We start from the raw sequence: 72,089 nt of genomic DNA, 5'->3' as shown, positions 1-72,089 counted from the left end.
AAGAGCGAAAAAAATAAATTCCAGAGTGTGCTTTTCCCTTGTTTACGTGCCGCGCCGTGATTTTGTTAGTGTTCTAGGCTCGCGTCTCTAGCACAGTCTAGCCTAGGACCAGCACAGTACCGTCGTTGAGCGTTTATTCAACTTTGCATCTCTGAATTGATTATTGCTGACCTTTTTTTGCTACCATATTATAAGCCTTCCCAGCTCCACATACATCTACGCCGTGCGTTTGACTCTCCCTGGTAATCGCTCTATCCAAGCTTTGAGAGTTTTTGACTACAACGGTTGCCGATCACCGCCTGCTGCTGGGTAAGAACTGGTAAGAATTTGAGATTTGCTTGACGGATTTGTGACACCCACCACCACCACTTGTTCATAGTCTGTAGGATCATATTCTTGTGTGTTTCTATTACTGCTAACCATGCCAGGATCACAAGCCGAGGAGATTGACTGGGAGAATTTATCGAACAAGGAGCTTCATGATAAGTTTCAGCAAATGATGACTGAACAGGTGCAAGATGTGCTGAACAATTTTGAAGAGGCCATGGAGAAGATCACTGGCTTTGAGAAGACGTTCGAAACAAAGCTCGATAACAAGTTTAATGAATTGCTCGCGCATCTTCCACCACCACCACCCGCTGCAGCTAACGCACCTCTCCAACAACAACAACAACGACTACCTCCACGTCGCGAAGCAGACCTCCGCCGAGCAAGCCGTGTTCCTCTTGCGTTTGGCCAAACTGTTGGTGCTGCTGTTGATACTTCTGTGGCTCCTGCTGCTGATGCGGAGGAGGATGATTATGTGGGAGATTATGAGGATGAGGTTGATCAAAATCAACACTACGTGCAGCCACCTGTACCACCACCAGCAGGTCGACCTCAGGTATATATTCGTAATGGTAGGCCTGCACCACCACCTCAGGTACGAGATGATGTCCATATTCCTAAACTGAAATTGAATATTCCACCATTTGAGGGTAGATATGTTCCTGATATATATCTTACTTGGGAGTTAGAAACTGAACAACGATTTACATGTTTACAATATCCTGAGAAGAGACGAGTTGCTGCTGCCGTTTGTGCTTTCACTAGTTTTGCATGTGTATGGTGGTCTGAACATTGTAGATTATATCCTATTCCAACTACTTGGGCTGCTTTGAAAACTGCTATGCGTACGCGTTGGGTTCCACCATATTATCAACGTGAATTGCTTCAAAAATTGCAGCGTTTAAGACAAGGAAAAAATTCTGTAGAAGAATATTATCAGGAATTACAAACTGGCATGATTAGATGTGGTATTGTTGAGGAGAATGAAGCTATGCTTGCACGTTTTCTGGGTGGATTAAATAGAGAGATTCAGACCATTCTAGACTATAAGGAGTATACTAATATCACTCGTTTATTCCATCTTGCTTGTAAAGCTGAACGTGAAGTGCAGGATCGACAAGCATTGGGGCGAACTAACTTTTCTGCAGGCCGACCTTCATCATGGACACCACGTGCATCTTCTACTTCAACTGCACCAGCACCTCCATCAGGTGCCACCTCCCGCCGTGATACAAGAAAACAGGCACAACCACCATTATCTGCCAAGAGCGCACCTGCGGGGCCTACACAGCGTTCTTCTTCTTCCATAGCATCAACAGGGCACACAAGTGATATTATTTGTCGTCGTTGTATGGGAGGAGGTCATTATGCGAGAGAATGCAAATCTCCGCGTGTGATGATTGCTACCGCGGATGGTGGATATGAGTCCGCTAGTGACTATGATGAGGAGACTTTGGCTCTTATTACACGTGAAGAACATGGTGGAGATGATTCTGATAATGAGACGCAATACATGGCTCCTGAAGACGCTGACAGGTATGAATGTTTAGTTGCTCAACGTGTTTTGAGTGTGCAGATCACACAAGCTGAGCAAAATCAGAGGCACAATTTGTTCCATACCAAGGGAGTTGTGAAGGAACGTTCTGTGCGCGTCATCATAGACGGAGGGAGCTGCAACAACTTGGCTAGCATGGAGATGGTGGAGAAGCTTTCTCTCACCACAAGACCACATCCACATCCTTACTACATCCAATGGTTCAACAACAGCGGCAAGGTTAAGGTAACACGTACTGTTCGTGTGCATTTTAGTATCTCTACATATGCTGATTATGTTGATTGTGATGTGGTACCTATGCAAGCATGTTCCTTATTACTTGGTAGACCATGGCAATTTGATAAAAATTCTGTACACCATGGTAGAAACAATCACTATACTCTTGTTCATAAGGATAAACATATTACTTTGCTTCCTATGACTCCTGATTCCATTTTGAAAGATGATATTAATAGAGCTAATAAAGCTCAACAGGAGAAGAATAAGAGTGAAAATCAGATTGTGGCAAAAGAATTTGAGCAACAAATGAAGCCTAATAATAAACCATCTAGTGTTGCTTCTGAAATTAAATTGAAAAGTGCATGTTTATTTGCCACCAAATCTGATATTGATGAGCTAGATTTCAGCAAATCTGTTTGCTATGCTTTTGTGTGCAAAGAGGCATTATTTTCATTCGAGGACGTGCCTTCCTCTTTGCCTCCTGCTGTCACTAACATTTTGCAGGAGTTCGCTGACGTTTTTCCACAAGACGTGCCACCGGGATTACCGCCTATTCGAGGGATTGAGCATCAGATCGACTTAATTCCCGGTGCTTCACTGCCAAACCGTGCACCATACCGTACCAATCCAGAGGAGACGAAGGAGATTATGCGTCAAGTACAAGAGCTTCCCGACAAAGGTTATATACGCGAATCCCTTAGTCCTTGTGCTGTTCCTATTATTCTAGTGCCGAAAAAGGATGGTACATCACGTATGTGTGTTGATTGTAGAGGCATTAATAATATTACTATTCGTTATCGTCATCCTATTCCTAGGCTAGATGATATGCTTGATGAATTGAGTGGCTCTACAATATTCTCCAAAGTTGATTTGCGTAGTGGCTACCATCAAATTCGTATGAAATTGGGAGATGAATGGAAAACAGCATTTAAAACTAAGTTTGGATTATATGAGTGGTTAGTCATGCCTTTTGGGTTAACTAATGCACCTAGTACTTTCATGAGATTAATGAACGAAGTTTTACGTGCTTTCATTGGACGATTTGTGGTAGTTTACTTTGATGACATATTGATTTATAGCAGATCTTTGGAAGAACATTTGGAACATTTACGTGCTGTTTTTATTGCTCTACGTTGATGAGGACATCAATACAATTGTTACACCCACAGCCCCTGCTGCTATACATACTGGACCAATTACTAGAGCTCGTGCACGCCAACTAAATTACCAGGTACTTTCGTTTCTTGGTAATGATTCTAATGTTCATGAGAATATGATGCTGCCTAAATTGGATACATTTGTTTTGCTTACAAATGAAGGGCCTAGCTTGGAGAAGGATGAACATTGGAGCAAGAACAAGCATGGAGATGATGGCATGCGCAAGGGAAACAAGAACGGAGTTACAAGTGATGATTTCAGGACTTTGAAGCCACCATAATGGGTGCATGAAGCCTTGGACGAAATATACAAGATGCCACTTCATAAATTTCGTCCCGAGGCTATTTTAGGTGCTGCGTCACCTTATTATTGGGCCAGGCCCATGTAATTTCGAAATACATAAGTATAGGCTGTTTTTAGAGTCCGTATGTGTGGGGAAACAAGAGATAGGGTTGATTTCGGACCCCTCCACCAAGGGCCACGAAATTCCCCCCTCTTCCTCCATATATACAGCCCTTAGGGCATCGTTTAGACTTTGGGTTTTGTTTAGATTAAAAGTTCGCCATAGCTGCAACTTCGCGTACTTCGTTTGTGTTCAACGACCAGACAAAGGCGTCACAGAACCCCACCTTGATCAATAAAGCTTTCATCTTATATTCGCAATATCTAGATTGCAATCTCAGTTTCTTGCTTGTTCTTCGTTTGCTCGCAGGAAACAGACCCTCGTGGTCAGGTTGATCATGCTCCGGCGTGGTCAATAACCTCTCGGAGTTGGTTTAGCGATTGCTAAGGCGCGACGTCCTCGCACGTTCGTAGTCGGATCGTCAAAGTCGACTTCCACCAAAGCGATATCCATCATCTCATCGAAAGACGGGACACCTTTGCCTCTATCATTCTTCCTTCTTTACAATTCTGCATTACATCTTTAAAATCAGCATCATGCACATATTGATCTTTGATGGTCTCTAAACCAAATATTTTGAAGTCAAGTTGTGAAAGCATAGTATAGCGACGAGACAATGCATCAGCAATAACATTTTCTTTTTCCTTCTTGTGTTTAATGACATAAGGGAAAGTCTCAATGAATTCAACCCATTTAGCATGTCTACGATTCAGTTTAGCTTGACTTTTAATATGTTTCAAAGATTCATGATCAGAATGTATAACAAATTCTTTGGGCCATAAATAATGTTGCCATGTTTCTAAAGTCCGAACAAGAGCATATAATTCTTTATCATAAGTAGAATAATTCAGACTAGGCCCACTCAATTTTTCAGAAAAGTATGCAACAGGTTTGCCATCTTGTAATAACACACCTCCTAATCCAATTCCACTAGCATCACATTCAAGCTCAAAAGTCTTATTAAAATCAGGAAGTTGGAGTAAAGGAGCATGTGTCAACTTATCTTTCACTACCGTGAAGGCTTCTTCCTGTGCGGTACCCCAAACAAAAGGCACATCCTTCTTTGTAAGCTCGTTGAGAGGTGCAGCAATGGTGCTGAAATCTCTCACAAAACGCCTATAGAATCCAGCGAGGCCAAGAAAACTCCTCACTTGTGTGACCGTTTTGGGCTGCGGCCAACTCTCAATAGCTTCAATCTTGGCTTTGTCAACTTCAATTCCCTGTGGAGTAACAACATAGCCAAGAAAAGATACTCGGTCGGTGCAAAAGGTGCACTTCCCAAGGTCACCAAACAAACGTGCATCACGTAGAGCAATAAAAACAGCACGTAAATGTTCCAAATGTTCTTCCAAAGATCTGCTATAAATCAGTATGTCATCAAAGTAAACTACCACAAATCGTCCAATGAAAGCACGTAAAACTTCGTTCATTAATCTCATGAAAGTACTAGGTGCATTAGTTAACCCAAAAGGCATGACTAACCACTCATATAATCCAAACTTAGTTTTAAATGCTGTTTTCCATTCATCTCCCAATTTCATACGAATTTGGTGGTAGCCACTACGCAAATCAACTTTGGAGAATATTGTAGAACCACTCAATTCATCAAGCATATCATCTAGCCTAGGAATAGGATGACGATAACGAATAGTAATATTATTAATGCCTCTACAATCAACACACATACGTGACGTACCATCCTTTTTCGGCACTAGAATAATAGGAACAGCACAAGGACTAAGGGATTCGCGTATATAACCTTTGTCGAGAAGCTCTTGTACTTGGCGCATAATCTCCTTCGTCTCCTCTGGATTGGTACGGTATGGTGCACGGTTTGGCAGTGAAGCACCGGGAATTAAGTCGATCTGATGCTCAATCCCTCGAATAGGCGGTAATCCCGGTGGCACGTCTTGTGGAAAAACGTCAGCGAACTCCTGCAAAATGTTAGTGACAGCAGGAGGCAAAGAGGAAGGCACGTCCTCGAATGAAAATAATGCCTCTTTGCACACAAAAGCATAGCAAACAGATTTGCTGAAATCTAGCTCATCAATATCAGATTTGGTGGCAAATAAACATGCACTTTTCAATTTAATTTCAGAAGCAACACTAGATGGTTTATTATTAGGCTTCATTTGTTGCTCAAATTCTTTTGCCACAATCTGATTTTCACTCTTACTCTTCTCCTGTTGTGCTTTATTAGCTCTATTAATATCATCTTTCAAAATGGAATCAGGAGTCATAGGAAGCAAAGTAATATTTTTATCCTTATGAACAAGAGTATAGTGATTGTTTCTACCATGGTGTACAGAATTTTTATCAAATTGCCATGGTCTACCAAGTAATAAGGAACATGCTTGCATAGGTACCACATCACAATCAACATAATCAGCATATGTAGAGATACTAAAATGCACACGAATAGTACGTGTTACCTTAACCTTGCCGCTGTTGTTGAACCATTGGATGTAGTAAGGATGTGGATGTGGTCTTGTGGTGAGAGAAAGCTTCTCCACCATCTCCATGCTAGGCAAGTTGTTGCAGCTCCCTCCGTCTATTATGACGCGCACAGAACGTGATGAGGACATCAATACAATTGTTACACCCATAGCCCCTGCTGCTATACATACTGGACCAATTACTAGAGCTCGTGCACGCCAACTAAATTACCAGGTACTTTCGTTTCTTGGTAATGATTCTAATGTTCATGAGAATATGATGCTGCCTAAATTGGATACATTTGTTTTGCTTACAAATGAAGGGCCTAGCTTGGAGAAGGATGAACATTGGAGCAAGAACAAGCATGGAGATGATGGCATGCGCAAGGGGAACAAGAACGGAGTTACAAGTGATGATTTCAGGACTTTGAAGCCACCATAATGGGTGCATGAAGCCTTGGACGAAATATACAAGATGCCACTTCATAAATTTCGTCCCGAGGCTATTTTAGGTGCTGCGTCACCTTATTATTGGGCCAGGCCCATATAATTTCGAAATACATAAGTATAGGCTATTTTTAGAGTCCGTATGTGTGGGGAAACAAGAGATAGGGTTGATTTTGGACCCCTCCACCAAGGGCCACGAAATTCCCCCCTCTTCCTCCATATATACAGCCCTTAGGGCATCGTTTAGACTTTGGGTTTTGTTTAGATTAAAAGTTCGCCATAGCTGCAACTTCACGTACTTCGTTTGTGTTCAACGACCAGACAAAGGCGTCACAGAACCCCACCTTGATCAATAAAGCTTTCATCTTATATTCGCAATATCCAGATTGCAATCTTAGTTTCTTGCTTGTTCTTCGTTTGCTCGCAGGAAACAGACCCTCGTGGTCAGGTTGATCGTGCTCCGGCGTGGTCAATAACCTCTCGGAGTTGGTTTAGCGATTGCTAAGGCGCGACGTCCTCGCACGTTCGTAGTCGGATCGTCAAAGTCGACTTCCACCAAAGCGATATCCATCATCTCATCGAAAGATCGGGACCCTCGCCTCTATCAAACCGTGTGTGTAGCCATGATGGTCTCTTTCCGGCGGAGTCTGGGAAGTGAACACAGTCTCGTGTTATGGTTGAACGTAAGTAGCTTTCATGATCACTTCTTGATCACTTCTAGCTTCTCGACCGTTGCGTTGCTTCTCGTCTCGCTCTTATTTGCGTATGTTAGCCACCATATATGCTTAGTGCTTGCTGCAGCTCCACCTCATTACTTTTCCCTACCCATTAGCTTAAATAGTCTTGATCTCGCGGGTGTGAGATTGCTGAGTCCTCATGACTCACAGATACTTTCAAACAGTTGCAGGTGCCGATGATTCTAGTGCAGGTGACGCAACCGAGCTCAAGTGGGAGCTTGATGAAGATCTTGGTCGTTGTTTTGTGTCTTTTCCGTTTGATCAGTAGTGGAGCCCAGTTGGGACGATCGGGGATCTAGCATTTGGGGTTGTCTTCTTTTATTTTGGTTCCATAGTCGGACCTTGTTTGTATTTTGGATGATGTATGGTTTTTTATGTATTGTGTGAAGTGGCTATTGTAAGCCAACTCTCTATCCCTTTCTTATTTAGTACATGGGATGTGTAAAGATTACCCCTCTTACGACAGACCTACCGTGCGGCTATGACTCTAAGTCATGCCCCGACACGTGGGAGATATAGCCGCATCGCGGGTGTTACAAGTTGGTAATCAGAGCCATCCCCGACTTAGGAGCCCCCTGCTTGATCGAATCGCTGACGTTGTAGAGTCTACAACAAAATGTTTTGAGTCTTAGGATTATATATATATATCGGAGATTAGGATTATTTTTACTCCTCAGTCCCTTCATCGCTCTGGTGAGGCCTCCTAACGTAGAGTTTTGACTCTTCTCTCCTCAAATTTCACAAATTTTTTTAGGATCACGCGGGTATCTTGGAATCGTTCCGATGGTTTTGTGACGAGAACATTGTTCTTGGTGCCTCCTGACATTTAGGGGTTGTGGCAGTGTCCCAGGGAGTTGAGCTCCGAGGTGTTGTCGTCACAATTTTATCGTTGCAGTTCTGGAATACCTGAGTTTCGCCGACATCGAAAATCTCTTTTATGCAGTTGTTGGTGAGATAACCTCGGCGCCACCTAGTACTGGGGCGGGAGTTCGGGAGTATTGCCATAACTCTTATAACGGATGCTTTTTGAAGGTTGAGGTAAAAGATTTCCAAAGGTTTCTTGGTTATGTGTTGAAGGATGGATACAGCTGGATGTAGGATTTGTTAGTTTGGGTGAGATATTATGCTTCCCCTATATCCCCAACACCTGATTGCATAACCAGAAAGTTTCAGGAGTTTATAAGTGGGAATTCAAGTAGCTCCTAGAATATCTTTCCAACAGACACATGATATGATATGGGATCTTACCTGACTCTTCTAATTTTCCCGGAGTTATTCTCAAATTCATTTCAAAGTCTGATGTAAGAATGAATTATCATCAGTCATATGTATTTCTCCAAGATCGGTCAAATTCTTTTCATCGTTGGCTCAATCTCTTCGCTTTTGATTCTCCCGGAGTGTCTAAACTATTCCTGGTGGTGTTTCTCGTCGTCATTCTCGGATTTTGAAGACCGAAGAAGAGTTTATCTTCAATCATATCTGTTCTTATGAAGATTCATGGTTCTAGATTGTTGCCACCCTCTCATAATTATTTTTGATTGTGATAATTCTTTTCAACCATCCGGAGCATTTCTGGAGCCTTTTTCAGTTTGATTCTTCGGAGCCCATCATCTAAGAATTATTCATTCCGCCTTTTAGCTCTCGTTCTCCAAATCTTACCGGCGCATCGTTCAAGTGTTCTCTAATCAGCTCATGATCTCTTCGTCTCAGGTATCTAAATTCCCTCAAGTATCTTCATTCGTTTTCCAATTCTTCTGGGTAATTGGTGCCTTTGTTATTTTTTATTTTCAATTCTTACGGTGGTTCGTTCAAGATTTCTCTTCCTTCATTATCATATCAATTCATTTGTTGTTTCAATCCTACCGGTGGTTTTGATAGAGGCTAAGGTGTCCCGCATTTCGATGAGATGGTGACTATCGTTTTGGAGGAAGTCAACTTTGACGATCCGACTACGAACGTGCGAGGACATCGCGCCTTAGCAATCGCTAAACCAACTCTGAGAGGTTATTGACCACGCCGGAGCACGATCAAACTAACCACGAAGGTCTATTTCCTGCAGGCAAACGAAGAACAAGCAAGAAACTGAGATTGCAATCTGGATATTGTGAATATAAGATGAAAGCTTTATTGACGTCTAAAGTCGTTGGACACAAACAAAGTACGTGAAGTTGCAGCTATGGCGAACTTTTAATCTAAACAAAACCCAAAGTCTAAACGACGCCCTAAGGGCTGTATATATGGAGGAAGAGGGGGGAATTTCATGGCCCTTGGAGGAGGGGTCCGAAATCAACCCTAACTCTTGTTTCCCCACACATACGGACTCTAAAAATAGCCTATACTTAAGTATTTCGAAAATACATGGGCCTGGCCCAATAATAAGGTGACGCAACACCTAGAATAGCCTCTGGACGAAATTTATGAAGTGACATCTTGTATATTTCGTCCAAGGCTTCATGCACTCCTTATGGTGGCTTCAAAGTCCTGAAATCATCACTTGTAACTCCGTTCTGGATCCCCTTGCGCATGCCATCACTCCACGCTTGAACTTGTTCCAAGGTTCATCTTTCTTGTCCAAGCTAGGCCCTTCATTTGTAAGCAAGACAAATGTATCCAATTTAGGCAGCATCATATTCTCATGAACATTAGAATCGTTACCAAGAAACGAAAGTACCTGATAATTCAATTGGCGTGCGCGAGCTCTAGTAATTGGTCCAGTATGTATAGCAGCAGGGGCTGTGGGTGTAACAATGGTATTGATGTCCTCATCATCCTCCCCTTCTTGAAATGAAGTCATCCTCGAAGAAAGTTCATCGTCCTCACCCAAATAAGGCTTCAAATCTGGAATGTTAAAAGTGGGACCAACCCCAAAATCTGCAGGCGGCTCAAGTTTATATGCATTATCATTTATTTTCTCTAACACCTTCTTGAAATGCATTATCATTTATTTGTTTAGATTAAATGGTATTGATGTCCTCATCATCCTCCCCTTCTTGAAATGAAGTCGTCCTCGACGAAAGTTCATCGTCCTCACCCAAATAAGGCTTCAAATCTGCAATGTTAAAAGTGGGACTAACCCCAAAATCTGCAGGCAGCTCAAGTTTAGCTCTAGTGAATGCACAAATAGCAGCAGGAACACGTCTCTCCTCGGGATATTGTAAACATGTAAATTGTTGTTCAGTTTCTAACTCCCAAGTAAGATATATATCAGGAACATATCTACCCTCAAATGGTGGAATATTCAATTTTAGTTTAGGGAGATGGTCATGATCTCGTACCCGAGGGTGAGCCCTACCATTGCCATTATTTGCATGTGGACGACCTGCTGGTTGTTGTGCTGGTGGTGGCACGTAGTTCTGATTTTGATAAACCTCATCCTCGTAATCCCGCACAAAATCATCCTCCTCCGCACCAGCAGCTGGAGCCACAGAAGTATCAACAGCAGGACTAATAGTTTGGCCAGGTGCAAGAGGGAGACGGCTCGCTCGGCGGAGGGCTGTTTCGCGATGTGGAGGTAGTCATTGTTGTTGTTGTTGTTGTTGTTGTTGTTGTTGTTGTTGTTGTTGTTGTTGTTGTTGTTGTTGTTGTTGTTGTTGTTGTTGTTGTTGTTGTTGTTGTTGTTGTTGTTGTAGAGGTGCGTTAGGTGCAGCCGGTGGTGGTGGCGAAAGACGCGCGAGCAATTCATTAAACCTGTTATCGAGCTTTGTTTCGAACGTCTTCTCCATGCCATCTATCTTCTCCATGGCCTCTTCAAATCTGTTTAGCACATCTTGCACCTGTCCACTCATCATTTGCTGAAATTTATCATGCAACTCCTTATTCGTCATGTTCTCCCAGTCAGTCTCGTCGGCTTGTGATCCTGCCATGGTTAGCAACAATAGAAACACACAAGAATATGATCCTACAGACTACTAACAAGAGGTGGTGGTGGTGTCACAAATCCGTCAAGCAAATCTCAAATTCTTACCAGTTCTTACCCAGCAGCAGGCGGTGATCGGCAACCGTCATAGTCAAAACTCTCAAAGCTTGGATAGAGGGATTACCAGGGAGAGTCAAACTCACGACGTAGATGTATGTGGAGCTGGGAAGGCTTATAATATGGTAGCAAAAAGGGTCAGCAATAATCAATTCAGAGATGCAAAGTTGAATAAACGCTCAACGACGGTACTGTGCTGGTCCTAGGCTAGACCGTGCTAGAGATGCGAGCCTAGAACACTAACAAAATCACGGCGCTGCACGTAAACAATGGGGGAGCACACTCTGATTTTTTTTCTTTTTTTTCACTTTTTTGCACTTTTTTTCCTCTTTTTTGCTCCGCAACAATTTTTTTAGAAAAAGGCTACAAATGGTCTAAAAACTGCCTAGCCAGAATTTTCCGGACTTAGTTTTTTTTTGAGTTTGGAACTATTTTTCTTCTGCGGGTAGCACGTAATCTCGGGAGTCCTACTTTATCATGACTCGGAGTATGGCGTGATCTGGAACTTGGAAACAAAGCAACAAATACGGGACTCGGACTAGGACTAGTGGCGGAGATGAATCTGGTGGAACTCGGACTATGGTGGTATATCTGGACCCGGATTGGTGGTGGTATATGGCGATGGTATATCTGGACTCAGATTGGTGGTGGTATATGGCGATGGTATATGTGGACTCGGATTGGTGGTTGTATATGGCAGCGGTGATGTATATGGTGGGGTGGTGGTATATGGTAATCATGATGACGATGGTGCGGCGGTGGCGTGACAACCTGTGAACAGAACTCGAAACTCTAAGGGACTAGACGCTAAGACTAGCAACTCGACACAACGATGCAACTGCAAATTCAACAAAGCAAAACTCTAAAAATACTATGCAAAGGCTCAGATTGGTTCGGATATGATGACCTAACCCTAATTTTTTTTGGCTTTTTCGTGGACTATAGGTATGAAGAACAGACTCGACCTAAACTATGAAAAACTGTAGAATCTCACCGAGCAACCTGGAAATCTGATACCACTTGATAGAGGCAAAGGTGTCCCGTCTTTCGATGAGATAGTGGCTATCGTTTTAGAGGAAGTCGACTTTGACGATCCGACTACGAACGTGCGAGGACGTCGCGCCTTAGCAATCGCTAAACCAACTCCGAGGGGTTATTGACCACGCCGGAGCACGATCAACCTGACCACGAGGGCATGTTTCCTGCGAGCAAACGAAGAACAAGCAAGAAACTGAGATTGCAATATGGATATTGCGAATATAAGATGAAAGCTTTATTGATCAAGGTGGGGTTCTGTGACGTCTTGGTCTGGTCGTTGGACTCAAACGAAGTACGCGAAGTTGCAGCTATGGCGAACTTTTAATCTAAACAAAACCCAAAGTATAAACGACGCCCTAAGGGCTGTATATATGGAGGAAGAGGGGGGAATTTCGTGGCCCTTGGAGGAGGGGTCCGAAACCAACCCTAACTCTTGTTTCCCCACACATACGGACTCTAAAAACAGCCTATACTTAAGTATTTCGAAAATACATGGGCCTAGCCCAATAATATGGTGATGCAGCACCTAAAATAGCCTCTAGACGAAATTTATGAAGTGGCATCTTTTATATTTCGTCCAAGACTTCATGCACTCCTTATGGTGGCTTCAAAGTCCTGAAATCATCACTTGTAACTCCATTCTTGATCCCCTTGCGCATGCCATCATCTCCACACTTGAACTTGTTCCAAGGTTCATCTTTCTTGTCCAATCTAGGCCCTTCATTTGTAAGCAAGACAAATGTATCCAATTTAGGCAGCATCATATTCTCATGAACATTAGAATCATTACCAAGAAACGAAAGTACCTGATAATTCAATTGGCATGCGCGAGCTCTAGTAATTGGTCCACTATGTATAGCAGCAGGGGCTGTGGGTGTAACAATGGTATTGATGTCCTCATCACGTGAACTATCCTTCCCACCGCTCTCTTCGCGTAACGACTACGCGCATCTCTTTCACTTGGCTCTCACACAGCTATGTGCAATATACCGCTTGTCGCTTCATGCTCATTTTACCGTGTTCACTTTGCATGCTATGCTTGTTTCTATGCCTTTGCCATGCAATTGTGACCCTTGCTTGTATTTACCCATGATTCACCATTTTACTACTCATATGTGTATTTGCATGCTTGGTGGAGATCCTTGTTACTATTGCCATGTTTATCATGTGCCTCATGCTATTGATCCTATTTTGCTCATATCCTCCTTTCATGCTTGTGATATGTCTTGTGAATTATTCATGACTACCATTTGCACACATGACATACTTGACATGATTCCTTCTAGTATGTTGTATCTTCGCACTACTAGCTTGCTTGCCTTGATTCATTTGATAGCTTGCTTTGTCGCATCACCCATGTTCCATTCTTACTTGCTTTCTTGGGTTGATGACGTATATGTTCATGCCTCTCACATGATATATTTTGTTCATTGTCGCATGCCTCCAATTGTTGCATCTATGCTTATTGATCGTGGAGACTTGGACATCTTACTTGTGATGCAAGCTTGTTTGATTGAGCCTATTGCATTTGGTTGTTCTCACATCATATGCCTCCATACTATGAATTGCTCCCTTGTCCTTTCTTACGATGAGCATGATTCATACACTTGTTGGGTAATTTACCACACGAATGATAGGTTTTGCATCTCCGCTAACCTCATTTGTTTTTCCGAGTGTTTTTCATGTTCTTTCATTTTGAAGGATTCACAAGGTGATACTGTCATGAGACAATTTGGTCATGTGAAGGCATACACGATGTACAACACCAACATTTTCGACATCCTCATAAAGGTGAACTCATTCCCTTTGAGCCATCCACAATTAAGCATATTGGATGGGTCACTCTTTCATTGTTGTCTCCTTCTTGTTGTCTACATGATACATCTCGCAAACGGAGGAGCGACATGGGAGATTGGCTCTATGGACCTTCACATTGAGGAGCGCTCGGACTTATTGGATGCACCTTCGAACATCCACTCATGCCATGACATCGAGCATTGGTACACCAACACCTCCATATTTGTTGATTGTGCTCACACATGTCATGCTCGATGGACATATCATACACATGACAAATTTGCATCTTATGTATGGATTGACTCACATTATGTTTCCTTTGTTGCATCTTGTATCACCATGTCATCCATGATATATGAGCTTGTCCATTTTCTTAGCAAATTTGTTGTGATCTACCTCGATGGCATATTCATACATCATGATCATATTGCCCATCATCAATTGCATGATCACATACTCATCTTGAGCATCCATTGCCTTATTCATGCTATTGATAAACTGTCCCTCTATGACATCATTTTGCACCGTGGTTGCATTGACATATTCATGACACCTTTGTGTGCACAATGAATGCTTTAGCTCCCATGAATGCTTTGCATACCATTCCATCTCTTTTGGATAAGCTTCATGCCCCTTGTGATGCTCAATCTTGTTGCATGGACTCATTCTTACATGATGGACACTTTGTGTGCTCTAACCATTGTTTTTCCGAGTGTCGTTTGTGTTTGCTCTTTTTGCATGTATACCACTTCGACAACACCTTGGAGTACTTGGATTGCGCAATGTCTTCAACTCCGTCCAACTACAAGTCCATCCACAACAACCGTTTCCTTGGTTATGAGGATCACGATCCGAGGTCGGATCTTTCCCAAGGGAGGGGAGATGATGCAGAGCATCCTACGATCATCCCCATGTATACTTCGACTACTCCCCATGCCCCAAGAGGACATATGATGAGACCTCGACCATACGCCATTGGACACAAGGTGAACTCACTCCTCTTCGAACCATCACTTTCCACATATGAGACATGGCTACTACCTCATGCATGGACCTTGCATATACTCAGGTACAACCGAGACGACCATGGAGGATCCAACGACCAAGGCCAAGCATGGAAGAGGAGAAGGAAGAAGAACCATGGACAAGCTTCTGGAAAGCCCGGAACTTCCGGCCTCTGCCCGGAACTTCCGGCCCCCGGACCTTCCGGCCTGCCCGGAACCTCTGACCCCCGGAGTCCAGACCAGCCCCGAGCGCGCCAACTCTCTGGATAGACCGGAACCCGGCCGGAACCTGCCCAGAACTTCCGGAGCCCGGAACTTTTGGCCCCACCCGGAACTTCCGGCATGCGTGCGTGCAAAGACTCAGGCCGAAGCCCATGTATCCCTTTCCTACTTACCCCTTCGTGGCTTAGACTATATATACTTCTCCACCTTCACCAGTTTAGGGTTAGCGTTGGTTTTAGCTCATTTGATAGATAGAGCTACGCTCATCCACTTGGTTACCTTCTCCATGGAGATTCGAGCCTCCACCGGAGAAGATCCTCCAAGCAGATTCAAGACCCCTTTTAGGGAAGAACTCAAGACCTGCTCACGGAGAACACCGGCTACCCTTGTATCGTCCTTAGTTGTCCGTGGATCGTGTATCTTCTCTTATGTACTCGAGGATCTAGCACATGTGTGACTTATTCATGTTGGTTTAGTGTTTCCTCTTGTGTTTCCCTTTGTGTTTTCCCTCTTTTCCCCCTCGTGTTCCTCGTGTTCTTTGCGCGATCCGCTCCTTTCGTGAAAGATCGGCCCCTAGGGTTGCTACCCTACATCATAAAGCCTTCCCTAAGGATTGTTGCTATTGTGGTGCTTATAAATGACCCAAGTTCTTCATTTATCCTCCAGATGAAATAAGTTTCTCGTCTCCTTATTCATATCAATCCAATCTATTGTTTTTTTCGTTAGTGGTAGAATTTCACCACAGTTTTGAGATGTTTTCCTTCCGGAGGCATTGCGATGTTGCTCGCTTCGACCCATCATCCCATTTTTGTCAAAGATCACGTTCTTTCCTTTTGCTTATCCATTCAACTGGAGTGTCGTGTCCTTCATTCAAGTTCTCTCATCTTATCAAGTTTTGCCTCCCTTCTCAATTGGAGTGCTGTCTGAGATCTTTCTTACCCCCTTGTGACATTCTTTCAATTGTTCCGGACGCGGATTGTTGATCATTTCGTCAAGTATCCTCTCATATTGTCAAATTCATGTTCAATTCCTTCCATTTACAATCGGAGTGCTGACCAAATTATATCATTCTTATTCCTTCTCCATCTTGTTTTAACTGGAGTGTTGTCGTAATTGATTTTTATTGTTCCTTGTACATCTCGTTTCTACCGGAGTTCTTGCATGTACGTCTTGTCCATTGCAGCCCTTTTCTTATGTCTGTCAACCTAAAAGGTTCCCGTAATGTTCCTTGTTCCTCCTTTCTAACGGAGTGTTTTCAACCTCGTTCATCTCCGTTGTATTCTCTTCTCAAAACTGTTTACCCTCTCAAGGTTCTCTGGTTTCACTCGTTTGTCAAAGAAGCAACTTTGTTTTACCTTTTCTCTTCCCCTCCTTTTCCTCCGGTGCCATCCTAGATCTCGGGACGAGATCCTCTCATAGCGGTGAAGTGTTGTAACTCCCCAGTACCGACGCTTCAGATGCCTTCCTTGATTTCTGAGTTTTCGTCATGTGATTTGTTTGGTTTGTTTCTTTCATTTTTGCATCATGTGCATTGCATCGTGTCTTCTTGCACCTCTTCTTAAAACTCAACTAAATAAATTGCATGGATCTTCGGTCCATTTAAACCGAGGGAATTCACGTGGTGATTCTCTTTACAACGTATACCCCAACATTAGGGAGCTATATAAAATATTCCATTAGTTTGGAATTAACCACAACAAACTTGCATTATAAATCCCTCTTGTTTCTAAACTATTTTTGCATCTATGATCTTTCCTCCAAGGCCCTTCTCTAAGTGCAAACCATTTCACTTCTTCCTTCTTTCAAATTTCACTCACTTGTTGCAAGTGGCATTATTATTTTTGTTCCATAAAATGTTCTTTCTTTTCCTATTAATCTTAAACCATTCCTACACCCTCTCTGGCTAATTTCAGATCCTTTGGACTTGTTTTGGTTGGATTCAAAAATGGCTCAAGTTTGAATCTAATTGAAACTTGAATTATTTTTCTCTCCTGAAAAATGCCCAAACAAGTTTATTCAAATCCTTCATAATTCCACGAGTCTAGAAATATTCTCACTTCTTTCAAATTCATCCCCAACATCCCTGACCTTTTCCCTTTTGATGGCTATCTATTTATGGGCAGTTTTAAAAGGAAAGGAAATAAGAGAAGAGAGGAGAGAGGAGCCAGCCAAGCCGGCCCACCTAGGCCATCCTCTCCCTAGGCCCATTTCCACCACTGGCCTCTTGGGCCTGGCATCCAGCCGGCCCTGCCTTCTCAAACCTACCCCGGCACCTCTCTCTCTCGATCTCACCTTCTCCCTCCTGGCAACACCGCCACACCCGTCATCCCTCTCCTGCCCGATCCCCACTCTCTCTCGCTCGCAGCGCCCTCTCCCTCGATCCCCTCCTTCCTTGCTTCGCCAGGGAGAGGAGCGAGGCCCCACGCCCCTGCCGTCCCCGTGCCGCTCCTTCCATCCCCACACACGACCCCGCCTCCAACTCACGCCTGCGCCTCCTTGCCCTACGCCGGCCAGCGTGCCACCCAGTGAGCCCTTCCCCGACGCCTCCTGATTCGATGCGTCGCTCGCTCGCCCGCCATGGCCGCCTGAGCGTGCACCTGCAACCGTCGCGCCTTCGTCGAGCCTCCTCTGGACGCTTCCTTACCCCCTTTCCTCTGCCTCCGACCGCAAACAGCGAGCAGCTTCGCCGGAGCCACGCCCCTTCACCGGACCGCCTACTTCGCCTCCCCGTGCTCCAGTCGCGCCAATGTTCGGTGTTCCAAGTCCACGCCCCTCCCTCTTGACCAAGTGCTCTCTGGTCGTACAGGAGATCGTCGCTGCCAAGTTCTTTTGGGCACGCCGCAGCCTGGACCTGCCCCCATCGGTGACCGTCGACGCGCCACCGCGACCCTCCTCTGCTTCAGCTCCTTCATTAGAGCTCCAAGTTCCTCTACCTGACGTGCCTCCTCATTGTTGCCTTGCGGCTGCTGGACCCCGAGCTCACCTTCCTCACCGTCACAACGCCATGGCCGATTTGTTGCTTCACTGTTGGGCATGAGTTGCCTTGCTGCTGCCTCGAGAGGCCCTGTTGTCGTGCTTCATGTTGGGGTCGGCCAGAACGAGACGCCAAGTACCACAACATCGAATGCACAACTACCGTCGACCCTCAAGACCACAAGTACGCTTTGGATACACCAAGTGTACGACTACGCCCGGTTATGCAACAACTACCTCTACCGTCATCCCTCGAAGGCACCGTGGACATCAAGTTCCTCGCTGTATTCCACTACCATCGCCGAGATTGCGAGAACCTCTACTGACGACCTCGGAGCACGAACGACGACGGTTGTCGAAGACCCGTACCTCTACCGCTTCCCGAACATGAACGACTACCTCCACTACGAACGTGGCGAGAACGACTACTTCCCTCGACGAGCTTGATCCTTTCCGAAAAATGCACGCTTCAAAGTTATAACCCCGAGACGACCGTCCGAGAACGAATGCTTGTGTTGTATGAGATGCATGTTTGGATATTATATCCTCTCATGAACGTTAGTTGTTTCCCTCGCTGGGCACCATCATCGACCCGTGGGAACCTGGTATCCGGGAGCACCCCACCATCCTTGCATGATACGCTCCCATCACTTTTACTTTTGCACCGGTATCTCCATGATGTACCGGAACCGATATGTTGTCGTGGCACCATTTTCTTGTCGTTGCTGTGGCACCCCTTTCGCTTCCGCCACGATGACAAAATGCTTCATAATATGCTTGTCAACATTTTCATAAAAATTGCATAAACTTGAACATGTCATTCGCATCATGATAACAACATTTAAAATGGTTAAAATTGATGTTTGCATTAAATTGCTAAATGCACATGAGGATTTATCGGAATTGTTGTTTGTTATTTCCGGCCTCATTTAGACTTGCCTAAATGTTTAGTTTACTTATACTTCACTCCTTGCCATGCTAACCAACATTTAATTTTGTTGAGTAGTTTAAACGGGAGAGAACTAAATAATTAAATGTGGTGTTTCGTCAATATGCAACTCGTTGCATATTGAGCTCCACTTAACTTGTAGTTTTGTTTGTGCACTTTGCCATGCCATGTTTCATTAAACCGGACATGCATCATACTTGGTTGTGCATCATGCCATGATTATGTGATGGTCGTTTTCCATGTTGTTTGCTTCTTTCCGGTGTTGCTTCTTCGGGTTAGTTCCGATAACATCGCGTTTGTGAAGATCCGTTCGACTACGTCCGTTTGTGTTCTTCATGGACTCGTTCTTCTTCCTTGCGGGATCTCAGGCAAGATGACCATACCCTCGAAATCACTTCTATCTTTGCTTGCTAGTTGTTCGCTCTATTGCCATGCCCCGATACCTACCACTTGCTTTATCATGCCTCCCATATTGCCATGTCAAGCCTCTAACCCACCTTTCCTAGCAAACCGTTGTTTGGCTATGTTATCGCTTTGCTCAGCCCCTCTTATAGCGTTGTTAGTTGCAGGTGAAGCTGAAGTTTGTTCCATGTTGGAACATGGATATGTTGGGATATCACAATATCTCTTATTTAATTAATGCATCTATATACTTGGTAGAGGGTGGAAGGCTCGTCCTTGTGCCTGGTGTTTTGTTGCACTCTTGCCGCCCTAGTTTCCGTCATACCGGTGTTATGTTCCTTGATTTTACGTTCCGTACGCAGTTGGGTGTTATGGGAACCCCTTGACAATTCGCTTTGAATAAAACTCCTCCAGCAAGGCCCAACCTTGGTTTTACATTTGCCTCACCTAGCCTTTTTCCCTTGGGTTTCCGGAGCCCGAGGGTCATCTTTATTTTAACCCCCCGGGCCAATGCTTCTCTAAGTGTTGGTCCAAACTGGGCGATGTCCGGCGCCCCCTAGGCAACCAAGGTCTATGCCAACCCGACGTCTTGCCCTTCCGATGTGCCCTGAGAATGAGATATGTGTAGCTCCTATCGGGATTTGTCTGCACATTCGGGCGGCTTTGCTGGTCTTGTTTTACCATTGTCGAAATGTCTTGTAACTGGGACTCCGAGTCTGATCGGGTCTTCCTGGTTGAAGGAATATCCTTCATTGACCGTTAGAGCTTGTGATGGGCTAAGTTGGGACACCCCTGCAGGGTTTTGAACTTTCGAAAGCCGTGCCCGCGCTTATGTGGCAGATGGGAATTTGTTAATGTCCGGTTGTAGAGAACTTGACACTTAACTTAATTAAAATGCATCAACCGTGTGTGTAGCCGTGATGGTCTCTTTTCGGCGGAGTCCGGGAAGTGAACACGGTCTCGTGTTATGCTTGAACGTAAGTAGCTTTCAGGATCACTTCTTGATCACTTCTAGCTTCTCGACCGTTGTGTTGCTTCTCTTCTCGCTCTTATTTGCGTATGTTAGTGACCATATATGTTTAGTGCTTGCTGCAACTCCACCTCATTACCTTTCCCTACCCATTAGCTTAAATAGTCTTGATCTCGCGGGTGTGAGATTGCTGAGTCCTCGTGACTCACAGATACTTCCAAACAGTTGCAGGTGCCGATGATTCTAGTGCAGGTGATGCAACCGAGCTCAAGTGGGAGCTTGATGAAGATCTTGGTCGTTGTTTTGTGTCTTTTCCATTTGATCAGTAGTGGAGCCCAGTTAGGACGATCGGGGATCTAGCATTTGGGGTTGTCTTCTTTTATTTTGGTTCCGTAGTCGGACCTTGTTTGTATTTTGGATGATGTATGGTTTATTTATGTATTGTGTGAAGTGGCGATTGTAAGCCAACTCTCTATACCTTTCTTATTCAGTACATGGGATGTGTAAAGATTACCCCTCTTGCGACAGACCTACCAGGCGGCTATGCCTCTAAGTCGTGCCCCGACACGTGGGAGATATAGCCGCATCGTGGGTGTTACAAGGTGTGAACTTATTCAAATCAAGTCCACAATATAAAGAGAGAGGCATAACACTAACACCGACTCCAAGATCACATGAAGCAGTTTTAACATAGTTTCTTTTAATGGAGCATGGTATAGTGGGTACTCCTGGCTCTCCAAGTTTCTTTGGTATTCCACCCTTAAAAGTATAATTAGCAAGCATGGTGGAAATTTCAGCTTCTGGTATCTTTCTTTTATTAGTAACAATTTCTTTCATGTACTTAGCATAATGATTCATTTTAAGCATATCGGTTAATTGCATACGCAAAAAGATAGGTCTAACCATTTCAGCAAAGCGCTCAAAATCCTCATCATCCTTTTTCTTGGATGGTTTGGGAGGAAAAGGCATGGGTTTCTGAACCCATGGTTCTCTTTCTTTACCATGTTTCCTAGCGACAAAGTCTCTCTTATCATAACGTTGATTCTTTGATTATGGGTTATCAAGATCAACAGTAGGTTCGATTTCTATATCATTATCATTGCTAGGTTGAGCATCAACATGAACATTATCATTAACATTATCACTAGTTTCAGGTTCATTACCAGATTGTGTTTCAGCATCAGAAATAGAAATATCATTTGGATTCTCAGGTGTTTCAGTAATAGGTTCACTAGAAGCATGCATAGTCCTATCATTCTTCTTTTTCTTCCTTTTAGAAGGACTAGGTGCATCTATATTATTTCTTTGAGAATCTTGCTCAATTCTCTTAGGGTGGCCTTTAGGATACAAAGGTTCCTAAGTCATTTTACCAGTTCTAGTAGCCACTCTAACAGCAAATCATTTTGAGCTTTAAGTACTTGTTCTACTTGAGTGGTAACCATAGAAGCATGTTTACTAATAAGTTTAAGTTCACCTTTGACATTAGCCATATAATCACCCAAGTGTTCAAGCATATCAGCACTGCATTTTAATTCTCTACAAAAATAAGTGTCGAAGTCTTTTTGCTTAACCATAAATTTATCAAACTCATCTAAGCATGGGCTAGCAAACTTAGTAAATGGGATTTCAGCTTTATCATATCTATAGAGAGAATTTACCTCTGTGTCGGGTTATCAAGACCATGTGTTTCTTCAATAGGAGATGGATTAAAATTATGCATTTCTTTGACAGGCGGTAAATTAAGGCCATGTATTTCTTCAATAGGAGGTAAATTCTTAACATCTTCAAGTTTAATACCCTTTTCTTTCATGGATTTCTTTGCCTCTTGCATATCTCCAGGACTGAGAAATAGAACACCTCTCTTCTTCGGAGTTGGTTTAGGAATAGGCTAAGGAAGTGTCCAACTATTTTCATTAGTCAACATATTATTTAATAGAATTTCAGCTTCATTCGGTGTTCTTTCCCTGAAAACAGAACCAACACAACTATCCAGGTAATCTCTGGAAACATCGGTTAGTCCATTATAAAAGATATCAAGTATTTCATTTTTCTTAAGAGGATGATCAGGCAAAGCATTAAGTAATTGGAGAAGCCTCCCTCAAGCTTGTGGGAGACTCTCTTCTTCAATTTGCACAAAATTATATATATCCCTTAAAGCAGCTTGTTTCTTATGAGCAGGGAAATATTTAGCAGAGAAGTAGTAAATCATATCCTGGGGACTACGCACACAACCAGGATCAAGAGAATTAAACCATATCTTAGCATCACCCTTTAATGAAAACGAAAATATTTTAAGGATATAAAAGTAGCGAGTTCTCTCATCGTTAGTGAACATGGTAGCTATATCATTTAATTTAGTAAAATGTGCCACAACAGTTTCAGATTCATAGCCATAAAAAGGATCAGATTCAACCAAAGTAATTATATCAGGATCAACAGAGAATTCATAATCCTTATCAGTAACACAGATAGGTGAAGTAGCAAAAGCAGCACCAGGTTTAATTCTAGCATTAAGGGATTGCTGCTTCCATTTAGCTAATAATCTCTTTAGATCATATCTATCATTGCAAGCTAAAATAGCTCTAGTAGCTTCTTCATCCATAACATAACCCTCTGGAACAATAGGCAATTCAAATTTATTAGGGGGAGAGTCTTCATCATCACTGATACGTCTCCAACGTATCTATAATTTTTGATTGCTCCATGCTATATTATCTACTGTTTTGGACATTATTGGGCTTTATTATCCACTTTTATATTATTTTTGGGACTAACCTATTAACTAGAGGCCCAGCCCAGAATTGCTGTTTTTTGCCTATTTTAGGGTTTCGAAGAAAAGGAATATCAAACGGAGTCCAAACGGAATGAAACCTTCGGGAACGTGATTTTCTCAACGAATAAGACCCGGGAGACTTGGACCCTACGTCAAGAAAGAAAAGAGGAGGCCACGAGGTAGGGGGGCGCGCCCTCCACCCTCGTGGGCCCCCTGTTACTCCACCGACGTACTCCTTCCTCCTATATATACCTACGTACCCCCAAACGATCAGATACGAAGCCAAAAACCTAATTCCACTGCCGCAAGTTTCTGTATCCACGAGATCCCATCTTGGGGCCTGTTCCGGAGCTCCGCCAGAGGGGGCATCGGTCACGGAGGGCTTCTACATCAACACCCTAGCCTCTCCGATGAAGTGTGAGTAGTTTACCTCAGACCTACGGGTCCATAGTTAGTAGCTAGATGGCTTATTCTCTCTTTTTGGATCTCAATACAATGTTCTCCCCCTCTCTTATGGAGAACTATTCGATGTATTCTTCTTTTTGCGGTGTGTTTGTTGAGACCGATGAATTGTGGGTTTATGATCAAGTCTATCTATGAATAATATTTGAATTTTCTCTGAATTCTTTTATGTATGATTGGTTATCTTTGCAAGTCTCTTCGATTTATCAGTTTGGTTTGGCCTACTAGATTGATCTTTCTTGCAATGGGAGAAGTGCTTAGCTTTGGGTTCAATCTTGCGGTGTCCTTTCCTAGTGGCAGTAGGGGCAGCAAGGCACGATTGTATTGTTTCCATCGAGGATAACAAGATGGGGTTTTCTTCATATTGCATGAGTGTATCCCTGTACATCATGTCATCTTGCTTAAGGCGTTACTCTTTTTTTAACTTAATACTCTAGATGCATGCTGGATAGCGGTCGATGAGTGGAGTAATAGTAGTAGATGCAGGCAGGAGTCGGTCTACTTGTCTCGGACGTGATGCCTATATACATGATCATACCTAGATATTCTCATAACTATGCTCAATTCTGTCAATTGCTCAATAGTAATTTGTTCACCCACCGTAGAATACTTATGCTCTCGAGAGAAGCCACTACTGAAACCTATGGCCCCGGGTCTATCTTCATCATATTAATCTCCTACTACTTAGTTATTTCCTTTGCTATTTACTTTGCATTTATTTTACTTTGCATCTTTATCATAAAAATACCAAAAATATTATCTTTATCATATCTATCAGATCTCACTCTCGTAAGTGGCCTTATAGGGATTGACAACCCCTATTTGCGTTGGTTGCGAGGATTTATTTGTTTTGTGCAGGTACGAGGGACTCGCGCGTAGCCTCCTAATGTATTGATACCTTGGTTCTCAAAAACTGAGGGAAATACTTACGCTACTTTGCTGCATCATCCCTTCCTCTTCGGGGAAAACCAACGCAGTTCTCAAGAGGTAGCAAGAAGGATTTCTGGCGCCGTTGCTGGGGAGGTTCACGCAAGTCAAGATTTGACTCCCTACAATGAGCCATTTCTGCCGCCGTTGCCGGGGAGGTCTACGCAAAAGTCAACATACCAAGTACCCATCACATACCCTTATCTCCCGCATTACATTATTTGCCATTTGCCTCTCGTTTTCCTCTCCCCCACTTCACCCTTGCCGTTTTATTCGCGCCCTCTCTCTATCCTCCATCTCTTTCTCCATTTGCCTCTTTTTGCCCGCTTGTTTTTTGTTTGCTTGTGTGTTAGTTTGCTTGCTTGTCACAATGGCTCAAGATAATACTAAATTGTGTGACTTCACCAATACCAACAACAATGATTTTATTAGCACTCCGATTGCTCCTCTTACCGATGCTAAATCTTGTGAAATTATACTGCTTTGCTGAATCTTGTCATGAAAGATCTGTTTTCTGGCCTTCCTAGTGAAGATGCCGCTACCCATCTAAATAGCTTCGTTGATTTGTGTGATATGAAAAAGAAGAAAGATGTGGATAATGATATTGTTAAATTGAATCTATTCCCTTTTCTCTTAGAGATCGTGTTAAAGCTTGGTTTTCGTCTTTGCCTAAAAATAGTATTGATTCATGGAATAAGTGCAAAGATGCTTTTATCTCTAAGTATTTTCCTCCCGCTAAGATCATCTCTCTTAGAAACGATATTATGAATTTTAAGCAACTTGATCATGAACATGTTGCACAAGCTTGGGAGAGAATGAAACTAACGATATGTAATTGCCCTACTCATGGTTTCAATTTGTGGATGATTATACAAAATTTTTATGCCGGATTGAATTTTGCTTCTAGGAATCTTTTAGATTCGGCCGCGGGAAGCACTTTTATGGAAATCACTTTAGGAGAAGCTACTAAACTCCTAGATAATATTATGGTTAATTATTCTCAATGGCATACCAAAAGATCTACTAATAAAAAGGTGCATGCGATAAAAGAAATTAATGTTTTGAGTGGAAAGATGGATGAACTTATGTAATTATTTGCTAATAAGAGTGTTTCTTCTGATCCTAATGATATGCCCTTTTCTACTTTGATTGAGAATAATAATGAATCTATGGATGTGAATTTTATTGGTACGAACAATTTTGGTAACAACGCGTATAGAGGAAATTTCAATCCTAGGCCTTATCCTAGTAATCCCTCTAATAATTATGGTAATTCCTACAGCAATTCTTATGGAAATTATAATAAGATGCCCTCTGATTTTGAATCCAATATTAAAGAATTTATTACTTCGCAAAAGAATTTTAATGCTATGATTGAAGAAAAATTGCTTAAGATTGATGATTTGGCTAGGAACGTTGATAGAATTTCTCTTGATGTTGATTCTTTGAAACTTAGATCTATTCCACCTAAGCATGATATCAATGAGTCTCTCAAAGCCATGAGAATTTCCATTGATGAGTGCAAAGAAAGAGCCGCTAGGATGCGTGCTAAGAAAGATGCCTTTATAAGAGCGTGTTCTTCTAGTTCCTATGAAAATAAAGGTGAAGATCTAAAAGTTATTAATGTGTACCCTATTAAATCTTTGTTTTGCAATATGAATCTTGATAATGATGGGACTGAATATGATCCACCTTTACCTAGAAGGCGTTCCAAGAATGCGGAATTTGTTGATCTTGATGCTAAATTTGATAAAAGTGGGATTGAAGAAATTAAAACTTTAGATGTTGCTAAACCCACTATTATGGATTTCAAGGAATTTAACTATGAAAATTGCTCTTTGATTGATTGTATTTCCTTGTTGCAATCCGTGCTAAATTCTCCTCACGCTTATAGTCAAAATAAAGCCTTTACTAAACATATCGTTGATGCCTTGATGCAATCTTATGAAGAAAAACTTGAATTGGAAGTTTCTATCCCTAGAAAACTTTATGATGAGTGGGAACCAACTATTAAAATTAAAATTAAAGATCATGAATGCTATGCTTTATGTGATTTGGGTGCTAGTGTATCCACGATTCCAAAGACTTTGTGTGATTTGTTAGGTTTCCGTGATTTTGATGATTGCTCTCTAAACTTGCGCCTTGCGGATTCCATTATTAAAAAACCTATGGGAAGAATTAATGATGTTCTTATTGTTGCAAATAGGAATTATGTGCCCGTAGATTTTATTGTTCTTGACATAGATTGCAATCCTTCATGTCCTATTATTCTTGGTAGACCTTTCCTTAGAATGATTGGTGCAATTATTCATATGAAGGAAGGAAATATTAGATTCCAATTTCCATTAAGGAAAGGCATGGAAAAATTTCCTAGAAATAAAATTAAATTTCCTTATGAATCTATTATGAGAGCCACTTATGGATTGCATACCAAATATGGCAATACCTAGATCTATTCTTGCTTGTTATGCCTAGCTAGGGGCGTTAAACGATAGCGCTTGTTGGGAGGCAACCAAATTTTATTTTTATTCCTTGCTTTTTTCTCCTGTTTAGTAATAAATAATTTATCTAGCCTATGTTTTGGTTTTGTTTTTTTGTGTTTAATTAGTGTCTGTGCCAAGTAGAACCGTTGGGAAGACTTGGGGAAAGTCTTGTTGAACTTGCTGTAAAAAATAGAAACTTTAGCGCTCACGATAACTACTGCCATTTTTATTTGGAAAGTTCTATTTAGTTAATTCTTTTTGAAGATGATTAATAGATAAATTCCTCACGCCCAGCAATTTATTTTAGAATTTTGGGGTTCCATATCTTGCGCTAACTACAGATTACTACAGACTGTTCTGTTTTTGACAGATTCTGTTTTTTCGTGTGTTGTTTGCTTATTTTGATGAATCTATGGCTAGTAAAATAGTTTATAAACCATAGAGAAGCTGGAATACAGTAGGTATAACACCAATATAAATAAATAATGAGTTGATTACAGTACCTTGAAGTGGTCTTTTATTCTCTTTCGCTAACGGAGCTCACGAGATTTTCTACTTTAAGTTTTGTGTTGTGAACTTTTGATGTTTTGGGTAAAGATTTGATGGATTATGGAACAAGGAGTGGCAATAGCCTAAGCTTGGGGATGCCCATGGCACCCCAAGATAATCTAAGGACACCTAAAAGCCAAAGCTTGGGGATGCCCCGTAAGGCATCCCCTCTTTCGTCTACTTCTATCGGTAACTTTACTTGGAGCTATATTTTTATTCGCCACATGATATGTGTTTTGCTTGGAGCGTCTTGTATGATTTGAGTCTTTGCTTGTTATTCTACCACAATCATCCTTGCTGTACACACCTTTTGAGAGAGCCATACATGATTTTGAATTTGTTAGAATACTCTATGTGCTTCGCTTATATCTTTTGAGTTATATAATTTTGCTCTAGTGCTTCACTTATATCTTTTAGAGCACGATGGTGGATTTGTTTTATAGAAACTATTGATCCCTCATGCTTCACTTAGATTATTTTGAGAGTCTTAAATAGCATGGTAATTTTCTTAAAATCCTAATATGCTTGGTACACAAGATTAATAATAAAATATTCTTATGAGTGTGTTGAATACTATGATAAGTTCGATGCTTGATAATTGTTTTGAGATATGAAGATGGTGATATTAAAGTTGTGCTAGTTGAGTAGTTGTAAATTTGATAAATACTTGTGTTGAAGCTTGTGATTCCCGTAGCATGCACGTATGGTGAACCGTTATGTAATGAAGTCAGAGCATGATTTATTTATTGATTGTCTTCCTTATGAGTGGCGGTCGGGGATGAGCGATGGTCTTTTCCTACCAATCTATCCCCCTAGGAGCATGCGCGTAATACTTTGCTTTGATAACTTTTAGATTTTTGCAATAAGTATATGAGTTCTTTATGACTAATGTTGAGTCCATGGGTTATACGCACTCTCACCCTTCCACCTTTGCTAGCCTCTCTAATACCGCGCACCTTTCGCCGGTATCATATACCCACCATATACCTTCCTCAAAACAGCCACCATACCTACCTATTATGGCATTTCCATAGCCATTCTGAGATATATTGCCATGCAAATTTCCACCATTCCGTTTATTATGACACACTCCATCATTGTCATATCGCTTAGCATGATCATGTAGTTGATATCGTATTTGTGGCAAAGTCACCATTCATAATTCTTTCATACACGTCACTCATGATTCATTGCATATCCCTATACACCGCTGGAGGCATTCATATAGAGTCATATTTTGTTCTAAGTATCGAGTTGTAATTGTTGAGTTGTAAGAAAAATAAAAGTGTGATGATCATAATTATTAGAGCATTGTCCCAGTGAGGAAAGGATGATGGAGACTATGATTCCCCCACAAATCGGGATGAGACTCCAGACGAAAAATAAAAAAAAGAAAGAAAGAAAAGAGGCCATAAAAAAAGAGAAAAGGCCCAAATGAAAAATGAGAGAAAAAGAGAGAAGGAACAATGCTACTATCCTTTTACCACACTTGTGCTTCAAAGTAGCACTATGATCTTCATAGTAGAGAGTCTCTCATGTTATCACTTTCATATACTAGTGGGAATTTTTCATTACAGAACTTGGCTTGTATATTCCAATGATGGGCTTCCTCAAAATGCCCTAGGTCTTCATGAGCAAGCAAGTTGTATGCACACCCACTTAGTTTATTTTTGAGCTTTCATATACTTATAGCTGTAGTGCATCCGTTGCATGGCAATCCCTACTCACTCACATTGATATCTATTGATGGGCATCTCCATAGCCCGTTGATACGCCTAGTTGATGTGAGACTATCTTCCCCTTTTTGTCCTCTCCACAACCACCATTCTATTCCACCTATAGTGTTATGTCCATGGTTCACGATCATGTATTGCGTGAAAATTGAAAAAGTTTTGAGAATGTCAAAAGTATGAAACAATTGCTTGGCTTGTCATCGGGGTTGTGCATGATTTAAATATTTTGTGTGGTGAAGATGGAGCATAGCCAGACTATATGATTTTGTAGGGATAACTTTCTTTAGCCATGCTATTTTAAGAAGACATAATTGCTTAGTTAGTATGCTTGAAGTATTATTATTTTTATGTCAATATGAACTTTTGTCTTGAATCTTTCGGATCTGAATATTCATACCATAATTAAGAAGAATTACATTAAAATTATGCCAAGTAGCACTCCGCATCAAAAATTCTGTTTTTATCATTTACCTACTCGAGGACGAGCAGGAATTATGCTTGGGGATGCTTGATACGTCTCCAACGTACTATAATTTTTGATTGCTCCATGCTATATTATCTACTGTTTTGGACATTATTGGGCTTTATTATCCACTTTTTTATTATTTGTCGGACTAACCTATTAACCGGAGGCCCAACCCAGAATTGCGTTTTTTTGCCTATTTTAGGGTTTCGAAGAAAAGGAATATCAAACGGAGTCCAAATGGAATGAAACCTTCGGGAACGTGATTTTCTCAACGGACAAGACCCAGGAGACTTGGACCCTACGTCAATAAAGAAAGGAGGAGGCCACGAGGTAGGGGGGCGCGCATACCCCCCTAGGCGCGCCCTCCACCCTCGTGGGCTCCCTGTTGCTCCGTCGACGTACTCCTTCCTCCTATATATACCTACGTACCCCCAAACGACCAGACACGGAGCCAAAAACCTAATTCCACCGCCGCAACTTTCTGTATCCACGAGATCCCATCTTGGGGCCTATTCCGGAGCTCCGCCGGAGGGGGCATCGATCACGGAGGGCTTCTACATCAACACCCTAGCCTCTCTGATGAAGTGTCAGTAGTTTACCTCAGACCTACGGGTCCATAGTTAGTAGCTAGATGGCTTCTTCTCTCTTTTTGGATCTCAATACAATGTTCTCCCCTCTCTTGTGGAGAACTATTCGACGTAATCTTCTTTTTGCGGTGTGTTTGTTGAGACCGATGATTTGTGGGTTTATGATCAAGTCTATCTATGAATAATATTTGAATCTTCTCTGAATTCTTTTATGTATGATTGGTTATCTTTGCAAGTCTCTTCGAATTATCAGTTTGGTTTGGCCTACTAGATTGATCTTTCTTGCAATGGGAGAAGTGCTTAGCTTTGGGTTCAATCTTGCGGTGTCCTTTCCCAGTGACAGTAGGGGCAGCAAGGCACATATTGTATTGTTGCCATCGAGGATAACAAGATGGGGTTTTCTTCATATTGCATGAGTCTATCCCTGTACATCATGTCATCTTGCTTAAGGCGTTACTCTGTTTTTAACTTAATACTCTAGATGCATGCTAGATAGCGGTCGATGAGTGGAGTAATAGTAGTAGATGCAGGCAGGAGTCGGTCTACTTGTCTCGAACATGATGCCTATATACATGATCATACCTAGATATTCTCATAACTATGCTCAATTCTGTCAATTGCTCAATAGTAATTTGTTCACCCACCATAGAATACTTATGCTCTCGAGAGAAGCCACTAGTGAAACCTATGGCCCCCAGGTCTATCTTCATCATATTAATCTCCTACTACTTAGTTATTTCCTTTGCTATTTACTTTGCCTTTATTTTACTTTGCATCTTTATCATAAAAATACCAAAAATATTATCTTTATCATATCTATCAGATCTCACTCTCGTAAGTGGCCTTATAGGGATTGACAACCCCTATTTGCGTTGGTTGCGAGGATTTATTTGTTTTGTGCAGGTATGAGGGACTCGCGCGTAGCCTGCTATTGGATTGATACCTTGGTTCTAAAAAACTGAGGGAAATACTTACGCTACTTTGCTGCATCACCCCTTCCTCTTCGGGGAAAACCAACGCAGTGCTCAAGAGGTAGCAATCACTTTCATCAATATTATCAGTTTCAATAATTTCATTCTCTCTAGCCCTAGCAAGTTCTTCATCAAGAAATTCACCAAGTGTCATATTAGTATCAAGCATACAAGTATTTTCATCATAAGTATCACACAGAAGAAGTGACATCATCAATAACATGCGACATATCAGAATGAATAGCAGAAGCAGGTTTAGGTGTCGCAAGCTTACTCAAAACAGAAGATGAATCAAGTGCAGAGCTAGATGGCAGTTCCTTACCTCCCCTCGTAGTTGAGGGATAAATCTTGGTTCTTGGATCTTTCAAGTTCTTCATAATGATAAGCAGATATAAATCCCAAGTGACTCAAAAAATAGAGCTATGCTCCCCGGCAACGGTGCCAGAAAATAGTCTTGATAACCCACAAGTATAGGGGATCACAACAGTTTTCGAGGGTAGAGTATTCAACCCAAATTTATTGATTCGACACAAGGGGAGCCAAAGAATATTCTCAAGTATTAGCAGCTGAGTTGTCAATTCAACCACACCTTGAAACTTAATATCTGCAACAAAGTATTTAGTAGCAAAGTAATATGATAGTAGTGGTAACGATAGCAAAAGGTAATGATAACAAAAGTAATGTTTTTGGTGTTTTGTAGTGATTATTGCAATAGTAGCGGAAAAGTAAATAAGCGAAGAACAATATATGGAAAGCTCGTAGGCAATGGATCGGTGATAGAGAATTATGCCGGATGTGGTTCATCATGTAACAGTCATAACCTAGGGTGACACAGAACTAGCTCCAATTCATCAATGTAATGTAGGCATGTATTCCTAATATAGTCATACGTGCTTATGGAAAAGAACTTGCATGACATCTTTTGTCCTACCCTCCCGTGGCAGCGGGGTCCTAGCGGAAACTAAGGGATATTAAGGCCTCCTTTTAATAGAGTACCGGACCAAAGCATTAACACATAGTGAATACATGAAATCCTCAAACTACGGTCATCATCAGGAGTGGTCCCGATTATTGTCACATCGGGGTTTCTGGATCATAACACATAGTAGGTGACTATAGACTTGGAAGATAGGATCAATAACTCTCATATATTGATGAAAACATAATAGGTTCAGATTAGAAATCATGACACTCGGGCCCTAGTGACAAGCATTAAGCATAGTAAAGTCATAGCAACATCAATCTTAGAACATAGTGGATACTAGGGATCAAACCCTAACAAAACTAACTCGATTACATGATAAATCTCATCCAACCCATCACAGTCCAGCAAGCCTACGATGGAATTACTCTTGCACGACGGTGAGCATCATGAAATTGGTGATGGAGGATGGTTGATGATGACGATGGCGATGGATTCCCTCTCCGGAGCCCCAAACAGACTCCAGATCAACCCTCCCGAGAGGTTTTAGGGCTTGGCGGTGGCTCCGTATCGTAAAACATGATGAATCCTTCTCCCTTATTTTTTCTCCCCGAAAGTGAATATATAGAGTTGGAGTTGAGGTCGGAGGAGCTCCAGGGGGCCCACGAGGTAGGGGGCGTGCCTAGGGGGGCAGGCGCCCTGGTCTTGATCTTTTGCCAGTATTTTTTATTATTTCCAAAAAGTCGCTCCGTGGAGTTTCAGGTCATTCCGAGAACTTTTGTTTCTGCACATAAATAACACCATGGCAATTATGCTGAAAACAACGTCAGTCCTTGTTAATTCCATTTAAATCATGAAAGTTAGAGTCCAAAACAAGGGCAAAAGTGTTTGGAAAAGTAGATACGACGGAGACATATCAACTAGAAACTTAGTACATGTGTGAATACATAGACAAACAGAATGTCACTAGTATGCCTCTACTAGACTAGCTCGTTGAATCAATGATGGTTATGTTTCCTAACCTTAAACATGAGTTGTCATTTGATTAACGGGATCACATCATTAGATAATGATGTGATTGACTTGACCCATCTGTTAGCTTAGCACGATAATCATTTAGTTTGTTGCTATTGCTTTGTCCATAACTTATACATGTTCCTATGACTATGAGATCGTGTAACTCCTAAATATCGGAGGAACACTTAGTGTGCTATCATACGTCACACCGTAACTGGGTGACTATAAAGATTCTATACAGGTGTCTCCGATGGTGTTTATTGAGTTGGCATAGATCGAGATTAAGATTTGTCACTCCGAGTATCAGAAAGGTATCTCTGGGCCCTCTCGGTAATGCACATCACTATAAAGCCTTGCAAGCAATGTGACTAATGAGTTAGTTACGGGATGATGCATTACAGAACGAGTAAAGAGACTTGCCGGTAACGAGATTGAACTAGGTATTGAGATACCGACGATCGAATCTCGGCCAAGTAACATACCGATGACAAAGGGAACAATCTATATCGTTATGCGGTTTGACCGATAAAGATCTTCGTAGAATATGAGGGAGCCAATATGAACATCCAGGTTCTGCTATTTGTTATTGACCGGAGATGTGTCTCGGTCATGTCTACATAGTTCTCGAACCCGTAGGGTCCTCACGCTTAACGTTCGGTGACGATCGGTATTATGAGTTTATGTGTTTTGATGTACCGAAGACAATTCGGAGTCCCGGATATGATCACGGACATGACGAGGAGTCTCCAAATGGCGATACATAAAGATTGATATATTGGATGACTATATTTGGACACCGGATGAGTTCCGCAGGTCACCGGATAATTATTGGAGTGCCGGGGGGTTTATCGGAACCCCCGAGGGGAACTAATGGGCCACATGGGCCTTAGTGGAGAGAGAGAGAGGGCCGTCCAAGGCAGGGCCGCGCGCCCCCTCCCCTATTGTCCGAATTGGACTAGGGAAGGGGGGCGCCGCCCCCTTTCCTTCTCTTATCTCCCTCTCCTTCCTTCCGCCTTCCTCCTGTGTGACGCCCCAAGACCGGAGCTCCAGAAGACTTCTAGCTTTTCCGAGTTTCGTCGTGTGTTTTATTTTGTTGCTCTATTTATGTTGCATTTCATCATGTCATCATGTGCATGGTGCCATTTCTCATACATATTATGTTGTTGCATGTTCCATGCATGAATCTTGCATCATCACCTTCTCCTTCCCTCTACTTTAATGTTCATTTTCTCCCACATTCCCTTCTCCTTTAATGTTCATTTTCTTCTCCTTTAATGTTCATTTTCTCCCAAATAGTCAAACTTTTGTCCTAAACCCATCCTCCAAATTTCACCTCTTTTGGAAATGTTTTGGCCAGGTTTTAAAATGGCTCAAGTTTGAATTTAATTCAAACTTGAATTATTTTTCAACCTCTAAAATCCCCCAAATCATTTTATTGAAGTAGGGCATAATTCCAGGGTCCTGAGGATATTTTCATATCTCTCACCATCCCCTCCAATCCCTCCGTACTTTTTGCCCTTTTATTTATGTTTGAAGAAATAGAAAAGAGGCAGGAGCAGTCCAGCGCAGCCCAGTCCAGCACCACCAGAGCTCTGCCAGCCCAGCTGGGCCTCCAACCTCTTGCACCGGCCATTTGGCCCAGCCGCCCTCCTAACCCTTGCCGATCTTTAACGCCCTGAGACCGATGTGACAGGTGTCTTCCAGTTATTCGCTGTTGTTGCGTTGTCATTTCTTGCGTGTCATGCATTGCATATCATGTCATCATGTGCATTTCATTTGCATACATGTTCGTTTCATGCATTCGAGCATTTTCCCCGTTGTCCGTTTTGCATTCCGGCGCTCCTATGTCACCCGGTGTCCTGTTCTACCTCTTTTCGTCTGCGGGTGTTAAACATTTTCCGATTGGACCGAGACTTGTCATGCGGCCTTGGTTTACTACCGGTAGACCGCCTGTCAAGTTTCATGCCATTTGGACTTCGTTTGATACTGCAACGGTTAACCGAGGGACCGAAAAGGCCTCGTGTGTGTTGCAGCCCAACACCCTTCCAAAGTGGCCCAAAACCCACCTAAACCCCCTCCATCATCTCGGTCATTCGATCACGATCGCGTGGCCGAAAACCGCACATCATTTGGACACTCCTAGCTCCCTCTACCTATAAATAAGTGATCCCCTCCGAAATTTGCGGTCTAACCCTAGCCTTCCCCTACCTCACGCCATCGGACAAAAATCCCCGCCGCCGGACATGTCCGCCCTCCACCTCGCTCCGGCCAGTGGCGTCGCGCCACGTCACCCCGCCGCCGCCACCAGCCTATCGCGCGTCGCCACCTCACCGCCTCCTGTCCCTCCGCCGCCGCAGGCCCGCACGGCCCAGATCCGGCCCGTGGGGCCCGAATCGCCGCTGCCCAGTGCCTAGTCGCCCCGCCGCCTCGGGCGCAGTGCGCCACCGCGCAACGCCGCCGGAGCCCGCCTACCACGCCGTCGTTCAAAGTTCGCCGGAGCTCGACGCGCCTCCAGCCGCCTCCCGCGCCAGGAGCTCGCCGGCCGCCATCGCGCATAGCCGCCTGCCCACGGCCTCCCGAGCGCCCGAGCTTCCCGCGCGGCGCCCCGCTCGACCGAGCTCGCCGGCCGCCGCCGACCCTTCGCCGGACCTGCGCCGCTCCGGCGACCCCTCCTCCTTCTTCCCCGAGCACTGTTCCGGCGACCTTCTCCAAATTCCGGTGAGAGCTCGGTCCTCCTCGATCCACGTGCAAACCCTAGATCCAGATTTGGAGAGGTTGACTTTTTGCCCCGTCTCAGTATTTTTTGCAATATTCATCATGCCATAACTCTGCACCCGTAGCTCCGATTTGTGCGTGTAGCATATCAAAATGTTCGTCTCGACGAGTACATCATTTTCATTTGAGCTCATTGGAAGAGGGCTATGTGAGTAATTTGTTAGATCTATTTCATCAAATAGACTTTTGTCATTTTTGCCATGTTTAATGTGTGCATGCTATGATCCTGAGCTCTACATGTGTTTTGTTATATGCCATGCCATCTTTACAGAGGTGCTTGCCATGTATTTGTGTGATATTTGTGGTGACTAGCACAAGCTTGCAAAGTAGCGTAATCGTTAATGCTGATTTCAGGGACTTAGAATTTCTCTAAGTCCTTGTCCTGATTTTGGTGTTATGCCATATGTTCATGTTGTTTCCTAGTGATCCGTGCCTCTTTTGAGGATGATCAGTAAGGATGTTTTGTTAAACTTGTGGTGCTCTATCCATTCATGTTTTTGTTTGCATTTATGGAGCAACCTAGCTTGAGTCAATCGAGCTCTACTTTTGCTATAAAGTTAATCCTGGCAGATTGTTGACATGTTTAGCGATTTTGCCGAGGTTGTTGCTATTGATCCGTGCATGCTATGTTGTTGTTCTTGGCGTGTCTAGCTTCTATGCCATGTCTTCTTGATGGTTGTATGCTTAGTTTGTCATGCCATGCTCTGTAGTGAGTGCATCGAGCTCGTAAACATGCCTAATCGTTAACTGTTTTGCCATGCTCCAGTTTTTCACCAAGTCTGAATCTGTTTATGTTTTTGCCATGTTCACATGCTTGCAATTGTATTTTATGATCCCTTTTGGCTCAAGGTCACTAAGAGACTTTTGTTAAGTGCTTTGATTAGATTCATGCCGTGCCTTGCTTTTCCATGTTAAGTTCCTATAGCATGTAGTTTTCATGCTCTAAAGTGTGCTTCCTGATGATAAATTTCAGACTTGTGTTAATTTCACTAGGTCTGAAACCTGTTATCATTTGCACTTTTGCCATGCTTGTATGAACCTGTTCATGAGTGAATTAGCCGTAGCTCAGTGTTCATCTTTTGTCAAGCATCTTGAGTGGATCCCTGCCATGTATTTTGTTGCCATGTTTGATATTTATCTTGTTGCATTTAGATGGCTACTTGCTGTTTATCGCAGACCGGTGCCATATTTGTTTTGCTTGCCATTTCCAAACCGTGCATCCGATTCCGGTGATCTTTATATCAATTTCGACCGAAATCCCCTCACCTTTCCAGTGGCACTCTTGGATTTCCAAGTTGAGGCCAGGTTCAATCATTCCTTTCCAAATCATGCATATGCATCACATATCGCATCCCGCATATCATACCATGTTCTTGTGTTGGTTGTTTACTTTGTTGTGTGCTTCTTTCCGGTGTTGCTTCTTCGGGTTGGTTTCGAGAACGTCGTGTTTGGGAGGATCTGTTCGACTATGTCCGTTTGTCTTCTTCATGCACTCGTTCTTCTTCCTTGCGGGATTTCAGGCAAGATGACCATACCCTCGAAATCACTTCTATCTTTGCTTGCTAGTTGCCCGCTCTTTTCCTATGCCTATGCTGCGATACCTACCACTTGCTTATCATGCCTCCCATATTGTTGAACCAAGCCTCTAACCCACCTTGTCCTAGCAAACCGTTGTTTGGCTATGTTACCTCTTTGCTCAGCCCCTCTTATAGCGTTGTTAGTTGCAGGTGAAGATTGGAGCTTGTTCCATGTTTGGACATGGATTTTTGTTGGGATATCACAATATCTCTTATTTAATTAATGCATCTATATACTTGGTAAACGGTGGAAGGCTCGGCCTTATGCCTGGTGTTTTGTTCCACTCTTGCCGCCCTAGTTTCTGTCATATCGGTGTTATGTTCCCGGATTTTGCGTTCCTTACACGGTTGGGTTATAATGGGAACCCCTTGACAGCTCGCCTTGAATAAAACTCCTCCAGCAATGCCCAACATTGGTTTTACCATTCGCCACCTAGCCTTTTCTTTCCCTTGGGTAGGCCTGCCTAAGGGTCATCATTATTTTAAACCCCCCGGGCCAGTGCTCCTCTGAGTGTTGGTCCGAACTGGGCAGCCTGCGGGGCCAACTCGGGGCAACTTGAGGGTTGGTTTTACTCGTAGCTTGACCTATCTAAGTGTGCCCTGAGAACGAGATATGTGCAGCTCCTATCAGGATTTGTCGGCACATTCGGGCGGTGTTGCTGGACTTGTTTTACCATTGTCGAGGATGTCTTGTAACCGGGATTCCGAGTCTAATCGGGTCTTCCCGCTAGAAGGAATATCCTTCGTTGACTGTGAGAGCTTGTGATGGGCTAAGTTGGGACACCCCTGCAGGGATTTGAACTTTCGAAAGCCGTGCCCGTGGTTATGGGCAGATGGGAATTTGTTAATGTCCGGTTCTAGAAAACCTGAAGTTGATCTTAATTAAAATACATCAACCGCGTGTGTAACCGTGATGGTCTCTTTCCGGCAGAGTCCGGGAAGTGAACACGGTGTTGCAGTTATGCTTGACGTAGGTTGCTCTAGGATCACTTCTTGATCATAGTTTCTCGATCATGCTTTGCCCTCTCTTCTCGCTCTCTTTTGCGTATATGTTAGCCACCAAATATGCTAGTCGGTTGCTGCAGCTCTACCTCATACCTTTTACCTTACCCATAAGCTTAAATAGTCTTGATCACGAGGGTGTGAGATTGCTGAGTCCCCGTGACTCACAGATACATCCAAAACCAGCTTGCAGGCGCCGAGGTTACCGTGCAGATGGCACAACCAAGCTCAAGGAGGAGCTCGATGAAGATCTTGTCCTTTGTGTTGATTCGTTCTAGTTGATCAGTAGTGGAGCCCAGTTGGGTTCGATCGGGACCGTGTCGCTTTTGGGGTAGTCTTCTTTTATTTTGGGTTCCGTAGTCGGACCTTGATTGTATCTGGTTGATGTAATGCTTTATTCATGTAATTGTGTGAAGTCGTGATTGTAAGACAACTATGTATCTCTTTCCCTTATGTATTACATGGGTTGTGCGAAGATTGCCTTACTTGCGACATTGCTTTCAATGCAGTTATGCCTCTAAGTCGTGCTTCGACATGTAGGAGATATAGCTGCATCGAGGGCGTTACACGATCCCCTCGCAGCCTCTCCTCCTCCTCGTCATCTCGATCCTCTCCTCTCTCCTCGCGCCGCCAGGAAGAGAGACAGAGAGGAGCTCACGCCTCCTTCTCGATCCCCGCACTCTCCCTCGTCTTCAACTCCTGTGCCCCTCGCGTTCCCCGAGGAGATGAGCTCATCCCTGACACCGGCATGCCTGCAGATTGCCATGGATCATGCAGATGAGCCACCGCCTTGCGTCGTCCCTCCCTCTCGCGGCCTCGCCGTGGTCCCACGCGTCGCCCGGCGACCCTGCTGCTCGCCGGTGAGCCATGCCCCGCCGCCTCTGCTGCTCGCCGGTGAGTCGTGCCCCACCGCCTCCTCCGCCGTTTTGCCTCACAGCCATGGCCGCCGCCCGTTCGTCGCCTCCGCCGCAGGAACCTCATGCCCGACCCCCTTGTCGAGGCCCTGGATGCCCGCGGCCCCGCCTTCTCATCGACCAGACGCCACTCCACCTCAGGCGTGCCCCTGCTCCCTTCTCCTCCTCGCTGCTGCTCTGCTCCGCACCAGCCTCAACCTCCTTCCCTGCGTGTGAGATGCTCTCCTCCGTCAGCCACCTCGCGCCGGCTCCTTCTCCCTCGCGCCCGAAGCCTTGCCGCTGCCTGCATCCGTCCACCACTTGCAGCCGTCAGAGCAGGACCTCCTCGTCATGGCTCTGCCTCCACTAGCAGCCTCTTGCTGCCTGTCATCTCCATGGCCTAGAGCAGCCCAAGTCGCCGGGTGTTCTGGCCCTTGCACATCACCGTTGACCCGAGGAGACCACCGCCAAGTCCAAGGACTATCCCCGAAGATTTTGGACGCGCCAAGTTCCTCTTCGGAAGTACTACGTCTACATGACGACACGCCAAGTACCTCGAACCGTGTACAACTACCATCGTCGAAGGCCGTCGAGTGAACGTCTACCCACGTCGTGTATTTGACCAAGTTCGATGACGACCTCCGAAGAACTCGAATTCACCAAGTTTCACTACCGTCCCGTGGATCCGACAAGTTCACGAGTACGACTACTTCCCACGACGACCTTGTACCACTACCGTCGCAAGAACCCAGACCGCTAGTCCGAAGACCTAAAGTACCACGACTACCCTCAAGGACATTGGTTCCATCAAGTTCAACTACAACATGTGTACGACTATCGCCGCCGTGATTTTCGACAAGACGTCGTGAGCCTCTACTTCCACTACCGCCCCGATGATCACCGATGAACGATAGGTCGACTACTTCGACTACCGTCGCGAGAACAACTACTTCAACTACGACCCGTGTACCACTACTTCCTTGAACAAACTTGATCCGTTCCAAAAATGCACGCTTTGAAGGTATAACCACCGAGACGACGCCCGTGAATGAACACATGTGTGTTGTACAAAATGCTCGTGTTTGCACCGTGTCTGACTTGTTTCTTGCATGTTCCCCGTTGCCATACCGTCGTCTTGTGGGACACCCGGTTATCGGGATCACCCCACCATCCTTGCATGACATGCTCCCGTCACAGTCTATTTTGCACCGGCATCTCAATCGAGTTATCGGAACTGTTATGTTGTCGTGGCATCATTTTCGGATTCTTTGCCGTGGCCTCTTTTCCTTCCGCCATGTCGACAAATGCTTCATATCATGCTCATGTCAACTTTTTCATAAAATTGCTTAAAACTTGCACATGTCATCCACATCATGATAACAACTTCAAGAATGTTTAACTTGTTGTTTGCTTCAATTGCTAAAGCATATGGGGATTTACCAGAATTGTTGTTTGTTATTTCCGGCCTCATTTAAACTTGCCTAAATGTTTAATTTACTTATGCTCCACCTCTTGCCATGTTTAAACAACATTTAATTTTGTTGAGTAGTTTAAACGGGAGAGAACTAAATAATTAAATGTGGTGTTTCGTCAATATGCAACTCGTTGCATATTGAGCTCCACTTAACTTGTAGTTTTGCTTGTGCACTTTGCCATGCCATGCCTCATTAAACTGGACATGCATCATACTTGATTGTGCATCATGCCATGTTTATGTGAGGGTTGTTTACTATGTTGATTGCTTCTTACCGGGTTGCTTCTCTCGTTAGCTTCGATTTCGTTCCGGAGTTGTGAGAATCCGTTCGACTACATCCATTTGTCTTCTTCATGGACTCGTTCTTCTTCCTTGCGGGATCTCAGGCAAGATGACCATACCCTAGAAATCACTTCTATCTTTGCTTGCTACTTGTTCTCTCTATTGCTATGCCGCGATACCTACCACTTGCTATATCATGCCTCCCATATTGCCATGTCAAGCCTCTAACCCACCTTTCCTAGCAAACCGTTGTTTCGCTATGTTACCGCTTTTGCTCAGCCCCTCTTATAGCGTTGCTAGTTGCAGGTGAAGTTGAAGTTTTTTCCATGTTGGAACATGGATATGTTGGGATATCACAATATCTCTTATTTAATTAATGCATCTATATACTTGGTAAAGGGTGGAAGGCTTGGCCTTGTGTCTGGTGTTTTGTTCCACTCTGGCCGCCCTAGTTTCCACCATACCGGTGTTATGTTCCTTGATTTTGCGTTCCTTACGCGGTTGGGTGTTATGGGAACCCCTTGACAGTTCGCTTTGAATAAAACTCCTCCAGCAAGGCCCAACCTTGGTTTTACCATTTGCCACCTAAGCCTTTTTCCCTTGGGTTCTGCAGACTCAAGGGTCATCTTTATTTTGAACCCCCGGGCCAGTGCTCCTCCTAGTGTTGGTCCAAACTAGGCGATGCCCGGCGCCCCTGGGCAACCAGGGTCTATGCCAACCCGACGTCTTGCCCATCTGGTGTGCCCTGAGAATGAGATACGTGTGACTCCTATCAGGATTTGTTGGCACATCGGGCGGCTTTGCTGGTCTTGTTTTACCATTGTCGAAATGTCTTGTAACCGGGATTCTGAGTCTGATCGGGTCTGCCTGGGAGAAGGAATATCCTTCGTTGACCGTGAGAGCTTCTGATGGGCTAAGTTGGGACAACCCTACAATGTTTTGAACTTTTGAAAGCCGTGCCTGCGCTTATGGGCAGATGGGAATTTGTTAATATCCGGTTGTAGAGAACTTGAAACTTAACTTAATTAAAATGCATCAACCGCGTGTATAGCCATGATGGTCTCTTTCCGACGGAGTCCGGGAAGTGAACACGGTTCTTGGGTTATGCTTGTGCGTAAGTAGTTTCAGGATCACTTCTTGATCACTTCTAGTTCACGACTGTTGCGTTGCTTCTCTTCTCTCTCTTATTTGCGTAAGTTAGCCACCATATATGCTTAGTGCTTGCTGCAGCTCCACCTCACTACCTTGTCCTACCCATAAGCTTAAATAGTCTTGATCTCGCGGGTGTGGGATTGCTGAGTCCTCGTGGCTCACAGATACTTCCAAACAGTTGCAGGTGCCGATGATACCAGTGTAGGTGATGCAACTGAGCTCAAGTGGGAGCTTGATGAAGATCGTGTTCGTTGTGTTTCCTGTTGATCAGTAGTGGAGCCCAGTTGGGACGATTGGGGATATAGCATTTGGGGTTGTCTTCTTTTACTTTGGTTCCATAGTAGGACCTTGTTTGTATTCTGGATGATGTATGTATAACTTGTATTTGTGTGAAGTGGCGATTGTAAGCCAACTCTTTATCCCATTCTTATTCGGTACTTGGGATTGTGTGAAGATTACCCCTCTTGCGACAAACCTACCATGCGGCTATGCCTCTAAGTCGTGCCCCGACACGTGGGAGATATAGCCGCATTGTGGGTGTTACAAGTTGGTACCAGAGCCTTCACCGACTTAGGAGCCCCCTGCTTGATCGAATCGCTAACATTGTTGAGTCTAGAAGAAAATGTTTTGAGTCTTATAGGATTATATATATCGGAGAGTAGGATTCTTTTTACTCCTTAGTCCCTTCGTCGCTCTAGTCAGGCCTCCTGACGTAGAGTTTTGACTCTTCTCTCTTCAAATTTCACTAAATTGTTATTAGGATCACGCGGGTGATGTAGGGTAGAGACCCTAATCGCCCGATCTTTCATGAAAGGAGCGGATCCCGAGGAAATCACGAAGAACATGAGGAAGAACGGAGAGAAAACACAATAAGAAACACGAGAGGAAGCACTAAACCGACATGAATAAGTCACACATGGGCTAGATCCTCAAGTACATAGGGAGAGATACACGATTCCACGGACAACTAAGGACGATACACGGTAACCGGTCTTCTCCATGAGGAGGTCTTGATGTTCTTCCCTAAAGAGGGGTCTTGAATCCGCTTGGGGGATCTTCTCCGGTGGAGGCTCGAATCTCCGAGGAGAAGGTAACCAAGTGGATGAGCAAAGCTCTCTCACAAATATGAGCTACACATTTGCTAACCCTAAAAATGGGGAGTAGAAGGTCTATTTATAGCCCTAGAGGCGAATAGGTAAGTGGGGGAACGAAACGGGTACACGGGCCTCGGCCCAAGTCACGCACACAGGCGGCAGCCGGATGATCCGGGCGTTGGTCCGGATGATCCAGCCTTCAGGGGTCCGGATGATGGTCGGCGTCCGGATCGTCCGGCTGTGTTGGAGCAGTTGCGGGAGGGCCGAATGTCCGGGACCTGGTCCGGACGTCCGGGTGTGGCCGGATGATCCGGGTCTGGGTCCGGATGGCCCATCTTCTCGATGCCTTCTCGGGTGTCTCTGGCCACATTATCCGGATCGTCCGGGCCGGAGTCCGGATCATCCGGGTAAGGTCGAATCATCCTAACGGCGGTCCAGATCGTCCGGGCTTCTGCTGACTTTACCCTTTTTCTTCTCCGTTTTCACGTCCATCTTCCTCTTCGGATTCTCCTCGCTCCTTGGCGTCTCCATGGCTAACTCCTTGATACCTGAGTATGCACAATGTCTCCGTTTGAGGTAGTAGCCATGTCTCAAGATCATTGAAGTGGAATTGTGAGAGGAGAGATGTCACCTCGGTTTCGAGAGCTCTTGCACGTGATCGATTCATGGGTCCACTAGGCACTTGATGAGACGATGGTAGGTCCATGGGGATGACCTTGGGATGCTCCGCATCATCTCCCCTCCCTTGGGAAAGATCCGACCTCGGATTGAAATCCTCATCACCATGGTATATGGAGAGATCTTTGACGTTGAAGATGCCGCTCACGGAGTACTTGTCACGTTTGATGTCGATCTTGTATGCGTTGTTGTTGTAGCGTGCAAGCACCTTGAATGGTCCATCAGCTCGTGGTAGAAGCTTGGACTTGCGTTCGTTGGGGAAGCGTTCCTTGCGAAGGTGTAGCCACACACGATCTCCAATGTTGAATATCATGTGATTCTTGTTGACGTTGAGCTTGGTCGCGAGTCGTTGTACTTGGAGCTCAATGGTGTGCCTTGTATCTTCATGCATCTTCTTGAGGTGGTTGACTCGGTCACTCGCGTCCATGTTTGTGCGCTCGTGGAGTGGTAGAGGTAAAATGTCCAATGGGGACAACGGGTTGAAACCGTAGACAACCTCGAAGGGGGACTTGCCAGTAATCAAATGTCTTGCGCGGTTGTAGGCGTACTCGGCGATGGGTAAGCACTCCTCCCACTCCTTGATGTTCTTCTTGATTAGCATGCAAAGAGGGGTGGAGAGCGTGCGGTTTGTCACCTCTGTTTGGCCGTCGGTTTGTGGATGATAGGCCGTGGAGAATAGAAGCTTGATTCCGAGCTTGGCGCATAAGGTCTTCCAAAAGTAACTCAAGAACTTGACGTCGCGGTCCGAGATGATAGTCTTTGGCACACCATGTAGACGCAATATTTCCCTACAAAAGAGATTAGCAACATGTGAAGCATCGTCTATCTTGTTACAAGGAATAAAATGTGCCATTTCTGAGAAACGGTCCACAACGACAAATATGGAATCTTTCCCATTGCGAGTCCTAGGCAAACCAAGTACAAAGTCCATGCTAATGTCTTCCCATGGTTGGTATGGAATTGGTAGAGGCATATAGAGGACATGAGATTGAGCTTTGGACTTAGCTTTGCGGCATGGCGAACATCGGTTGGTGAAACGATTGACGTCCCGAAACATCTTGGGCCAAAAGTAGCTCTTCGAGAGCATGGCGAACTTCTTTTCACATCCGAAATGTCCCATTAAGCCTCCTCCATGCGATTCCTGCAAAAGCAACAAATGAAGGGACAACTCAGGGATGCAAAGTTTGTTAGCTCTCATAAGATAGCCATCTTTGATGCAATAGCGTTCCCAAGATGTATTCGACAAACACTTGGCATAAGGAGTAGCAAAAGTTGCATCATGCTCATACAAGTCTTTGATATGCTCGAAGCCAATGACATCTAACTCAAGTTGCGTGACAAGCATGCATATGCGGGAAAGAGCATCTGCTATAATGTTTTCTTTACCCTTGATATACTTGATGACATAGGGAAAAGACTCAATAAATTCACTCCATTTAGCATGACGCTTGTTCAATTTGGTTTGACCATTAAGATACTTGAGGGTCTCATGATCGGTATGGATGATAAACTCATGGGGACGAAGGTAATGTTCCCATTCATGCAAAACACGGACTAAAGCATATAGCTCTTTGTCATAGATGGGGTAATTGAGTTGCGCTCTGGAAAGTTTCTCACTAAAGTAAGCTATGGGGCGCTTCCCTTGCGTTAGCACACCTCCTATGCCATTACCACTAGCATCGCAATGAATTTCAAAAGGTTTGTCAAAGTTGGGTAAGGCAAGCACGGGAGCATGAGTAAGCAATTTCTTAAGCTCATTGAAAGCGGTATCTTGGGAGGGTCCCCAAACAAAAGGCGTATTCTTCTTGCTCAAAGCATGCAAAGGCGAAGCAATGGTGCTAAAATCCTTCACAAAGCGATGATAGAAACCCGCAAGACCAAGGAAACTATGCACTTGATGCAAGTTGGTTGGTTGCGGCCAAGTCTTAATAGCATTGATCTTGGACTCATCTACATGAACACCCTTAGAAGAAACAACAAAACCCAAGAAAACGAGCTTATCAACACCAAAAAGGCATTTCTCCATATTAGCATAGAGGCGCTCTTTTCTAAGAGTTTGCAAAACGGTGCGGACATGGGTGACATGCTCTTTGATAGATTTGCTAATCACAAGAATGTCATCGAAGTAAACCACAAAAAATATACCAATGTAAGGGTGAAAGACATGATTCATAAGGCGCATAAAAGTGCCCGGTGCTTCCGAGAGACCCATAGGCATGACTAACCACTCATACAAACCAAACTTGGTTTTGAATGTGGTTTTCCATTCATCAGCTTCTTGTATGCGGATTTGATAGTAACCACTTTTAAGATCAATTTTGGAAAATATAGTGGCACCACTAAGTTCATCTAGCATATCATCTAGGCGTGGAATGGGATATCTATAGCCAACGATGATAGCATTGATAGGTCTACAATCGGAGCACATGCGAAAGCTACCGTCATGTTTTGGCATAAGAATGACCGGTACGGCACAAGGGCTCAAACTTTCACGCACATGTCCATGGTCTATGAGATGCTTTACTTGCCTTTTAATTTCTTTGGTTTCTTCGGGGTTGACGCGGTAGGGAGCTTTGTTCGGAAGCGGTGCTCCAGGGATGAGGTTGATGCGGTGCTCAATGCCTCGTAGTGGAGGTAGTCCCGGAGGTAGCTCATCGGGGAAAACATCTTGGAATTCCTGCAATAAAGAAGATAACACCTAGGGTAGATTGTGAGAGGTGTTAGTTTGTGGTTCGTTGTCCTTGCACAATAGGACATAGTGTAGGACACTCGATGGGTTCTCACACACTTCCCTCATCTCACGTTTGGTGGCAAATAGAACTAAGTTTTTCTTGTCGCTCATCATGGAGGCACTCAATTTTGGCTTGTGGCGCTCACTCTCTTTTTGGCGGCTCACTCTCTCGCTATTCTCTCCACGATGGGTGGCTTGCTTGTCGGCGATCACTTGGCTTGGAGACATAGGTCGTAGCACAAACTCCTTTCCTTGCATCTTGAAGCTATAGTGGTTTTTACGCCCATTGTGGACGAATCCTCTATCGAATTGCCATGGCCGTCCAAGGAGAAGATGACAAACGGTCATTGGGATGACGTCGCACTCCAAGGTGTCTTCGTAGGTGCCGATTTTGAAGGAGACTTTTACTCGGTGCTCGACTTGGATGGAGCCGGAGTCACTAAGCCATTGCACTTTGTATGGATGCGGATGCTTCGTCTTGGGCAATTGTAGCTTGGAGCAAAGTTCTTCACTTGCGATATTATGACAACTTCCTCCATCGATGATGACCTTGACGGATCGTCCATTGGTGTCGGCCTTGGTGTGGAATATGGTGCATCTTTGGTCTTCTTCTTGGTGATGTTGGAGGGTCAAGACTTTGGAGACAACAAGTGCGGGACTTGCGTCTTCATCGCAAAAGACTTGTTCTTCTTCATTGTTCACTTGGCGGTGCATGGCGACTTGCTGAAGGGCTTCCATTTATCCTTCACTCATGGAATCATAAGTGCCATCATCGTTGAAGATCATGGTGCGCTTGTTGGTGCACTCATAGGACTTGTGGCCTCGGCCGCCGCAAGTGAAACACTTGAAGGAACTCGTCTTGACGGTCTTATCGGTTGGGGTTAAGGATGATGAAGCTTTCGTCTTGAAGTTGCTCGTAGTAGGATGTCTTGTAGTTGACGAAGCTTTCTTGGAAGTCGACTTGTCGAAGTTGATTGAAGAAGGCTTTGTAGTCGGTGTTGGAGTCGTTGAAGCTTCGTTGTTGGTGAAGCCGTAGGACTTGGATGAGAACTTGGCATACTTGAAATCATCTTGCACTTGGCGATCCGCTTTGGTAGCTTGGTGCACTAGCTCGATGAGATTTGAGTATGGTTGGAAGTCGGCGATCTTCTTGATGGGATGATTGAGTCCATTCAAGAAGCGTGCCATTGTTTGCTCATCATCTTCCATGACATTGGCTCTTATCATTGCAATCTCCATCTCCTTATAGTATTCTTCAACGCTCTTGGTCCCTTGCTTGAGTTGTTGGAGTTTCTTGAAGAGGTCGTGGTTGTAGTAGGTAGGTATGAAGCGTGCTCTCATGACATCCTTCATTTGTGCCCAAGTAGTGATGGGTGGTTCACCTCTTGCCTCTCGGCGCTCAATGACTTGTTCCCACCAAATAAGGACATAGTCTTGGAACTCAAGGGATGCCATCGCGATCTTCTTCTCTTCTTCATAATTGTGCAAACGGAAGATCTTGTCAACTTTCAATGCCCATGAAAGGTACTCTTCGGGATCGTTGCTTCCGTTGAACTTGGTCATGGTGAACTTGAGCTTGCCATAGCGTTGCTCTTCATTGTGTTGGGGCGTGGATGATGACGCCCATGATGTAGATTATTGTTCAACTCGTGGTGCTCTTGGCGCGGAGGGTTGTCAACCTCGTGTTGCTCTTGTCGTGGAGGATTTCCGTTGTCCTCATGCTCTCGATGAACTTGATGGTCTTGGCGAGCTTGTGGAGGAGCTTGTCGAGCTCGAGGAGGAACTTGACGATGCACGCGAGCTTGAAATCTTTGTTCTTGAATTTCTTCGCGAAGTGCTTCCTCTTGTTCACGGGCTTGTCGGCTTTGGTCGGCAACGGCGACTCGAATCGCGTAGAGCTTGTTGTGGCTCAAGTGCTTGAGCGTCACGGAGTTGTTGTTCTTGACGTTGAGCCTCGGCATCTTGTGCATTTTGGTGTAGACGCGCGCGTTCTTCCTCTTCATGTTGGCATTGTTGTTGCCGTTCTCGTGCTAGCGCAAAGGCTTCTTGGGTTTGACATCGTCGATGCTCTTGCGAGTTGGTGTCGCGTAGAGGATTGAGGTTTGCTTGATGCTCGCTGCGCACGACACGTCGAAGAGTGTTCGAAGACAGTGTACTTGAGCCGGAGAGGGTAAAGTCGGAGTGGCGACTTGAACGGCTCCTTCTTGAAGTGGAAGAAGAGCGGTTGAGGAACAAAGCGCGAATGTCGTCCATCCTTGCGTCATTCTCTTGCTTGTGATCGTCGAGCTTGTGTTCGAAGTAGTCCCTTGTACGTTGCTCTGAGAGTCACAAGTCGGTGGCAAGGTTGTCAATGCGGTCACTCATTGCTTGTTGTTGTTGATGCAAAGCACATTGTGCACCAAAGAGGTGGCTTTTGGTGATGAAGGAGTTCATGTCGTCGTCTTGCTCCGAGAAGAGTGGGTTGGTAGAAGTACTAGGCCTATCCATCATTCCAAGACAAATGTGAGTGGTACAAAGAGAAGAACGAATACCAAATGTACCTTGACCGAAGTTGAAAGTGGATCGATGATCACTCCAATGTAGGACAAGGAAATAGCCCAATTGGTACGAATTCTCGTCGGTTTCTCACACCTACACAAGTAAAAGCTTATGGTGGAGCTTGGTTAGGATGGTGGCACAATTTTTGATGTGAATGTAAGCAAGATTCAATAATGTTGGAGAAGATCCACGACTTGTAAATGCAACAAGTAGACCAATAGGAAGATGTGGTACCCGGAAACACAACACATGGAAAGATAAATGGGGTCGTGCAACCAAGGGTGAGCCAGAATGTGGAATCCACGAAAATGCTCTTATTGCACAACACTAGAGAGACGCTAGCACGATTGCACAATAGGCGGATACGAACTTGTGCACAACCTACTAAGCAAAAATGCAATGACTTCTATCCCAAGTATGATGTTCCGGAGATATGATCCAAGATGATCGAGTATGACAATCTTAATGTTGTATGATGCTATGGTTCTTGCTTATAAGCTCTTTGCTTATCTTCTCTCTTTGCTTAAAAGCTTGCTTGGCTCTTTGATGTTTGAGCTCTTTTCTCATACGATGCTTCACGGACCAAGATAGCAATTGTGTATGCGATGACAACTTTGTGACATAAGAGATGATTCCAAGATATGCAACATGATGATAGTATGTATGCTATGGGATGTATGATCACTAATGTGCACAAGTCACATTGCCGGCAATACTCAAATGCTAGTCTCGATGGGTAAGCTACGCAAAAGTAAGGCTATGGGGTTATCAATCCAAATGGAAAAGAGTATGATGATATCACACTACCAAGATGATACCACAAGGGTGTAGTCGTTCGTAGAAGTCCTTGGCGAAAGTGAGCGGTGGTGATGTTGATGTTGAACCGTCCATAGGTAGCCGAAACACGAAAGGAAACGGTGAGCCACAACTCAAACTCTCAAAACCGAGTGCGACAAAAAGCGTCGGAGTAGGTAGCGGGTAAATGGTGGTGTGGGTTGGGGTATTGGAAAGGTTTGCGGAGGGGTTTGCGGAAGTTAGGTGGTGGTGGTCGACGTGGGTATGCGGAGGCGTAGGCGGCGGTGGCAAAAACTGCAGGAAAATGCAATTTGGTCAGAGGAAGCCAGATGATCCGGGCCAGGAGCCGGATGATCCGGGTGAGTTCGGATGATCCGGGCGACCAGCCGGATGATCCGGGCGGGTCAACTCACTCGGGGATGGCTCGGGATGAGCTCGTAAATGGCCACAACTTCAGGGATTTCGCAGATTTTGGAGGGATTGCGAGGTGGGGATGGTGGGGGGAAGGCTAGATCCACTTGCAACACAATAAATTCACGGATCAAAACCAACAAAACATCATCAAAACTCACAAATCACAAGAAAATATTTGGGGGATATTTTTGTGGGGATTTTCGGATTAGGACGAAAAACAACAAAATGAAGCTAGAAAACAAAGAGGGGAGGCTCCGAAATCGTGATCAACCTTGCTCTAGATACGAAGATGATGTAGGGTAGAGACCCTAATCGCCCGATCTTTCACGAAAGGAGCAGATCCCAGGGAAATCACGAAGTACACGGGGAAGAACGGAGAGAAAACACAACAAGAAACACGAGAGGAATCACTAAGCCGACATGAATAAGTCACAATGGGCTAGATCCTCGAGTACATAGGGAGAGATACACGAATCCACGGACAACTAAGGACGATACATGGTAACCGGTCTTCTCCGTGAGGAGGTCTTGATGTTCTTCCCTAAAGAGGGGTCTTGAATCCGCTTGGGGGATCTTCTCCGATGGAGGCTCGAATCTCCGAGGAGAAGGTAACCAAGTGGATGAGCAAAGCTCTCTCAAAAATATGAGCTAAACATTTGCTAACCCTAAAAATGGGGAGTAGAAGGTCTATTTATAGCCCTAGGGGCAAATAGGTAAGTGGGGGAACGAAACGGGTACATGTGCCTCGGCCCAAGTCACACACACAAGCGGCAGCCGGATGATCCGGGCATTGGTCCGGATGATCCGGGTCAACGTCTGGATCGTCCGGCTGTCTTGGAGCAGTTGCGGGAGGGCCGGATGTCCGGGACCTGGTCCAGACGTCCGGGTGTGGCCGGATGATCCGGGTCTGGGTCCGGATGGCCCATCTTCTCGATGCCTTCTCGGGTGTCTCTAGCCACATTATCCGGATCGTCCGGGCCGGAGTCCGGATCATCCGAGCTGAGGCCGGATCGTCCGAGCTTCTGCTAACTTTGCCCTTTTTCTTCTCCGTCTTCACGTCCATCTTCCTCTTTGGATTCTCCTCGCTCCTTGGCGTCTCCATGGCTAACTCCTTGATACTTGAGTATGCACAATGTCTTCGTTTGAGGTAGTAGCCATGTCTCAAGATCATCGAAGTGGAATTGTGAGAGGAGAGATGTCACCTCGGTTTCAAGAGCTCTTGCACGTGATCGAGTCATGGGTCCACTAGGCACTTGGTGAGACGATGGTAGGTCCATGGGGATGACCTTGGGATGCTCCGCATCAGCGGGTATCTTGGAGTCGTTCCGATGGTTTTGTGACGTGAACATTGTTCTTGGTGCCTCCTGACATTTAGGGGTTGTGGCAGTGTCCCGGGGAGTTGAGCTTCGAGGTGTTGTCGTCACAATTTTATCATTGCAGTTCTGGAATACCTGAGTTCACCGACATCAAAAATATCTTTTATGCAGTTGTTGGTGAGATAACCTCGACGCCACCCAGTATTGGGGCGGGAGTTCGGGAGTATTGCCATAAGTCGTATAACAGATGGTTTTTGAAGGTTGAGGTACACGATTTCCGAAGGTTTCTTGGTTATGTGTTGAAGGATGGATACAGCTGGATGTAGGAATTGTTAGTTTGGGTGAGATATTATGCTTCCCTTGTATCCCCAACAACTGATTGCATAACCAGAAAGTTTTGGGAGTTTATAAGTGGGAATTCAAGTATCTCGTAGGATATCTTTCCAACAGACACATGATACGATATGGGGTCTATCATATGTTTGTTGCCGGATTATTTTGCAAGCCAATCCTTTGTTTTTGTTTTGAGTTGTGGTATTCGAATTGCTTCAATGTCAAATGTGTTTCCGTACCTTTTCCAAGCGGTGTTCTCATACTTCTATGTGAATACTAATCCTTCATGATAATCGAGATTGTCATGTCAATCCTTTTCAACCGGCATGTTTCCATTCAAGTGGATCCGATCATTTCAACATTCGCAAGATCAACTCAAAGTCTTCTCAACGTTATTTGTTTCATCCACCCAAGATGCCTTTGTTTTACCACCCTCCCACCCTTTTCTTCAAGGATTCAGATTTCTTAATCATGTATCCTTTTATTTGTGAGAAGTCTCTTCAGTGTTTTCTTTCAATGTTTTAGCCGGTGTTTCCTATGAATATTCTAATGGAGCTTCAAGTTCATCATTCGTCATTCTTTTCTTCTCCGATGGATTCAATTCAAGCTTTCGGTGTTGATCATATTATTTTCCTTATTTCAAATGTTTTTCTCATGCCGATGCACACCCCTAATCATTCACCTCTCGCTATTCTTTTGTTCCGGAGTGCTGAAGATATCTCAGGAGATTCGTGTTTTCATTCCTAATCCGTTCAAGATATCTCGAGGTTGTTATCTCATTCAAGCTATTTTATTCAACCGGTGCAATTTCTCTTCAAATCGTTCAATGGTGTATCTTTTGAGTGGGCCCTAACCCACAGGTATTTCCCAAGATCTTACTTGACTCTTCTAATTTTCCCGGAGTTACTCTCAAATTCTTCTCCAAGTTTAAAGTAAGAATGAATTATCATCAGTCATATGTTTTTCTCCAAGATCTGTCAAATTCTTTTCACCGTTGGCTTAACCTTTCTATTCGTCATCCCGGGGTATCTCAACAATTCATGGTTGTGTTTCTCATCGTCATTCTCTGCATTTGAAGACCGAAGAAGAGTTTCTCCTCCAAATCTTACCCATTCTTCCAAAGATGCGAACTTCAACCTTGTTGCCATCCTCTCATAATTGTTTTCGATTGTGAGAATTCTTTTCACCCATCCGGAGCATTTCATGAGTCATTTCAGTTTGATTCTCCGGATCCCATCATGTCTGAATTATACATTCTCAGCTTTCAACTATTGCTCTCCAAAATCTTACCGGTGCATCATTCAAGTTTCCTCTAATCAGATCGTGATCTCTTCGTTCTCGTGTGTCTAAATTCCCTCAAGTATCATCATTCGTTCTCTAATTCTCCCTGGTGTTTCCTTCTCTTTTCTTTGTTCATTTTCTATTCTTACGGTGGTTCGTTCAAGATTATTTTCCTCTTGTTATCATCAATTCATTTGTGTTTCTCAAGTCCTACCAGTGGTTCGTTGAAAACCGTTCCAAGATTGCGCGATATCTATCTTAACCCTTTTACGGGAATAAGTAGTATGCTAAATCCGTTGCTTGTCATCAATCTAAATTGGTGAAGGATACGCATAATGTAATTCTTATTCTTGTTTCATCAAGTGAAGTCAACTCCTTATTCCAGAGGCTCATCAAATTCTTGATTTAATCTGTTCATCTTTCTTTTCCAGAGTTCCAGGTCTTCCGCTTTATCTCGTCGCGAAGCTCCATCTAAATCATCGCAAGGCTTCACCTTGTGTTTTCAATTTCTCTTTATTTTCATCATCCTTTTTTTACCAGAGTTCTTCATGGAGGCTCAAGATGGTGGTTCATCAAGGTTTCCTTTCTTTCTTCAATTGTTCTTCAATATTTTTCTCGGAGTAAAGATCCGCCAAGCTATACTCTAGAATAAACATGTTGCTCAACACATGTTTTGTCTTGAGGAGTTTAAGCATTCTTCATCTTGAATTCTGAAATGCAATTCGTTCTATCTTATCTGTTGAGATGGTGTTATGTCATCCTTGACAGTTTTCCTTCATGTTTCATGGGTGATAAGTTGTCCGGAATGACATATTTTAAACCCATCATTTTCAATTCGGTTATGAGATCCTTGCAACCCATCAGTCTCTTCATTGGAGTTATCTTGGGTTATATTTCACCTAAAGCTTTCCCTAAGGATTGTTGCTATTAGTGGTGCTTGTAAATGACCCAAGTTCTTCATTTATCCTCCCGGTGAAATAAGTTTCTTGTCTCTTTGTTTATATCAATCCAATCTATTGTTTTTTTCGTTAGTGGCAGAATCTCACCTCTAGTTTTCGAGATGTTTTCCATAAGCCCACAACAAGCTTACTCTTTTCGTTGTTGGATTTCCAACAACTCCGTTCGACCCTTCTCCTAAAGATGCTTTTCCAAGCTCATTTGAGGTAGAAGATGTGGTCTTCTCCTCCGTTCTTTTGATTTCATTCTTACTTTTGTTCCGGAGGCATTGTGATGTTGCTCTCTTCGACCCATCATCTTGTTTTGTCAAGATCATGTTCAATTCCATCCATTTACAGCCGGAGTGCTGCCCAAATTATATCATTCTTATTCCTTCTCTATCTTGTTTTAACCGGAGTGTTGTGTCTATCATTCCTCTTCTAACTGGACTCTCATCCAAGTGCTTTCATTTTTTTCAAGCTCATATTCTATGCCTTCCATTTTCAACCGGAGTGTTGTCGTAATGGATCTTTATCGTTCCTTGTATATCTCGTTTCTACCAGAGTGCTTGCATGTACTTCTTGTCCATTGCAACCCTTTTTCTTATGTCTTTCAACCTACAAGGTTCTAGTAATGTTCCTTGTTCCTCTTTTCTGACGGAGTGTTTACAATTTTGTTAATCTCCGTTGTATTCTTTCTTTCAATTGTTTAACCTCTCAAGGTTCGTTGGTTTCACTCATTCGTCAAAGAAGCAACTTAGTTTACCTCTTCTCTTCCTCTCTCGTTTCTCTCTAGTGCCAGCCTAGATCTCGGGACGAGATCCTCTCGTAGTGGTGGAGTGTTGTGACGCCCCAAGACCGGAGCTCCAGAAGACTTCCAGCTTTTCCGAGTTTCATTGTGTGTTTTATTTTCTTGCTCTATTTATGTTGCATTTCATCATGTCATCATGTGCATGGTGAGATTTCTCATACATATTATGTTGTTGCATGTTCCATGCATGAATCTTGCATCATCACCTTCTCCTTCCCTCTTTTGACAAGTGCCACATCCCCTTCTCCTTTAATGCTCATTTTCTCCCAAATAGTCAAACTTTTGTCCTAAACCCCTCCGCCAAATTTCACCTCTTTTGGAAATGTTTTGGTTAGGTTTTAAAATGGATCAAGTTTGAATTTAATTCAAACTTGAATTATTTTTCAACCTCTAAAATCCCCCAAATCATTTTATTGAAATAGGGCATAATTCTAGGGTCCTGAAGATATTTTCATATCTCTCACCACCCCCTCCAATCCCTCCGTACTTTTTGCCCTTTTATTTCTGTTTGAAGAAATAGAAAAGAGGCAGAAGCAGTCCAGCGCAGCCCATTCCAGCACCACCAGAGCTCGGCCAGCCCAGCTGGGCCTCCAACCTCGTGCACCGGCCCATTTGGCCCAGCCGCCCTCCTAACCCTAGCCGATCCCCTCGCAGCCTCTCCTCCTCCTCCTCCTCGTCTCGATCCTCTCCTCTCTCATCGCGCCGCTAGGAAGAGAGACAGAGAGGAGCTCATGCCTGCTGCTCGATCCCCCCACTCTCCCTCGTCTTCTCCTCCTGCGCCCCTCGCCTTCCCCGAGGAGATGCGCTCATCCCCGATGCCGGCAAGCCCGCAGATTGCCATGGATCCTGCAGACAAGCCACCGCCTTGCGCCGCCCTCCCTCTCGCGGCCTCGCTGTGGTCCCGCGCGCCGCCCGGCGATCCTGCTGCTCACCGGTGAGTCGTGCCCCATCGCCTCCTCCGCTGTTTTTCCTCACAGCCATGGCCGCCGCCCGTTCGTCGCCTCCGCCACAGGAGCCTCGTGCCCGACCCCCTCGTCGAGGCCCTGGATGCCCGCGGGCCTGCCTTCTCATTAACCAGGCGGCACTCCACCTCAGGCGTTCCCCTGCTCCCTACTCCTCCTCGCTGCTGCTCTGCTCCGCACAAGCCTCAACCTCCTTCCCTACGCGTGAGATGCTCTCCTCCGCCAGCCACCTCGCACCGGCTCCTTCTCCCTCGCGCCCGAAGCCTTGACGCTGCCTTCGTCCGTCCACCACTTGTAGCCACCGGAGCAGGACCTCCTCGTTGTGGCTCTGCCTCCACTAGCAGCCTCCTGCTGCCTGTCATCTCCATGGCCTTGAGCAGCACAAGCCGCCGGGTGTTCTGGCCCTTGCACATCACCGTTGACCCGAGGAGACCACCGCCAAGTCCAAGGACTATCCCCGAAGATTTTGGACGCGCCAAGTTCCTCTTCGGAAGTACTACGTGTACATGAAGACACGCCAAGTACCTCGAACTATGTATAACTACCATCGCCGAAGGCCGTCGAGTGAACATCTACCCATGTCGTGTATTTGACCAAGTTCAATGACGACCTCTGAAGAACACAGATTCGCCAAGTTTCACTACCGTTGCCGTGGATCCGACAAGTTCGCGAGTACGACTACTTCCCACAACGACCTTGTACCACTACCGTCGCAAGAACCCAGACCGGTAGTCCGAATACCTAAAGTACCACGATTACCCTCGAGGACATTGGTTCCATCAAGTTCGACTACAACATGTGTACGACTACCGCCGCCGTGATTTTCGACAAGACGTCGTGAGCCTCTACTTCCACTACCGCCCCGATGATCACCGATGAATGATAGGACAACTACTTCGACTACCGTCATGAGAACAACTACTTCAACTACGGCCCGTGTACCACTACTTCCTTGAATGAACTTGATCCGTTCCAAAAATGCATGCTTCAAAGGTATAACCACCGAGACAACGCCCGTGAACGAACGCATGTGTGTTGCATGAAATTCTCGCGTTTGCACCATGCCCGACGTGTTTCTTGCATGTCCCCCGTTGCCATACCGTCATCTCTTGGGACACCCGGTTACCAGGATCACCCCACCATCCTTGCATGACATGCTCCCGTCACACTCTCTTTTGCACCGGCATCTCAATTGAGTTACCGGAACCGTTATGTTGTCGTGGCATCATTTTCGGATTCTTTGTCGTGGCCCCTTTTCCTTCCGCCATGTCGACAAATGCTTCATATCATTCTCATCTCAACTTTTTCATAAAATTGCTTAAAACTTGCACATGTCCTCCGCATCATGATAACAACTTCAAGAATGTTTAAATTGTTGTTTGCTTCAATTGCTAATGCTTATGGGGATTTACCGGAATTGTTGTTTGTTATTTCCGGCCTCATTTAAACTTGCCTAAATGTTTAGTTTACTTATTCTCCACCTCTTTCCATGTTTAAACAACATTTAATTTTGTTGAGTAGTTTAAACGGGAGAGAACTAAATAATTAAATGTGGTGTTTCGTCAATATGCAACTCGTTGCATATTGAGCTCCACTTAACTTGTAGTTTTGCTTGTGCACTTTGCCATGCCATGCCTCATTAAACCGGACATGCTTCATACTTGATTGTGCATCATGCCATGTTTATGTGAGGGTTGTTTACTATGTTGCTTGCTTCTTTCTGGGTTGCTGCTCTCGTTAGCTTCGGTTTCGTTCCGGAGTTGCGAGGATCCGTTCGACTACGTCCGTTTGTCTTCTTCATGGACTCGTTCTTCTTCCTTGCAGGATCTTAGGCAAGATGACCATACCCTCGAAATCACTTCTATCATTGCTTGCTTGTTGTTCGCTCTATTGCTATGCCGCAATACCTCCCACTTGCTATATCATGCCTCCCATATTGCCATGTCAAGCCTCTAACCCACCTTTCCTAGCAAACCGTTGTTTGGCTATGTTACTGCTTTTGCTCAGACCCTCTTATAGCATTGCTAGTTGCAGGTGAAGTTGAAGTTTGTTCCATGTTGGAACATGGATATGTTGGGATATCACTATATCTCTTATTTAATTGATGCATCTATATACTTGGTAAAGGGTGGAAGGCTCGGCCTTATGCCTGGTGTTTTGTTCCACTCTTGCCGCCCTAGTTTCCATCATACCGGTGTTATGTTCCTTGATTTTGCGTTCCTTACGCGGTTGGGTGTTATGGGAACCTCTTGACAGTTCGCTTTGAATAAAACTCCTCCAGCAAGGCCCAACCTTGGTTTTACCATTTGCCACCCAAGCCTTTTTCCCTTGGGTTCTGCAGACTCAAGGGTCATCTTTATTTTAAACCCCTGGGCCAGTGCTCCTTCGAGTGTTGGTCCAAACTGGGCGATGTCCGGCGCCCCCTGGGCAACCAGGGTCTATGCCAACCCGACGTCTTGCCCATCCGGTGTGCCCTGAGAACGAGATACGTGTGACTCCTATCGGGATTTGTCGGCACATCGGGCGGCTTTGCTGGTCTTGTTTTAGCATTGTCGAAATGTCTTGTAACCGGGATTCCGAGTCTGATCGGGTCTTCCTAGGAGAAGGAATATCCTTCGTTGACCGTGAGAGCTTGTGATGGGCTAAGTTGGGACACCCCTGCAGGGTTTTGAACTTTCGAAAGCCGTGCCCGCGGTTATGGGCAGATGGGAATTTGTTAATATCCGGTTGTAGAGAACTTGAAACTTAACTTAATTAAAATGCATCAACCGCGTGTGTAGCCATGATGGTCTCTTTCCGGCGGAGTCCGGGAAGTGAACACAGTTCTTGGGTTATGCTTGTGCATAAGTAGTTTCAGGATCACTTCTTGATCACTTCTAGTTCACGACTGTTGCGTTGCTTCTCTTCTCGCTCTTATTTGCATAAGTTAGCCACCATATATGCTTAGTGCTTGCTGCAGCTCCACCTCACTACCTTGTCCTACCCACTAGCTTAAATAGTCTTGATCTCGCGGGTGTGAGATTGCTGAGTCCTCGTGGCTCACAAATACTTCCAAACAGTTGCAGGTGCCGATGATACCAGTGCAGGTGACGCAACTGAGATCAAGTGGGAGCTTGATGATGATCGTGTTCGTTGTGTTTCCTGTTGATCAGTAGTGGAGCCCAGTTGGGATGATCGGGGATCTAGCATTTGGGGTTTTATTCTTTTACTTTGGTTCCGTAGTGGGACCTTGTTTGTATTCTGGATGATGTATGTATAACTTGTATTTGTGTGAAGTGGCGATTGTAAGCCAACTCTTTATCCCATTCTTATTCAGTACATGGGATTGTGTGAAGATTACCCCTCTTGCGACAAACATACCATGCGGCTATGCCTCTAAGTCGTGCCCCGACACGTGGGAGATATAGCCGCATTATGGGTGTTACATCCTGCTAGGAGAACTAGCAAATGGGAGTCCTACTCCTACTAGGAGGACTCCTCCTCCTCTCCTGTCGCGCCCCCAAGGGCCGCCCGGCCTCCCCCTAGCTCCTTTATATACGGGGGCAGGGGACACCCTAGGACACACAAGTTGATCATTGATCCCTTAGCCGTGTGCGGTGCCCCCCTCCTCCATAATCCACCTCGATCATATCATCGTAGTGCTTAGGAGAAGCCCTGCGTCGGTAACTTCATCATCACCGTCATCACGCCGTCGTGCTAACAAAGCTCTCCCTCAACACTCAGCTGGATCGAGAGTTCGTGGGACGTCACCGAGCCGAAGGTGTGCAGATCGCGGAGGTGCCGTACTCTCGGTACTAGGATCAGTCGGACCATGAAGACGTACGACTATATCAACCACGTTGTCATAACGCTTCCGCTTACGGTCTATGAGGTTACGTGGACAACACTCTTCCCCTCTCGTTGCTATGCATCACCATGATAGATCTTGCGTGTGCGTTGGATTTTTTTGAAATTACTGCGTTCCCCAACAGTGGCATCCAAGCCAGGTTTATGCGTAGATGTTATATGCACGAGTAGAACACAAAGGAGTTGTGGGCGTGGGTATATACATATTGCTTGCCGTGACTAGTTGATTCTTGATTCAGCGGTATTGTTGGATGAAGCGGCCCAGACCGACAGTATGCGTATGCTTACGCGAGACTGGTTCTACCGACGTGCTTCGCACACAGGTGGCTGGTGGGTGTCAGTTTCTCCAACTTTAGTCTAATCGGATTCAATGAACATGGTTCTTTCTGAAGATCAATAAGCAATCACTATACCGCATTGTGGTTTTGATGCGTAGGTAAGAACGGTTCTTGCTCAGCCTTTAGCAGCCACGTAAAACTTGCAACAACAAAGTAGAGGACATCTAACTTGTTTTTGCAGGGCATGTTGTGATGTGATATGGTCAAGACATGATGGTAAATTTTATTTTATGAGATGATCATGTTTTGTAACACAGTTATCGGCAACTGGCAGGAGCCATATGGTTGTCGCTTTATTGTATGAAATGCAATCGACATGTAATTGCTTGACTTTATCACTGAGCGGTAGCGATAGTCATAGTAGCAATAGTTGGCGAGATGACAACGATGCTTCGATGGAGATCAAGGTGTCAAGCCGGTGACGATGGTGATCATGACGGTGCTTTGGAGATGGAGATCAAAGGCACAAGATGATTATGGCCATATCATATCACTTATGTTGATTGCATGTGATGTTTATCCTTTATGCATCCTATTTTGCTTAGTTTAGCGGTAGCATTATAAGATGATCTCTCACTAAATTTCATGGTATAAGTGTTCTCCCTGAGTATGCACCGTTGCTACAGTTCGTCGTCCCAAGACATCACATTATGATTGGGTGTGATAAGCTCTACGTTCACATAAAACGGGTGCAAGCCAGTTTTGCACATGCAGAATACTGGGTTAAACTTGACGAGCCTAGCATATGCAGATATGTCCTTGGAACACTGAGACCGAAAGGTCAAGCGCGAATCATATAGTACATATGATCAACATAGTGATGTTCACCATTGAAAACTACTCCATCTCACGTGATGATCAGACATGGTTTAGTTGATATGGATCACGTGATCACTTAGATGATTAGAGAGATGTCTATCTAAGTGGGAGTTCTTAAGTAATTTGATTAATTGAACTTTAATTTATCATGAACTTAGTACCTGATAGTATTTTGCATGTCTATGTTGTTGTAGATAGATGGCCCGTGCTGTTGTTCCGTTGAATTTTAACGCGTTCCTAGAGAAAGCTAAGTTGAAAGATGATGGTAGCAACTACACAGACTGGGTCCGTAACTTGAGGATTATCCTCATTGCTGCACAGAAGAATTACGTCCTGAAAGCACCGCTAGGTGACAAACCCACTGCAGGAGCAACGCCAGATGTTGTGAACACGTGGCAGAGCAAAGCTGATGACTACTCGATAGTTCAGTGTGCCATGCTTTACGGCTTAGAACCGGGACTTCAACGATGTTTTGAACGTCATGGAGCATATGAGATGGTCTAGGAGTTGAAGTTAATATTTCAAGCAAATGCCTGGATTGAGAGATATGAAGTCTCCAATAAGTTCTACAGCTGCAAAATGGAGGAGAATAGTTCTGTCAGCGAACATATACTCAGAATGTCTGGGTACCACAATCACTTGACCCAGCTAGGAGTTAATCTTCCTAATGATAGTGCCATTGACATAGTTCTTCAATCACTGCCACCAAGCTACAAGAGCTTCGTGATGAACTGCAATATGCAAGGGATGGATAAGACGATTCCCGAGCTCTTCACAATGCTAAATGTTGTGGAGGTAGAAATCAAGAAGGAGCATCAAGTGTTGATGGTCAACAAGACCACCAGTTTCAAGAAAAAGGGTAAAGGGAAGAAGGGGAAATTCAAGAAAAACAACAAGCCAGTTGCTGCTCAAGTGAAGAAACCCAAGTCTGGACCTAAGCCTGAGACTGAGTGCTTCTACTACAAAGGGACTGGTCACTGGAAGCGGAACTACCCCAAGTATTTGGCGGAGAAGAAGGATGGCAAAGTGAAAGGTATATTTGATATACATGTTATTGATGTGTACCTTACTAATGCTTGCAGTAGCGCCTGCTATTTGATACTGGTTATGTTGCTAATATTTGCAACTCGAAATAGGGGCTACGGATTAAGCGAAGATTGGCTAAGGACGAGGTGACAATGCGCGCGGGAAAGGGTTCCAAGGTCGATGTGATCACCGTCGCCACGCTACCGCTACATCTACCTTCGGGATTAGTTTTAGACCTAAATAATTGTTATTTGGTGCCAGCGTTGAGCATGAACATTATATCTGGATCTTGTTTGATGCGAGACGGTTATTCATTTTAATCAGTGAATAATGCTTGTTCTATTTATATGAGTAATACCTTTTATGGTCATGCACCCTTGATGAGTGGTCTATTTTTACTAAATCTTGATAGTAGTGATACACATGTTCATAGTATTGAAGCCAAAAGATGCAGAGTTCATAATGATAGTGCAACTTATTTGTGGCACTGCTGTTTGGGTCGTATTGGTGTAAAGCGCATGAAGAAACTCCATTATGATGGACTTCTGGAATCACTTGGTACTTACGAACCATGCCTCATGGGCAAGATGACTAAAACTCCGTTTTCCGGAACAATGGAGCGAGCAACAGAGTTATTGGAAATCATACATACTGATGTATGTGGTCCAATGAACATTGAGGCTCGCGACGGATATCGTTATTTTCTCATCTTGAGAGATGATTTGAGCAGATGTGTGTATATCTACTTAATGAAACATACGTCTGAAACATTTGAAAACTTCAAAGAATTTCAGAGTGAATTGGAAAATCATCGTAACAAGAAAATAAAGTTTCTACGATCTGATCGTGGAGGCGAATATTTGAGTTACGAGTTTGGTCTTCATTTGAGGCAATGCGGAATAGTTTCACAACTAACGCCACCCAGAACACCACAGCGTAATGGTGTGTCCGAACTTCGTAATCGTACTTTAGTAGATATGGTACGATCTCTAATGTCTCTTACTGATTTTGCCGCTATTGTTTTGGGGTTATGCTTTAGAGATAGCTGCATTCACGTTAAATAGGGCACCATCTAAATCCGTTGAGACGACACCTTATGAACTGTGGTTTGGCAAGAAACCCAAGTTGTCGTTTCTAAAAGTTTAGGGTTGCGATGCTTATGTGAAAAAGCTTCAACCTAATAAGCTCGAACCCAAATCGGAGAAATGTGTCTTCATAGGATACTCAAAGGAGACTGTTGGGTACACCTTCTATCACAGATCCGAAGGCAAGATATTCGTTGCTAAGAATGGATCCTTTCTAGAGAAGGAGTTTCTCTCAAAAGAAGTGAGTGGGAGGAAAGTAGAACTTGATGAGGTAATTGTACCTGCTCCCTTATTGGAAAGTAGTTCATCACTGAAATAGTTCCAGTGATTCCTACACCAGTAAGTGAGGAAACTAATGATGATGATCATGAAACTTCTGATCAAGTTACTACCAAACTTTGTAGGTCAACCAGAGTGAGATCCGCACCAGAGTGGTACTGTAATCCTGTTCTGGAGGTCATGTTACTTGACCATGACGAACCTATGAACTATGAGAAAGCGATGATGTGCCCAGATTCCGCAAAATGGCTTGAGGCCATGAAATCTGAGATGGGATCCATGTATGAGAACATGTGGGGACTTTGGTTGACTTGCCCGATGATCGGTAGGCCATAGAGAATAAATGGATCTTCAAGAAGAAGACTGACGCTGACGGTGATGTTACTGTCTACAAAGCTTGACTTGTTGCAAAAGGTTTCGACAAGTTCAAGGAGTTGCTACGATGAGACCTTCTCACCCATAGCGATGCTTAAGTCCGTCCGAATCATGTTAGCAATTGCCGCATTTTATGATTATGAAATTTGGCAAATGGATGTCAAAACTGCATTCCTTAACGGATATCTTAAAGAAGAGTTGTATATGATGAAAGTAGAAGGTTTTGTTGATCCAAAAGGTGAGAACAAAGTGTGCAAGCTCCAGCGATCCATTTATGGACTGGTGCAAGCCTCTCTGATGCGGAGCACCCTACGGGCATCACCATGTCAAGAGTCCGTTTGGAAAGTGACAAGTGCGACATCTACTTCACATACACAAAGGTGAATCATCTCCTTTACACATGCTCACTTGACCCCTTCGAGGATGGTATACTACTTGACACCCCTCTCGTGTGCATGCATAGGTATTGTCGGAACTGCACGAATGACGAGGAGGAGTGCAAGCGCCAAGGAACACCTACACCATCCGCGAGGGAAGCATGGAAGAGAAGACGGAAGATGAAGGAGTTGCAGAGTCTACAGCGACCGGACGACCGGAAGACACCAGACATCCGACCCTCTACAGCCGTCGGACGACCGACGAACACCGGACATCCGATAAGTCCTAGGCACCGGACGTCCGACGCTTACCGGAAATCCGGAGCCACCGATCCCGAAGCAAAACGTTGGATGACCGACGCCAACTGGACGTCCGGCGCCACCTGCCCCGAGCCACCGGACGTCCGACCCCCACCGGTCGTTCGGTACCTGCCTGTGCGCAGCCGGGCCTTTGGCCTTGTATCTCTCCCCCACTTACCCCTTCGTGGCTTAGACTATAAATAGACCACCCCCACCTCCTTTCTAGGGTTAGCAAAGTAGTATCTCATTTAGAGATAGAGCTTTGCTCATCCATTACGGATCTACTCCACGAGAGAGACCGCGGCCCCTCTTCGGAGAAGATCCACCTTGGATTCAAGACCCCTTCATGGGAAGATCCCCTCATGGCTTCAAGACCTCCTCACGGAGATGAACTTTACCTTGTATATTTCCTGTGTTTTTCATGTACCTTGTGGATCTTGTGTGTTTGATTGTCTAGTGGATGTGTGATTGGACTTCTTCTTGAGTGTTTCCCTTGTGTTTTCTCTCTGTTCTTCCCCGTGTTCTTCGTGTTCTTCGAGGGATCCCGCTCCTGTCGTGAAAGATCGGCCGTATAGGGTTCCACCCTACGCCATCTTGGTATCATGAGCCACATTGATCACGATTTTTGAGCATCCCCTCATTGTTTTCTAGTCTAATTTTGTTGTGTGCTTCCCCAATTTTGAAAATCCCCACCAAAAATAGCCCCATTTTTTTTGTGATTTGTTGGTTTGATGAAGTTTTGTTGGATTTGATCCATGGATTTGCTTGATTTCAAGTGGATCTAGCATCTCCCCAAGTTTCCCCATCTTTCATCCATGAAATCACATCAATTTTGACCCCAAAATCCCCAAATTCCTCCCAAAATCGCGTCCCGAAACTCGCATCTCACGTTGACCTAGACCCACCGGACGACCGTCACTTTACCGGACGTCCAGAGACCCAGGAAGCACCGGACGTCCGACCTTACCGGACGACCGAAACCCCTAACCCGATCTGAAATTAGCGAATTTCCGACCCGACCGGACGTCCGGCGACCATACATCCGTCCATTTCCGGACGTCCGCTACCTGTAAAAACCGACTTCGCTGAAATTTTGTTTCGGCCATAACTAATTCAACCGAACTCCGATTTTGACGTTCTTTAGCTCATTTTGAAGCTCTTGACATCCCCCTTCCCACAAAATACCACCAACATCTTTTGACTCCATCAAATTTTGTGAATTTTGGCATCTTTTCCTAGGGCTTCCACCACATCATCTGCTACACCACCACCGACTTTTGCAACCTAACCAATTTTGTCCCCCATCGCATTTGTGGTTGTTTGAGTTGTCATTTGAGTCTCCTAAGGTATCTAGGCAACTTAGGGATGGTTGCTTCTTCATTGCATTTTCGCATTGACTCCATTTCCGCATTACCTACTCGCAAAACCCATCATTGCATTTTCGCAATCCCATTGAGCTTTCGCAAACACCACCACATTCCCGCTACCACCATTTGACATTTGAGATTTTGAGTTCGTGATTTTTCCGTTTCCTAAGGTGTTTCGGCTACTTAGGGACGAGTCTCCATCATCTTGATATCTCCATCAAGACCACCGCCACTCATCATCGACACGGACGATAACCTCCATATCATCTTGGTATCGTGGTATCCCTCCATTGTATATTCCCTTGCCTTTGCATTGATAACCCCTAGCCCATTTTGCATCACTTTCCTATGGAGACTAGCCTTTGAGTATTGCCGGCAACGTTACTTGTGCACATTAGTGATCATCAAGCTACACCTTCCATTGCATACATACCTTATCATATTGGTATCATCATATCATCTCTTGTGCCTCAAGGTTGTTCCCGCATATATACAATTGCTATCTTGGTTTGTGCATCGTGCAAAAGTGGCCATAAAAAAGAATAAGCTTTTAAGCAAAAGAGAAAGAGCAAAGAAGCTTATAAGCAAGAGCCATAGCATCATACCACATTGCATATAAGATTTTCATATCCGATCATCTTGGATCATACCACCGGAACATCATACATATATAGCATACTTGGGATATAAAGTCGATACATTTTGCATATCATAGGTTGTGCACAAGTATCGTATCCGCCTATAGAGAAATTGTGCTAGCGTCTCTCTTGAGTTGTGCAACACGAGCGTTTTCCATGGATTCCACATTTTGTGCTCACTCCTTGGTTGCACGTTCCATTTATCTATCCGTGTGTGTGTTTCCGTGTACCACATATTGCTATTGGTCTACTTGTTTCACTTGCGAATTTGTGAATATTTTTCAACATTATTGACTCTTGCTAACATTTTGCCTTAAATTTTTGTGCCGCTATCCTCACCGAGCTACTCCATAAGCTTTAGTTTGTAGGTGTGAGTGAACAATTCCGGTACCAATTCCACTGTTCTTTCATCTCACATTGAGTGAAACGGGATACATCCTCAACTTTGGGAAAAGGTAACTTGGTATTGTTTATCTCATTTCCTACTCACCTCTACTCGAGTATTGTGATGGATAGGCAAGGCATTTCACCTTTGGTCTACAACAACGACGAGTTTGATGCCACGAATAACTCTACCGACGCCAAGATGCGAGCTCAAATGGAAGAGATCAAGGCACTTATCAAGTCCTACAAGCGATCTTCCTCATCTTCGAGAAGATGCTCAAATACACATGCTTCCGAGCTACCATCTCCGGCTAGGTCACATCGGCATCGACACCATCACCACACGAACGTGAAGGTCAAGGGCCCAACACCAACAACTGCTCAACGACTTCACCATCTCCCTTGGCATCTTCGCCAAGCGACTTCAAGGCATCTTCGCCTTCGGATATACAGCATCTTCGCCAACAAGCACCTGAAGACTACGCTCAAGAGAAGCTCCCCAAGCTCAAGTCCGTGACTTCCACGAGGTACTACGACCTCGACATCGACCATGGGATTTGTCGGCACATTCGGGCGGTGTTGCTGGACTTGTTTTACCATTGTCGAAGATGTCTTGTAACCGGGATTCCGAGTCTGATCGGGTCTTCCCGCTATAAGGAATATCCTTCGTTGACCGTGAGAGCTTGTGATGGGCTAAGTTGGGACACCCTTGCAGGGAATTGAACTTTCGAAAGCCATGCCCGCGGTTATGTGCAGATGGGAATTTGTTAATGTCTGGTTGTAGAAAACCTGAAGTTGATCTTAATTAAAATACATCAACCGCGTGTGTAACTGTGATGGTCTCTTTCCGGCGGAGTCCGGGAAGTGAACACGGTGTTGGAGTTATGCTTGACGTAGGTTTCTCTAGGATCACTTCGTGATCATAGTTTCTCGATCGTGCTTTGCCCTCTCTTCTTGCTCTCTTTTGCGTATATGTTAGCCACCAAATATGCTAGTCGCTTGCTGCAGCTCTACCTCATACATTTTACCTTACCCATATGCTTAAATAGTCTTGATCGCGAAGGTGTGAGATTGCCGAGTCCCCGTGACTCACAGATACTTCGAAGACCAGCTTGCAGGTGCCGAGGTTACTATGCAGATGACGCAACCAAGCTCAAGGAGGAGCTCGATGAAGATCTTGTCCTTTGTGTTGATTCATTCTAGTTGATCAGTAGTGGAGCCCAGTTGGGGTCGATCGGGGACCGTGTCGCATTTGGGGTAGTCTTCTTTTATTTTGGGTTCCATAGTCGGACCTTGATTGTATCTGGTTGATGTAATGCTTTATTCATGTAATTGTGTGAAGTGGAGATTGTAAGCCAACTATGTATCTCTTTCCCTTTTGTATTACATGGGTTGTGCGAAGATTACCTTACTTGCGACATTGCTTTCAATGCGGTTATGCCTCTAAGTCATGCTTCGACACGTAGGAGATATAGCCGCATCGAGGGCGTTACACGATCCCCTTGCAGCCTCTCCTCCTCCTCCTCGTCTCGATCCTCCCCTCTCTCCTCGCGCCGCCAGGAAGAGAGACAGAGAGGAGCTCACGCCTCCTTCTCGATCCCCCCACTCTCAATTGTCTTCAACTCCTGCGCCCCTCGCCTTCCCCGAGGAGATGCGCTCATCCCCAACGCCGGCACGCCCGCAGATTGCCATGGATCCTGCAGACGAGCCACCGCCTTGCGCCGCCCCTCCCTCTCGCGGCCTTGTTGTGGTCCCGCGCGCCGCCCGGCGACCTTGCTGCTCGCCAGTGAGCTGTGCCCCGTCGCCTCCTCCGCCGTCTTGCCTCACAGCCATGGCCACCGCCCGTTCGTCGCCTCCGCCGCAGGAGCCTCGCGCCCGACCCCCTCGTCGAGGCCCTGGATGCCCGCGGCCCCGCCTTCTCATTGACCAGGCGCCACTCCACCTCAGGTGTGCCCCTGCTCCCTTCTCCTCCTCGCTGCTCCTCTGCTCCGCACCAGCCTCAACCTCCTTCCCTGCGTGTGAGATGCTCTCCTCTGTCAGCCACCTCGCACCAGCTCCTTCTCCCTCGCGCCCGAAGCCTTGCCGCTGCCTGCGTCCGTCCACCACTTGCAGCCGCCGGAGCAGGACCTCCTCGTCATGGCTCTCCCTCCACTAGCAGCCTCTTGCTGCCTGTCATCTCCATGGCCTTGAGCAGCCCAAGCCGCCGGGCGTTCTGGCTCTTGCACATCACCGTTGACCCGAGGAGACCATCGCCAAGTCCAAGGACTATCCCCGAAGATTTTGGACGCCCCAAGTTCCTCTTTGGAAATACTACGTCTACATGACGACACGCCAAGTACCTCGAACCGTGTACAACTACCATCACTGAAGGCCGTCGAGTGAACGTCTACCCACGTCGTGTATTTGACCAAGTTTGATGACGACCTCCGAAGAACTCGGATTCACCAAGTTTCACTACCGACGTCGTGGATCCGACAAGTTCACGAGTACGACTACTTCCCACGACGACCTTGTACCACTACCATCGCAAGAACCCAGACCGGTAGTCCGAAGACCTAAAGTACCACGACTACCCTCGAGGACATTGGTTCCATCAAGTTCGACTACAACATGTGTACGAGTACCGCCGCCGTGATTTTCGACAAGACGTCGTGAGCTTTTACTTCCACTACCGCCCCGATGATCGCCGATGAACGATAGGACGACTACTTCGACTACTGTCACGAGAACAACTACTTCAACTACGGCCCGTGTACCACTACTTCCTTGCACGAACTTGATTCGTTCCAAAAACGCACGCTTTGAAGGTATAACCACCGAGACGACGCATGTGAATGAACGCATGTGTGTTGTACGAAATGCTGGCGTTTGCACCGTATCCGACATGTTTCTTGCATGTTCCCCATTGCCATACTGTTGTCTCGTGGGACACCCGGTTACCGGGATCACCCCACCATCCTTGCATGACATGCTCCCATCACACTCTCTTTTGCACCGGCATCTCAATCGAGTTATCGGAACCGTTATGTTGCCGTGGCATCATTTTCAGATTCTTTGCCATGGCCCCTTTTCCTTCCGCCATGTCGACAAATGCTTCATATCATGCTCATGTCAACTTTTTCATAAAATTGCTTAAAACTTGCACATGTCATCCGCATCATGATAACAACTTCAAGAATGTTTAAATTGTTGTTTGCTTCAATTGCTAATGCATATGGGGATTTACGGAATTGTTGTTTGTTATTTCTGGCCTCATTTAAACTTTCCTAAATGTTTAGTTTACTTATGCTCCACCTCTTCCCATGTTTAAAAAACATTTAATTTTGTTGAGTAGTTTAAACAGGAGAGAATTAAATAATTAAATGTGGTGTTTCGTCAATATGCAACTCGTTGCATATTGAGCTCCACTTAACTTGTAGTTTTGCTTGTGCACTTTGCCATGCCATGCCTCATTAAACTGGACATGCATCATACTTGATTGTGCATCATGCCATGTTTATGTGAGGGTTGTTTACTATGTTGATTGCTTCTTTCCGGGTTGCTTCTCTCGTTAGCTTCGATTTCGTTCTGGAGTTGTGAGGATCCGTTCAACTACGTCTGTTTGTCTTCTTCATGGACTCGTTCTTCTTCCTTGCGGGATCTCATGCAAGATGACCATACCCTTGAAATCACTTCTATCTTTGCTTGCTAGTTGTTTGCTCTATTGCTATGCCACGATACCTACCACTTGCTATATCATGCCTCCCATATTGCCATGTCAAGCCGCTAACCCACCTTTCCTAGCAAACCGTTGTTTGGCTATGTTACCGCTTTTGCTCAGCCTCTCTTATAGCGTTGCTAGTTGTAGGTGAAGTTGAAGTTTGTTCCATGTCGGAACATGGATATGTTGGGATATCACTGGAGGAAATATGCCCTAGAGGCAATAATAAAGTTATTATTTATTTCCTTATTTCATGATGAATGTTTATTATTCATGCTAGAATTGTATTAACCGGAAACATAATACATGTGTGAATACATAGACAACCAGAGTGTCACTAGTATGCCACTACTTGACTAGCTCGTTAATCAAAGATGGTTATGTTTCCTAACCATGAACAAAGTGTTGTTATTTGATTAACGAGATCACATCATTAGTTGAATGATCTGATTGACATGACCCATTCCATTAGCTTAGCACCCGATCGTTTAGTATGTTGCTATTGCTTTCTTCATGACTTATACATGTTCCTATGACTATGAGATTATGCAACTCCCATTTGCCGGAGGAACACTTTGGGTGCTACCAAACGTCACAACATAACTGGGTGATTATAAAGGAGCATTACAGGTGTCTCCAAAGGTAGATGTTGGGTTGGCGTATTTCGAGATTAGGATTTGTCACTCCGATTGTCGGAGAGGTATCTCTGGGCCCTCTCGGTAGTGCACATCACTTAAGCCTTGCAAGCATTGCAACTAAATGAGTTAGTTGCGGGATGATGTATTACAGAACGAGTAAAGAGACTTGCCGGTAACGAGATTGAACTAGGTATTGGAATACCGACGATCGAATCTCGGGCAAGTAACATACCGATGACAAAGGGAACAACGTATGTTGTTATGCGGTCTGACCGATAAAGATCTTCGTAGAATATGTAGGAGCCAATATGGGCATCTAGGTCCCGCTATTGGTTATTGACCGGAGACGTGTCTCAGTCATGTCTACATTGTTCT

Source organism: Triticum dicoccoides, chromosome 6A (assembly GCF_002162155.2).
Source record: "Triticum dicoccoides isolate Atlit2015 ecotype Zavitan chromosome 6A, WEW_v2.0, whole genome shotgun sequence".
NCBI lineage: Eukaryota > Viridiplantae > Streptophyta > Magnoliopsida > Poales > Poaceae > Triticum > Triticum dicoccoides.
This window is presented reverse-complemented; position numbering follows the sequence as displayed.